Genomic DNA, 72089 nt, shown 5'->3' with positions numbered 1-72089 from the left:
ATCCCCCACATGCCTACATCTATTGCAGCATAACTAAGGGAGGATTCAGAGCCACCTGATCAAGCCCTAATTATATACTTTAGGAAAAAGGAAAGTTTTGAGCCTAATCTTAAAACGACAGATAGTGTCTGCCTCCAAAATCAAAAATGGATTCCACAGAAGAGGGGCCTGAAAAGCAAAGGCCTTGCCTCCCATTCTACTTTTAAATACCGTATTTCCCGGACTACAAAGCGCACCTGAATATTAGCCGCACAAGCTAAAATCAGGGGAAAATCCTGTTTTGTACATACATTAGCCGCACCTGACCAAAAGCCGCAGGTGTTTCAATATTGACTTATCATATGTAAGAGAATATGCACAAAGCGAATTGTCAGGAAAGAGATGGCTGTTTGGAGACACACCCCTTTTATTAATATTTTGAAAATCAAGTTATGGGTACATATTTGCACATGTGCTGTGCTTCATAAATGAGTAACAAATGTAGTACATAACAGTAACCTACAGCACACCAGAAAAATAGATTCGGACTACCTTTTAGGCTCAGGTGCAGTGACACGGCTTTAACAAGAAGAAAAGTCAGTCATTCACCACCATCTTCCTGCGCACTAAAACCACCAAAGTCCTCTTCTCCAGTGTCGGATACGAACAGGCTCAGGATGGCTTCGTCATCCACTCTCAGCTTCTTTCCTTCGTTGTCACTTTCAAAACCAAAGAATAATCCTCATTGTCATTGTCAGTGTCGGAGTCGAACACCCTCTGAAGGGCCGTGGCGGTGTCCTCCTCTTCATCATGCAGCAGTCCAGCCCTTCGAAATCCGTTGATCGTGGATGTTTGCACACTTTTCCACGCTGTCAGAATCCACCGGTGGAGTTGAGCACAACTTGCTTTTCGCAAGTTTATCGCCGCTCGTCATCCACGACTCCCGCTGAACGCATAGCGCTACTTTGAAGTTTGTTTTTCGCGCTACTTGTACGGCACTATGTTGCCTGGCGGATGGACATGTGACCAACATACCACTCTTGAACCCCGATCCTTCCGCCAGGCAACGTAGTGCCGTACAACAGCGGAACAAACAAAACAAATCGTCTTACGATATCACAAAAATCATGGAAAATCTATAGAAAAGCCGCACCTGACTAAAAGCCGCAGGGTTCAAAGCTTGTGCAAAAAGTAGCGGCTTATAGCCCGACAATTACGGTACTCTAGGAACCACAAGTAAGCCCGCAGTCCAGGAACAAAGTGCTCTAATGGGGTGATATGGTACTATAAGGTCATTAAGATAAGATGGGGCCTGATTATTTAAGACCTTGTATGTGAGGAGCAGGATTTTGAAATCAATTCTGGATTTAATAGGCAGCCAATGAAGGGAAGCCAATATAGGAGAAATATGCTCTCTCATTCTAGTCCCTGTCAGTACTAAACATTTTGGATTAGCTGAAGACTTTTCAGGGAGTTTTTAGAACATCCTGATAATGACAAATTACAGTAGTCCAGCCTGGAAGTCATAAATGCATGAACTAGTTTTTCAGCATCACTCTGAGGCAGTATATTTCTAATTTTAGCGATATAATAATAACCTCAGTTTTATCTGAATTTAGAAGCAGAAAGTTCGAGGTTATCCAGGTTCTGATGATGCTGCCTAAGAGAAGCATGTACAGTGGCTTCCAAAAGTATTCCGCCCCCTTGAACTTTCCCACATTTTGTGACGTTAAAGCCACAAACAATTTTATTGGAATTCCACGTGAAAGACCAATACAAAGTGGAACGAAAATCATACATGATTCCAAACACTTTTTACAAATAAATAACTGAAAAGTGGGGTGTGCGTAATTATTCAGCCCCCTTTGGTCTGAGTGCAGTCAGTTGCCCATAGACATTGTCCAAATTTGGTCATAAGAGTGGACCTGAGCGGTCATTTTGTGAGTTGGAGTCTCCATTGACCACTAGGTTGCATCTGCCTCAGTTATACACTTGTTTTGGGTGTTTAACTGTTGTTTCAAAGTATTATAAATTATCTTAGAACGGAACCGTGGGGGTTCTAGGAAGCGCAGTTCTCGGAGGTAATGCTCCCTCCCGGCCAAGGACGCTTGGCCCTGACCTATCGGCGAATAGGGTTAGTACGGTTGGCAACCGGGGAGAACTTGGGAACCTCCAAAATAGCTAGGAGTTAGAGTCTCCTTACCGTTTGGAACGGTAGTCTGCGCTTTTTTGGACAGGAGAAGTTGGACTTCGGGCGTGTAACTTTAACTTAACACTTTGGGGTAAGCCTTGGCTGTGAAATGCCAAAAATAGAGCTTCAGGCAAAGTTTGGGTTGGTTGACGCTTTTAAATTGAGTTAGGGATTTTAGAGATGAGGCCAGAAACAGTTAAAGTCTTGATACTGGTTAATTGGTCGCAAAAAACTCAGGGAGTTTATCCGCTAGGCGGTTATTTTAAATTTGTCTAAATTGTGTAGGCGCTAAAGCTGACAGATCTGACAGTGGTTGTAAATATAAGATGTCTTTGTAATATAAAATAAGAGATCTCTGTGTGAAAGGAGTCTGAGGCAATGCTGGAGCTATTTTTAGACGGTGTGTGTGTGAGTGAAAATGCAAATGAGTAAGCAGTGAACTGTTTAAACCACAGTTGGTTTTACAAATACTGCTGCAAACATTGTAGAGTGTGTGTTTAAGATGCCATTTATGTTTATTAGAGGGTTATAAATAAAGTATTGAGTTGCCGTAGTGGATGTATAGTAATTGACTGAGTTTGGATGCAGATATATAAATATATTGAGTGCACTGTATATATTTAAGACTAACACATTACTTGCAGTAGTAACTTTTCTCCAGCAATAGTTGCTGGTGTGTTTTATTTTTTCAATTTCTTGTGTGTGCGGTGAGAATTAATGGAGGTTTCAATTTTTCGTTTGTTTGTTTTTGACTTGCTCTTTTTGATTATGACAAGCATGTCTAAAATACTCTTAGGAAAGTGTGTTTTGAGTTATATTCCTCAACTCTGGTCACAGTTTAAGTGTGTGAATGCGGTGACTAGAAGGTTTTAAATGATGAATAAAGGTGTGAGAGGTATTTCTTTGGTGATGTAAAGTAGGATGTTTTAAAGTTTGAAAGTGTTTTTAATTTGAGAGAGGCATGAGTGATGTTATAAGAGTTTGAGTTTCTTTTTCTTTCAGTTTAAAAACACATAAGTACATACACTTGGTACACCTGTTTACTCTTTGACTTTATTAAAACAGACGGTGTATTTGAGTTTGAATTTCAGTAATTGTATGTTGATATGGTAATTTAGTTTTATGTTAGGTGAAGGAGATGTCCATCTCTGCGTCTTGCAGGATTGAAAGTGAAAGTTGAAGGTTGTGATGTGAATGCTGTGAGTACTCGATTTGAATGATTCTGTGTGAGGTGTACAAAATACTAAATAATAATAACACTATGAAAGTTGATAGAGTGAGTGCAAGGTGGTGTGTGAACAGAGGAAGTCTGAGAGAGAAGTGTGTGCGTAGGCAAAATGCAGAGTGTGTGCGCGAAATAAGGGAGTATTGTTTTTACGTCAAGATTTAGTAGAACTAAAGTAGAACGTTACAAACAAACAGATAAAAAGTAAAATGAAGAGAGAAAATAACTGACAATTACATTAATGAATAGAAAACACACATACACAAAGTGCCATATGTGAAATTATTCTAGGAGGGAGTCAGAAGTGAGATAGTTTAATATAAGATGCAATGAAGGAAGCAGCTTACACTCCTTTAATTTCCAGAGCCAGTGTGTTCCCTCCCCTGCCCACTTGGGCCCCGTATCAGGCGAGTATGGAAGGCTGGATAGCCCATGACGGGTAAGATCCCACCTCGAAACCCTGGGACAACCTAAGGCAGGCACAGTCACGATTACTCGGCTTCAGTAAGAAGACGGGACCTGACGGGTAAAGCCGCTGGGCTGAGGCAGAGGGGGTAAGTGGCAAGTGGAGCCCTACCTTCTGGCTGAGGACAAGGAATGCTGCTATTTAAGGTAGGAAATCAGAATTTGGGTTAGTAAATTTGGGGAGGAGAAAATTGACTGTTTAAAGGCAAAATTATGAAGGAGTCTGACACACTGCAAAAGCAACATATGCAAATTCACATACACAAACAGAAAATGCATTAACCTTATAAAGACAAGACAAGCTCATGGAGTTTAATGCATAGACACTGATTAAACCTGGCTAAGAACACAAACATATGCAATGAAGAACAGCTTGCTATTTTGTATGAATGATACAATGGTGTGAATGTTTAATAAAATACATTTGAGTTTGTAATTGAGGAATAGAAGAAGCCATATGACAAAGGGAGTGAGTTATGTAAACAAAAAGTGATTAAAGTAGTTTTAAAAGAGTGACTTAGGAGTGCTCTCTCGTACTGAGTGATCAAAACCAGTGATCACTGTAGAAAGAAATAAAATAATTTAATAAGTTGGTAATGTTTAAACATATGTTTCTGTTGTTACAGCAACTCATTGAGAGATGACTCAGTATGCAAATTAGTTGGAGTGAGTGGTGATGAAGGAACTTCCTGTGTGTGTGTGACTGAGGAAGTGACTTTTAGAAGAGGAAGCATAACAGACACAAGAGAAGTACAGATTTGGGTAGGAAATTTATAGTTTAGTGATATGTTGTTGTAAGGGGGTTTTATGCTGAATGTAAGTATGTTACAGAGCATAAGGGGGTGATTTTTGTGTGCAAATTGTGTGGTTTTAATGAGACTTTCGGTGTATTGAGGAGGTGAAATTATGTGGTGGCAAAACTTTTGTGTGTTTAAGGTTGTTGAGGTTGTTGTGGTGATGGGTTGATTTTGTCAGTTAGGTTTGGGTTGTTGTTTTTGTTTTTAATAGAGGGAGTTTTAGGAAACATGGACATGTCTGGGAGGGGCCCATTATTTTGTAACAGTGCACTTAAAGAAAACCTGTCAGGTGATTTTGTTTTGTGTTTTTATGAGCTAACAATCAGCTCTATTTTTTTCATTTCTGTTTTAAGGAGGCCTGCAACAGTGAATAACGGCGCTGAAAATTATCGGGAAGAGCAAATATAAGGGGGCTTTCCAGATTACAATTGGCTGAGGAGAAAGCTACCTGTAAAAAGGATTTTATGCGAGTCAATCCAGTCCAAAAGCATAAAGAAATATTTTCCTATGGAAAATAAAAAATGACTGAGCTCATTTTGCTGAGGGTGGAGAATCTGACGCGGGAAGCTCCACTATTAGCAAAAATATGGAGTGAACGTGTGAGTGAATGTGAGGATGAATAAATGTGGACAAACAATTTGTTTTTACCAGAGAAAATTTCTGTTTTGTTTTATTAAGTGGGGTTAGATTATGGGATTATAGTATATTGTTGGGAGAATGCCAAATGCTAAAGGGGAAATATTTTTTGATGTAACTCAGTTACCATTAATTGAAGAAACACATGACTGATAACTGTTCTGTTTTAAGTTTATTTTTATGACATAGATTGGATCATGAGTGGGGAAACTGAGCATTTTTAAGTTTTGTATAGTATCTTGACACATGAAATGTATCAAGATAAAGGGGGGTTTAGGGTTTAATAATTTAATTGTTTAATAATTTAGGATCATTTCAGGACCTTTTGGGTTTTTGATCATTTGGATATGGTAAAACTGAAACTGTTATTTTTAAGTTAAGGTTAAAGGATTAAAGTGAACTTGTCACGGTTTGCGGGGCAAGCCATGTGGAGTTGTAGAAAAGGACCCAAAAGGCGGCAGCTCTGGTGCAGGTGAATATTTATTTACAACGGTGGGCACAAAACAGCACTGGTGGAAAAACAAGAAACCGGAAACCTAAACTGGGTAAGCTAATAACACAAACCAGAAACGAGGATGCAGGGAGGTCCGGGGAAATACACAAGAGACGCAGGGAGACCGAGGGGAAACAACACAGACGAACCAGCAACTACCATAACAGAAGACACAACTTAAATACACCCAGAGAACACAGGGAGATTACACACAGGTGGGGAACACAGGTGACACTGATAAACATAACGAGACAGGGCAGGAGTGAACACAACATTACGCATACTGACGAGAGACTGTCAAAGTAAAACAGGAAGTACACAGAGGTTCAGACAGGAGGAGAGAAAGCACGGGGAGAACACAGACATAACAGGCTGGGGGAAACATGGAATAAACACAAAGAGAGACGAGAGCTCATAAATACACAGAGGGGCACAAGGGGGTAAGAGTCACAAAGGGAAAAACACTTAGGGAACACCACAACAGGACACCTCAGAAAACCTGGCCTAAATAAGGAGCGAAAATACAAGGAACCAAGAATACTGGGCCAACATGGCCCAGGACCATGACAGAACTGAATCCTGTTTAGAAGATACAATGCCGGTTTTTCAAAGCTGTGAATAATTCTTGGAGGGAAAATTAGTGAGGGTTGAAGGAGTAGAACAGGTTTGATTTCTTTTTTGATCTTTAGAAGAAGTGGTTATAATGTAGGCTTACACATACAGATATTACATAGGAGGTATTTTTAGGATAAAGGGGAGAGCTTGTAAATAGAAATGATTTTTATACATATTGCATTTTTTGATATGAGTTATTGAAGTTATTGAAGGATTGGACACGCTTACAGACACAGAGTTAAGAAACACACATGACAGTATTGATTCCAGGCAAAAGGCCTCAAATTCATTTAGCTTTTTGACTGAACTTAAAGAAGGACCAAAGAAAGCATATATTTTGGTTAAGTCTGATAAATTAGAATTAGAAGGTATTGTTACATTAAAGGGAGCAAATGAAATAAAAAGGCTATACCAAAAACAGGTGATAACATAGGAAATGTGAGGTTAAAATGAAGTTAACACATAGGACGTTGAAGAATATATATAAATACAAGTCAATAAGTTAAGAACATAATTAGGATCAGGCTTTTGATTAAAGAGTCCCAGATAGGATAAGTTAGGGAGGTGCAGGAAAAGGTGTTTTGTTTCCTTTGCAGAAGATCGATCTCGGCGACCACAGGAGGGGCGAGGATCCTGGAGATCTCGAGGCCTGCTGAACCACCAGAGAGGGACCGAGAAAACCAAAGCTTACACATGGAGTGTTCTCGAATGGGAGCTGGTTGAGCCAGAGGACGGCTAGAGAGGGTCTGAGCGAGGACACAATGTATTGTGACCTCTGGTGTTCCAGAGGTCGAGAGAGGGAGTGTGGAGCAGGGAAATTATTTTACTGCTATTGTTAAATAATTGTCATCATTACCATTGCATTAATAATATAATCTGGAGTTTATATTGCATTCAGGGGTTGAACAGTGTGTCTTTCAGAAAGGCTAAAAGTAACAGGACAGGAAATAGGCTTGGAGAGTTTTGCAGAAGTGGAAGTTATTTTGAGCAGCAGGCTAAGACGAGGCTTTAACAATGTAACAGATAGCTTTAAGAAGGCCTTAAGCAGTTATGACTATTTTATACACAATGCATATCTGTGCTTATTTGAGTTGATGTTCAGGTTCATTAATGGTCTTAAGCTTCATCTAGTGAGAGTGTCTAGATGATCCATGCTGAGGGAAAACTAGAACATAGAAGGAATTGCAATACATGCTTACAAAACACTTATATATCAGGTCATTTCATATTAAGGTTTTAGTAGAAGTTCTTGGTTAAAACATTTATTTAGTAGAAGACATACACATAGTCTCAGTGAGCTTCTGGTCTAGTGAAAGGTCAGAAATGCAACAGGTGAATTGAGAAAGAGCATTTGAGGACGAGACACAGACAGTAGGTGAAGAGGTGACACAAAGAGCATGTGAGGTCAACACATACACACACATTAGTTAGATTTATTTAGAGGAGAGATTAGTCATGTCTGGTTGTAACTGCAAAAGTGTCTCAGTAAAAGAGGAACCGTCCTTGTTGTCTCGGCAAGAAAGAGGAACAATTCACTTTAAGACAAGAACGGAAAGTACCAGCCATGAAAATAGAAGATGATTTTCTGGGTGAAAAGCCATTGTGGTGTTGATCTGATCTATGTATAAAATGTATCTGTGACGCATGAAGGGGCGTCAGTAAATCAAACCCTGATGCTATAAAATATCTGTTTATGCTTTGATTAAGTTGGAGATCACTTGCTGTCGGCGTACAGAGTGTTCTTCCCACACGTGTGTTCATTAAAATCATTGTTTGACCAAGACCTTCTGGACCATGGGTGGTTTGTACTCTCCCTCCTCAATTTTGAATCTTAACAATATATATATTAGGGGTGCAACGATATTCGTATCGATGTTGAACCGTTCGATACAGTGCTTTCGGTTCGGTACGCATATGTATCGAACAATACAACATTTGTAATTTATTTTATCAACTTTCCTTCTGACGATGCTGTCTGTGTGGAGCGCTCAGTGAATCTGCGTTCGACTACTCCGCCTAGGCTGCACTGTCGAGCGCAGATCCACTGAGTGCTCCACACAGACAGCATCGTCAGAAGGAAGAGCGCAGGGCACCTCCCCCACCCTCATTCAGATCTGGCGTTTGGAATTATTTTGGTTTTCATGTGACGTATGACCCTGAAGGTAAGCGAGTCATGGACTAAAGTAAAACAGTATGTTGGATGTGCCATGCAATGCTCAATTACATGGGTGGGAACTAGTGTGTTAGCGCAGTTAGCTCGTTAACGTGTTAGCCGTCTAGCCCCATGCACGGGGCGATCGGCGGTAGCTCGTTAACGGAGATTTGCCGTGTTGTGGTGTTAAGGTCATTTCAACGAGATTAACCTGAAAGCACTAGTGGGAACACAACGAATATGACTGCACATTTACGCCGACATCATCCTAGTGCAAAGACAAAAACAACAAGCATGCTACTAACTTTAGCCGAGTCATTTAGACAGCTGTTAGCACATGATTCTCCTTATGCTGCTGAGAATATAGCCCAGAAGAAGCGGATAGTATAGCTTTTATTTTGAAAAGAGCCATTTCTCTGTAATAAACTCTCTTTTCCAAAGATGAGTGATTCCTCAATCAGATACAGGGCTTGCAATATCGCTAGCCCGACGTCCCGGAGCTAGCGATTTTTTCTCAGTCGGGCTACCAAAATCTATCTCTTCCCTGCCCGTCGGGCTATTGTAGGAAGGAAAAATATATGTCAATGCTTTTGCATTCTTTCAGAAATGTAGCTGGGTAATTATGTCATTGGCATCGGTGAGCCACTGTCAATATGTGACATATTGAAATCGCGTTTGAATTTGCGCTTGTTTTTTTGCTTTCACTTTGCAATCGTGCGAACTGTGTATAGAGAGCGACAGCACTGATCTGTGAGTGATGATAATTTGTGCACCAATTCCTCTGACATCGTCTTATTAATCGTTAGCTTACTATGCAAACATGACAAGTGAAATCTCCCGCAGCAAGCTTAAACATGTGAGAGGTTGATCGCGCAGAGAATCGCTGAGCTTATGTGAGTGAGTGTGTAAAAGCATTTCAGTTCTGCTGAGCCAAACAAGACAGGTCAGGGTGAAGAAGTGACAGCCAAAGAAAAGCTTACCACAAAACAGAGAAGTTATGACAAATCAGACTATAAGGCAAAAAGAAAGTGCAGCTTTATGGTTTCATGGACAAAATAATTTCTGTGGCTGCAATATGACGAGCTAAATAACCAGGGCTGCACATAAGTGGTCCGCAGGTGCGCATTCGCTGTCAAAATAAAAAACACGCACAAGGGTTAGGGTTAAATTTAAAAACTGTACTTTTGAGTTAAAATATATATTTATAATTTTAATAAATGACAAATTAAAAATGCATGAACATTTTTTTTGTATCGAAAAAATATCGAACCGTGACACCAAAGTATCGAACCGAACCGAACCGTGAATTTTGTGTATCGTTGCACCCCTAATATATATATATATATATATATATATATATATATATATATATATATATATATATATATATATATATATATATATATATATATATATATATATACACACACACACACACACACACACATATAGTATATACACTGGGTGAATGTGCAGTAGTAGCAGCAAGCAGGTGAATTCTGTACATTAATATGAATAGATATCTGACTATTTTACAGGATAGACAATATAAACATATTTAAAATTAAAGGAATTGAAATGTACATTGTGCCTTGGTTTAGTGTCTGGAAGAGTCCTGTCTCAGTCAATTATAGATGATGTGAGAGGGCGGGTGTGTGTGTTTAGGGCACGGATGGCTTGGGGATAGAAGCTCCTCTGGAGTCTCTCTGTCCTTGCCCGGAAGATGCGGAACCTTCTACCAGATTGCAGAAGTTGGAACAGTTTGTTGCCAGGATGGGACGGGTCCTTCAGTATCTGCGCTGCTCTAGTCCGGCATCTCCTGGTGTAGGTGTCCTGAAGCGGGGGGAGAGCAATCCTGCAGCAGCGTTCTGCTGTATGGATCACTCTCTGGAGAGCTTTTTGGTCCTTCACACAGCTGTTCCCGAACCACGATGTCATGTTTTGTGTGAGGATGCTCTCCACAGCGCCTGTATAGAAAATCCTGAGGATCTTTGGAGAGACCCTGAACTTCTTCAGTTGTCGTAGGTGATACAGGCGCTGCCTAGCCTTTTTGGTCTGGACCTGAATGTGGGCAGCCCATGTCAGGTCTGAGGAGATGTGGATACCAAGATACTTGAAGGACTGCACCCTCTCCACTGGAGCTCCATTGATGATAATGGGCTTGTAGTCTCTGTGCTGACCCCTTCTGAAGTCCACCACCAGCTCCTTGGTCTTGCTGACGTTCAGCTGGAAGTGGTTGTCCTGGCACCACGATGCCAGATTCTTCACTTCATCCATGTAGGCCGCCTCATCGTTGTTGGAGATGGCACCCAACACCACTGTGTCGTCAGCAAACTTCACAATGGTGTTGGAGCCATGGGTGGCCACACAGTCTGAAGTGTAGAGGAAGTAGAGCAGTGGCGAGAGGACACATCCCTGAGGTGCTCCTGTGTTGATGGTGATGCTGTTGGAGAAGCACCTGCCCACCCTCACCACCTGAGTTCTGCCAGTGAGGAAGTCCAACACCCATGCACACAGACGGCTGTTAAGTCCCAGATCCCTCAGCTTTGTGAACAGTCTGCAGGGCACTATTGTGTTAAATGCTGAACTGTAATCAACAAACAGCATTCGCACATAGTTACCCTGTTTCTTGTCCACGTGGCTGAGAGTGGTGTGTAGGACATGGGCGATGGCATCCTCTGTGGATCTGTTGGCGAACTGCAGCGGATCTGTGGTGTCTGGGATGGAGGAGGAGATGATGTTCTTCAGCAGCCTCTCAAACACCTTCATTACTACCGAGGTCAGTGCAACTGGCCGGTAATCGTTCAGGGATGAGGGTTTGCTGTTCTTGGGCACAGGGATGATGGTGGATCTTTTGAAGCATGTGGGGACCACAGACTTCGCCAGGGACTCGTTGAAGATGTAAGTGAACACACCTGCTAGCTGGTCAGCACAGCAGCGCAGCAGACGGCCGGTAATACCGTCTGGCCCCGCCGCTTTCCTTGTGTTCACTCTCCTCAGTGCCGCTCGGACGTCATGCTCCGCGATGCTGGTCACCGGTCTCTCGCTGATGACGTCACTGTCCTCGGTAGTCAGGCGGTAGATAGCATTAGCCGCCTGGCTAACCTCGAAACGGGCGTAGAACCGATTCAGCTCGTTGGTGAATGCAGAGTCGGCGTTGATCGGCGCAGTGTCCCTGGCTTTGTAGTCCGTAATGGTGCGTAGTCCGTGCCACATACTCCGTGTGTTGCCCTGGTGGAAGCGGGACTCCACACGTTCCCGGTACCTGCGTTTGGCATCTCTCACCGCGCGCCGCACGCCGTATGAGGCCGCTTTGTAGGCGTTCATATCGCCAGTGGCGAGACCCGCGTTGTAGGAGGCGGTCCTGGCGTTTACTGCAGTGCGGATCGATCTGTCCATCCACGGTTTCTGGTTTGGGAATGTGGTGACTCTCGCAGTGGGGATAATCTCCTCCGCTAGCATATTGACGAAGCATACTGCTACTTCCGTAAACTCGTTGATGTCGACTGCGCATGCTCTGAACATGTCCCAGCCTACTCAACGTAAATTACACACGAACAACATTATGCCACTCACCCAGAGAAGAACGGCTGCTGCTGCCATCATCATCCGTCATCATTTCTGCTACACTGGCAGGGCTAGGGGTCAGGACTCTCCTCTTTGTGTACTTGCGGGATTTTGCTAACTCCGGGTCTGATAACAGACACCACACCTGCAGAAGATGTGCTCGGTTTGAGGTCTTGCAGCAAGCTATCAAATACGGTGCATTTCTCTGCTTAAAAGAATGTACGTACCTGGGCCCGCCTACTATCATTGGGAAGGTAAAATGATTGGCTAGAATCCAAAGTGTATGACATCTCAGGGAAAAAGCACCGAAATAAAACACCTAAATGTGCGCTGCTTTTCGGTCTGGTTACTACCGTTTATGTCAGAACCGGTGCCATCATGGCACCGGATACCGGTACCCATCCCTAAGAGTGGCAAGAAGAAAGCCATTGTTAACAGAAAACTATAAGAAGTCCCATTTGCAGTTTGCCACAACCCATGTGGGGGACACAGCAAACATGTGGAAGAAGGTGCTCTGGTCAGATGAGACTAAAATGGAACTTTCTGGCCAAAATGTAAAACGCTATGTGTGGCGGAAAACTAACACTGCACATCAATCTGAACACACCATCCCCACTTTGAAATCATGTATGATTTTCGTTCCACTTCTCACGTGTACACAACTTTGTATTGGTCTTTCACGCGGAATTCCAGTAAAATTGATTCATGTTTGTGGCTGCAATGTGACAAAATGTGGAAAAGTTCAAGGGGGCCGAATGCTTTTGCAAGCCACTGTATAATGTAAACAGAACTGGTCATAGCACTAAACCTTGTGGAACTCCATAATTAACCTTAGTTTGTGAAAATGATGCTCCATTTACATTAAGAAATTGAAGTCTATGTAATAGACAAGATTCAACCGCATCTACATGGATGTTAAAATCCCCTACTAATATATATATATATATATATATATATATATATATATATATATATATATATATATATATATATATATATATATATATAGACATACATACATACATACATACATACATACATACAGTGGGGCAAAAAAGTATTTAGTCAGCCACCGATTGTGCAAGTTCCCCCACCTAAAATGATGACAGAGGTCAGTAATTTGCACCAGAGGTACACTTCAACTGTGAGAGACAGAATGTGAAAAAAAAATCCATGAATCCACATGGTAGGATTTGTAAAGAATTTATTCGTAAATCAGGGTGGAAAATAAGTATTTGGTCAATAACAAAAATACAACTCAATACTTTGTAACATAACCTTTGTTGGCAATAACAGAGGTCAAACGTTTACTATAGGTCTTTACCAGGTTTGCACACACAGTAGCTGGTATTTTGGCCCATTCCTCCATGCAGATCTTCTCGAGAGCAGTGATGTTTTGGGGCTGTCGCCGAGCAACACGGACTTTCAACTCCCGCCACAGATTTTCTATGGGTTTGAGGTCTGGAGACTGGCTAGGCCACTCCAGGACTTTCAAATGCTTCTTACGGAGCCACTCCTTTGTTGCCCGGGCGGTGTGTTTTGGATCATTGTCATGTTGGAAGACCCAGCCTTGTTTCATCTTCAAAGTTCTCACTGATGGAAGGTGGTTTTGGCTCAAAATCTCACGATACATGGCCCCATTCATTCTGTCCTTAACACGGATCAGTCGTCCTGTCCCCTTGGCAGAAAAACAGCCCCATAGCATGATGTTTCCACCCCCATGCTTCACAGTAGGTATGGTGTTCTTGGGATGCAACTCAGTATTCTTCTTCCTCCAAACACGACGAGTTGAGTTTATACCAAAAAGTTCTACTTTGGTTTCATCTGACCACATGACATTCTCCCAATCCTCTGCTGTATCATCCATGTGCTCTCTGGCAAACTTCAGACGGGCCTGGACATGCACTGGCTTCAGCAGCGGAACACGTCTGGCACTGCGGGATTTGATTCCCTGCCGTTGTAGTGTGTTACTGATGGTGACCTTTGTTACTTTGGTCCCAGCTCTCTGCAGGTCATTCACCAGGTCCCCCCGTGTGGTTCTGGGATCTTTGCTCACCGTTCTCATGATCATTTTGACCCCACGGGATGAGATCTTGCGTGGAGCCCCAGATCGAGGGAGATTATCAGTGGTCTTGTATGTCTTCCATTTTCTGATGATTGCTCCCACAGTTGATTTTTTCACACCAAGCTGCTTGCCTATTGTAGATTCACTCTTTCCAGTCTGGTGCAGGTCTACAATACTTTTCCTGGTGTCCTTCGAAAGCTCTTTGGTCTTGGCCATGGCGGAGTTTGGAGTCTGACTGTTTGAGGCTGTGGACAGGTGTCTTTTATACAGATGATGAGTTCAAACAGGTGCCATTCATACAGGTAACGAGTGGGGGACAGAAAAGCGTCTTACAGAAGACGTTACAGGTCTGTGGGCTACTGGAACAAGAAGGCATCGGTGGGCAAGAGACGAAAACAGGGCGTTGTTGGAATGCTACTACGCAAGTAACCCCGGCAGAAGGGGCTACATGAATAGGATGAGGGACCTATGGATTCTTCGATACCCAACATCCACAATGACGGCGAAACAACTAGTAGCTCAGTGTTCCAATATTCGAAAGAAGGGACTGCTCTCACAGCTAGAGATTGACGAGGTACAACACAAATGCTACGGCAAGGAGGAGTCAGGACGCCAGGTCAGGGGGGAGATATCATCACCCCCACCCGAGATTGGGTACATAGCCCCAAGTGCGATAGGAGAAGGATCGTTGAGTGCGAGAGGAACTGACCTGAAAAATAGGATCATGGCCAAGCTTGAAACCTGGATCCCCCGTAGCCGGTTACCAAGATTACGTGAAGTACCCTCAGAAGGTCTGCTAGATGATGTTAATGCAGCACTACGGGCAATACCTACAACCACGATTACCGACACTAACAAGCTGATCTACAATACGGCAGCAGTGATCAGTGAGATGCTTGGCTACAAGTTGAACAGCGACAAGGGGCAGTACCCTCCATGGAGAAGGAGGCTAGAGGGCAAGATCAAAGTAGCACGGAGGGAGGTTAGCCAACTAACGGAGTTGCAGAAAGGTGCGACAAATAAGGTGCCTAAGAAATACAGCAAGCTGTCCATACCTGAGGCCTTGGAAACTGCCAAGCAAAGACTCACAGCCTTGGCCAGCCGCTTGAGGAGGTACACCAGAGAGATAGAAGGCAGGAGAATAAACCAGCTGTTCTCCACAGAACCAGCAAAGGTGTACTCTCAGTGGCAAGGGAACAATAAGAGAACAGCACCACCAAGGCTGGAGACGGAGCAATACTGGAAGAGCATATGGGAGAAGGATGCAACCCATAACGGCAATGCTCAGTGGCTAGTGGATCTGAGGGCAGACCACAGCGACCTCCCTGAACAGGGTCCAGTAACCATCACAGTGGCAGATATCCAAGAAAGGGTCTCCAGTATGAAGAGTTGGACAGCACCAGGGCCCGACATGGTTCACGCCTACTGGCTGAAGAAGCTGACTGCACTCCACGAGCGTCTGGCAGCACAAATGAACCAGCTGCTAGTTAACGAGAGACACCCGGAATGGCTAACCGAAGGCCGGACGGTCCTGATCCCCAAGGACCCCAAGAAGGGACCGGTCCCCTCCAACTACCGACCAATAACCTGCCTCAGTACTACATGGAAGCTCCTGTCAGGCATCATATCGGCTAAGATGAACAGGCACATGGGTCAATACATGAGCGGGACACAGAAAGGAAACTGACCAACCTGTGCACTGCCTGGATTGATTACAAGAAGGCCTATGACTCAATGCCCCACAGCTGGATACTGGAATGCCTAGAATTGTACAAGATCAATGGGACCCTAAGAGCCTTCATCAGGAACTCAATGGGGATGTGGCGTACAACACTAGAGGCCAACTCCAAGCCCATAGCACAAGTCACCATCAAGTGCGGGATCTACCAAGGAGATGCTCTGTCCCCACTGCTGTTCTGCATAGGCCTGAACCCCCTCAGTGAGATCATTAACAAGACTGGCTACGGATACCGACTACGGAACGGAGCAGTTGTCAGCCACCTCCTGTACATGGATGACATCAAGCTGTATGCCAAGAGTGAACGAGACATCGATTCACTGATCCACACTACCAGGCTATACAGCAATGACATTGGAATGTCGTTCGGACTGGAGAAGTGTAGTCGGATGGTAACAAAGAGAGGGAAGGTAGTCAGAACTGAGGGGATTGAACTACCAGAAGGCAACATTGCAGACATAGAGGACAGTTACAAGTACTTGGGGATCCCGCAGGCGAATGGGAACCATGAAGAGGCCACTAGAAAAGCTGCAACCACCAAGTACCTGCAGAGGGTCAGGCAAGTCCTGAGGAGTCAGCTGAATGGTAAGAACAAGATCCGGGCTATCAACACCTACGCCCTGCCCGTGATCAGGTACCCTGCTGGGGTAATAGGCTGGCCAAAGGAGGAGATAGAAGCCACTGACATAAAGACAAGAAAGCTCCTTACCATGCATGGAGGGTTTCACCCCAAGTCCAGCACCCTGAGGCTGTACGCTAAGCGGAAGGAAGGGGGCCGGGGACTGGTGAGTGTCAGCACCACAGTCCAGGATGAGACAACGAACATCCAAGAATAAATTGGGAAGATGGCCCCAACTGACCGAGTGCTCAGTGAATACCTCAGGCAGCAGAAACCCAAGAAAGAGGAGGGAGACGAGGAACCATCATGGAAGGACAGGCCCCTGCACGGTATGTACCACCGGCAGATAGAGGAGGTGGCTGATATCCAGAAATCCTACCAGTGGCTGGACAAAGCTGGACTGAAAGACAGCACAGAGGCACTAATCATGGCAGCACAAGAACAAGCTCTGAGCACAAGATCCATAGAGGTTGGGGTCTATCACACCAGGCAAGACCCCAGGTGCAGGCTGTGTAAAGATGCCCCAGAGACAATCCAGCACATAACAGCAGGGTGCAAGATGCTAGCAGGCAAGGCATACATGGAACGCCATAACCAAGTGGCCGGCATAGTGTACAGGAACATCTGTGCCGAGTATAACCTGGAAGTCCCGAGGTCAAAATGGGAGATGCCCCCAAGGGTGGTGGAGAATGACCGAGGTAAGATCCTGTGGGACTTCCAGATACAGACGTACAAAATGGTGGTGGCTAACCAACCAGACATAGTGGTGGTAGACAAACAGAAGAAGACGGCCGTAGTGATCGATGTAGCGGTTCCGAATGACAGCAATATCAGGAAGAAGGAACACGAGAAGCTGGAGAAATACCAAGGGCTCAGAGAAGAGCTCGAGAGGATGTGGAGGGTGAAGGTAACGGTGGTCCCCGTGGTAATCGGAGCACTAGGTGCGGTGACTCCCAAGCTAGGCGAGTGGCTCCAGCAGATCCCGGGAACAACATCGGAGATCTCTGTCCAGAAGAGCGCAGTCCTGGGAACAGCTAAGATACTGCGCAGGACCCTCAAGCTCCCAGGCCTCTGGTAGAGGACCCGAGCTTGTAGGATAAACCGCCCACAGGGGCGTGCTGGGTGTTATATATATATATATATATATATATATATATATATATATATATATATATATATATATATATATATATATATATATATATATATATTATTTTTTTTTTATCTGAGCCTAGCATTAAATCAGATAAAAAGTCTGCGAAATCAGACAGAAGCTCTGTGTAAGGCCCAGGTGGAAGACAGTTCATGACAAATAATATTGTTTTTTGAGTTTTCAAGCTAGGGAGGACAATGCTATCAGGCTTTCGACTGGATTAAAGCTCTGTCTGGTCTTTGGTTGATTAACAGGCTGGTGTGGAAAATTGCTACCGCCCCCTCGGCCTCTGCTTTGAGGATTCTGGTAGTTGGTCTGACTTGGAGGTGTTGATTTATTTAAACTAACATAATCATCCCACTTTACTCTGCCTTACAGAAACCTGGTTTAATTAATTTGTTGATCAATTATTTAGTCGCGTACTAAGAGAGACATGGAAGAGAGATATCTAATGTTTAATAATTCACCTTTCACTGTTTTACTCTTTGGTGCAGATGTGGATACTGTAATCTTCTTTGTGTTTTTTTTTTTGTGCTTAAAATGTTTTTTGCTGATTTTTCGTTTGTCTGTTTGGGAGCTGACACTGTCTCTAATGGGATGGGGTTTTGGGGGGCGTAACATGAAGAGAGAAGCTGCAGAGCTGTGTAAGAGTGCAACTCTGCTTTCTTGTCCCAACTCTGGACAGTCACGTTTCACAAAGTGGGATGGATGCCAGTTGAACTTTTACAGTGATCGAACACAGCATTGGACAGAATTTTGGCGTGATGCTACTAATAATGCCAAGGTTGCGGGTTCGATCCCCGTACGGGCCACAACTAAATTTTGATGGGGCAGGGATAGCTCAGTAGGTAGAGTGGTGGCCACATTTACCACCTCCCAGAAACTCCAGCGTTACCATCACCTGATCTATTCCCAGTGGATAGAAAGCCCAGGGCTTTCTAACACAGTGTACGCTTATCTTTAGGCAGTTACAAAGAACGTACGATTGACTTTAAATTTGTTATGAAGATTATCTTAGCAAAGTCAATCTGAGGCAGAGCATTATTGTGGGCTCAGGCACCAATTCGTTCTGGTAATGAGTTAATGTATGCTGAATACATTATCCTGTCTCAGAGTGATGCTGAAAAACTAGTTCATGCATTCATTACTTCCAGGCTGGACTACTGTAATTCATTATTATCAGGATGTCCTAAAAACTCGCTGAAAAGTCTTCAGCTAATCCAAAATGCTGCAGCAAGAGTACTGACAGGGACTAGAAAGAGAGAGCATATTTCTCCTGTTTTGGCTTCCCTTCATTGGCTTCCTGTTAAATCCAGAATTAAATTCAAAATCCTGCTCCTCACATACAAGGTCTTAAATAATCAGGCCCCATCTTATCTTAATGACCTTGTAGTACCATATCACCCTATTAGAGCACTTCGCTCTTGCTCTGCAGGCCTACTTGTTGTTCCTAGGGTATTTAAAAGTAGAATGGGAGGCAGAGCCTTCAGTTTTCAGGCCCCTCTTCTGTGGAACCAGCTTCCAGTTTGGATTCAGGAGACAGACACTATCTCTACTTTTAAAATTAGGCTTAAAACTTTCCTTTTCGCTAAAGCATATAATTAGGGCTGGACCAGGTGACCTTGAATCCTCCCTTAGTTATGCTGCAATCGGCGTAGGCTGCCAGCTATTCCCATGATGCATTGAGTTTTTCCTTTCCAGTCACCTTTCTCACTCACTATGTGTTAATAGACCTCTCTGCATCGAATCATATCTGTTATTAATCTCTGTCTCTCTTCCACAGCATGTCTTTATCCTGTTTTCCTTCTCTCACCCCAACCGGTCGCAGCAGATGGCCGCCCCTCCCTGAGCCTGGTTCTGCCGGAGGTTTCTTCCTGTTAAAACTGAGTTTTTCCTTCCCACTGTCGCCAAAGTGCTTGCTCATAGGGGGTCATATGATTCAGTGGCGTGTCTAGAAAATTTTTGTTGGGGGGGCCAGGTAGGGGCACAGATTTGGAGAAGGGTGGCAGATGTAATTGGCAGATAATGTTTAAAAAAAATTCTACCAACCGTTAACCATAATTCAATAATCCTATAAACGTAATAACCGAATGCGCTTTTAACTCTTATTAGAATGAGATTTTAACCAGTTTTTAGATACTGTGTTGATAAAGTACAAGAGATACAATCAGTGCTTTGTCAGTGTTTACTCAGCATTCAAGGACAGCAATATTTGCATAGTATTTTTACTGACATATAGTGCACATGTGTTTTGGGCAAAAACATTTTTTAATATTAAAATACGAACATTTGTAACAAACAATTGACAAATTAGCCAGTTCCAATGTAAAACTTTATCTGCCTATTAAAAAAAGAAGATAATCTTCTCACAAACTGGTGTTTGATTTTGAAACAGGAAAAAAGTGGGGAAACAACTGAAAAGACTAACATTTGAATAAAACCTGGAAGCAAGTAAATACTTTCTATGCTGCCTTATGGTAAACTTTGGTAATATTGATAAAGAACAACACTGGCTGATGATGAAATACAGTCAGCTGGCATGGTGACACTGCCAGTATTAACCTGCAGGGCTGGACTCGGACAGAAAATCGGGCATTTTGACTAGAGACCAGCCCACCAGGTATTAAAGCCATAAAGACTTTGAATGAAAACAAATGCTGTTGTGACAGTGATGTACACTGTCTTGTTGGTATATGTATGATTTCTATACATTTTACATCAGATAACAACTTTGGTTGTAAGATTTAGATAATTATTTAATAAAAGCTAGATATTTTAAATGAGAATAAGAAAGAAAAGTATTTCTTTGTGCCCCCCTCTCCCTGTTAATGCCCTACCTGGCCCCCTGGCAAAACTCTCCTAGATCCACCCCTGCACAGTTACCAGCTGTCAGCTACATAAAAAAGGATCCTGGTGTTATTTATCTCTCAGAAACAGTTAATAACTTCCCTTCAACTCATTCATGTGACCTAAAAGGTAAACCCGTTTCTCCATCACCTGTTCAGCTCTGATGATTCAGTAAGGACATCTCCTGGTTTCATCTTCATGTTTCCCACTCACCACATATCCAAACCGACATCATGACCAGCAGCTTTACAGCTGTGGCTCCAGCAAACATCAGCTGATACTAGAAATTAATATTAAATAAATTCTAACAACAGCTGATCAAGCTTAAACGTGCTGCTGTTGTTTAGCGCGACATCCGCTGGTTTCCTCTTTCTGGCGCAAAGTGGGCGATAAATAAACAAGAGAGAAAAGCGATCAGCTGATCATTGATCAGTTTCATGATTGAAGTAGCAACAGGAGAGGGAGGGGAGAGAATTAGAGAAGAAGAGGCAGCTGTGCAGCGTAAACACTGAATAAATCCAGCTTTGTGTCTTTTTTTCATTATAGCGAAAGACCAGGACAAACTGCATCTCTTCTCAGCTCAATACGAAACGTGTAATATTTTCTCTGAATGAGAGACCATTCCATTTTTTTAAGGAGCCGTTGGCAACTCTACTAACTAACCTTATGAATAAAATAAAGTTGACTATCAGTAACATCATAGCACCCACCCAGCTGTATAAAAACTCCGTCAAACTGGCTAGAACGCAGTATGAGTTATTGCAACTGACGGTAAAAAGTCAGCACAACGAAAATAAACTACACCTAAACTTGGTTTATATCTGACCCAGATAGACTGCAGGTCATAACTTCTTACCTGAAGTTCAGTTCACCTGACACTCGGACTGGCGGCCACCTCGGGGCTCTCCTCCTGCCTCCCCTTCCCTCATCCACCTGCTGGCCTCTGTGGAAGCCCCGCCATAGCCACCACCAAACAACTGAGTTATTTTTACACATCGACCTGCATCTGGCCAATCCACCAAGTCTCATTGTTCATGCCATTACAAAAAAAAATAAAAAAATAAGTCACCGGGCATATGTCCGGTATGCCCGATGGGCAGTCCAGCTATGTTAACCCTTTACAGCCGATCAGAGCGGGCACGCTCTGTTTTGCGTAACTATTTTTAAATCCCGGTAGCTCTGCAACCAAGTAAGCTAGCGCAATAATTTTTTTTGCGTATGAAACTGGAGGAGTTGTACTTACATCTTATGCCATCAGCTTGTCCTAGGTCACAGTTTCCTTCCACATATAGCTTTGCAAAAACTGCATAAAAATCACTTGCAGCAACAAAAACATGATATTCCAGAAACACGCTTCGCCGATCCATCAGCTGTTTGTAACACTTCCTACGTCCATCAGCGCGAACTATCACATGACCGCATGACCTGCCCGAAACCGGAAGTGACGTCATTTTGCGGAAATGTAGTTTTTTACGATCGGGGCCTTATGAGCTTGTGTTTTACTTGTTATGTGTTTTAAAAAGTTATGTTTGACTTTATGACTTTCTGTGTCGTTTCTGGGATGCTTAAGACTCATATTGCACTGCTGGAAATAGTTTATTTTGATGCATATGCTGTTATTTTGCAAATTTGCACTATAATATTTATTTTCGTTTTTCCTGCAGTATATAAAAATTGGTGTATTTCAAAAATAAAACTATGAAGACACTCAAAATAAATTTCCTGTGGTGGGAAACTAGTTTGTGTAACTTTTTTGTATTTACAGTTTTGAGGGATAAGCCTCTTAAATTTCTCTAACTAGAAATATATGTTAAAAAAACAAAAACGATTTTCAATTTTTTTGTAGTTTATTGCACTTTTTTGCAATTTATGTAATTACTATGCACCTAATGCAGACATATTATTAAAGTTTGGGCTATAATGGTTGTATTGATGTATAGCAACTTGAAATGCTCCCAAAAATGGCTCCACAGCATGTAAAAATATAATATAAGCTCTGGCGAACTTGGTTCTATGGTAGGTCTTAAAGGGTTAACCTGCAACCAAATCTGCAGCTCCATACAGCAATGTTACGACTTACATTATATCTTATAACTCATCATATGAGAGAGCACTGGAGGCGTAGGTACTCGTTTCTGTTAAGCAGAGACCAGGAGATTCCAACCTGGCTACTCAACTCTGTATTGCACAGATTTCTCTCCCGGGACATCTGCCGATCTTGGCTCTTAACAATCAGTGGCTAACTTCCTTCATACTGAACCAGACTTACTTCTGCTTTCAGGCAACAAGCATGCTATTTTTGATACTCAGCGTTCCCCTCTTGTGCTTCATTTCTCTTGGCTTAAGAACCATCACCCTACCATTCACTGGGCTAGTAATAAGATTCTTCTACAGAATTTATACTGTCACCAGCATTGTGTGCAATCAGCTTTACCTCCAGACAACCCCTAGTTTGTTTGTTTTTTTGTACTCTAATTCCACAAACTCCAGATCTGTCAACAGATCATGCATGACTTAGCATTTGAGATATATATGGTAAAAAATGGCCTTAAACCTTCTGCCTTCTCTTTTCTTGAAGGAAAAAAACAAGAGTATTAAAAAATTTCTGTCTGTCTAAACATTGGCCTACACGCACTTGAGGTTTGCAAAACAAGTTCAATTCAATCAAAAGTGCAGTGAAAAATATGGGTTTAAGCATAATTAGAAAACACCATCTCTATGAATCAGTCCACTTAGGCCCCAGAAATTATAATCCTAGTGACAGAGATTTACAGCTTGTTGACAAATACCTGAATGAGGTTGCGCTTCAAGCATGTTAAGTACTGCAACGTTTGTGTTTACAGCATTTGTAAGCTGGCATAACATTCTTGTTTTCTGTATCCTACAGAGCACATCTATTGCTAATAAACAATAGTCTCTTATTTCCTTTACTCTATTAATCATTTGTCTTCAAGTTTAGGTTTTTATGTCATAGTCTCTTAAAAAAGTGATTAATCTACTTTTACACTCTCATCACAGCAAGATATTCCACCTTATTAAGTCCCCATAGGGACCCAAACTCTTCAAGCAGGTTTAAATTAGTGCTTTCTTTCTCTGTTTGATTTACATCCAGTGATTAAATGGGGGGCTGAGGGTGGTGGTGGTGAATGAAAGAGGGAAAAATAGCTTACGTCAGCAGCTAAGAAGATCTTTGAATGCAGAGCTGTTATTTCATCACAAACTAAATCATTCAGATACTGCACTGTCTCTGCCAAGTTATTTCAATGACATCAAATTACTTGGGCCTACTTCCGAGACGTGCATCAAAGGCAAGGTCAGGTAAAGGTCATAAATGTAAAAAGGTAAAAATAGTCATATTAGTCAGAGTTTAATTTTACTGCTCAGGAGAGTTAGTGGAACATATTTTGAGGTGTAGTGTCTATAAATTCGAAAAACTAAAGTGTTTGTTCTTGGTATACTCCATTGAATTACAACTTTGCAAACAATTGTGAAATGATTTACAATTTGTAATTAATTCATTATTGCAATTCTATAATGTTGTATCTTGGCATCACACCCAATACGGATCAAGCTCCAAAAACACATATCTTAGCAAATGCTTACAACATTCCTTTCTAAATTTGAGCCTAATACAGCTGTAGTAGTTGATATTCTATGAGTTGAATGTGTAGCATACAATCCTACTGTTCATCTATCATAGAACAATTATCCTCTCACCACAAATGTCCAGACAAGAACATCAGCTTGGTTCATTTTGTGGGGAGGTTGTAGTTGCTGTTACAATTATAGTTAAAAGAAAATTTTCATTTACTTCTGTGACGCCTTCTAACTTCCAGTCCACCACTCTGACACATATCACAATTTTATCTCCAAGTAGTGATAAGTATTGGCCACAGTTAGTGGGATTTACTCCTAAGAATACTGAAATGGAAATCACAATTACTGGAAGAGAAAGACAAAAGATTAAAAAACACACCACTCTAAAACAAACTGCAATTGTTTGTGCAGGGCTTATAAAGCTCATTTATTTAGACATTGTTTGGTAGACTGACTCTTTGTTAACGAGTGCACGTATAGTAAGCACAAAGGTTTGGCTTGACCTTTGTGCCAAAGCCATGTATCAATTGACCCCAGTCTTTGGCATTTTATCCACATGAGTGTGATTGAACTCCTGAGGTACACTGAAATCTGCTGCTAACAGCAGCACCTTCCCACCCACACTCTCTTGCCCCTCCAAGTTAACTGACAGAAATGGACTTTGAAAAATAAAAGCAGCTGAAATTTGAATCATGCTTCCAATCTTGTACACTAATGACAGACCTTTTGCAATTACCCTTGTCGCATATCTCTCCCAGATTGGGGTGTGGGTGGGGGTATAGGTAATACCTACAAGGTCCCCATCTGGATGTAAATACGCCTGTTCTTTTAAATGAACGGCTTTATAAGCACAAAAAAGCCATCAGAATCCTCACACCTCTGCCACCCTCTGGCAATGTAATCACTTTGTGCATTGGATATTGCATTTATTTTTTAATATTTCACTTTACCCCGTCTGTTCGTCTTTCTTTGTACCTCAGCTTGCTACCCTGCATGCATGCCATTTTCATTCTCACCCTAAATGGTATTTCTTCCCAAGAAATTAGATATCAGCCCAGCTGTCCCTTATTATTTCAACCAAGAAAGGAGGACTCCAGTTACAGCCTATACTGCTCTCTACTCTCATTCTTTTACTTTCTCCCCCCCCCCTTTTTTTTCTGTCTAACCCCCTCTCTTTATCCCTTTTATCTTCATTCTTACCTTTCCCTCTTTCACTCTCACCTCCGAGGCCTAACCTCCTCTCCTGCTTCAACTATCACTTGCATTAAATCAAACGGAACACATTAAAAGTGGCATGCGCAGCAGACAATGGCTTTTATGATTGCCTGCCGTGTTCGGCCTGGTTGTGCTGCACAGCCCCATAAAATGCCATTTGTATCACCTCATTTCATAAGGTCTTACTAAACAGATGAAACAGAGAGGGAGACTGAGAAGAGACACATAAACCGAGCAGAGATATAGTAGGTTGGAGGGAGGTTGAAAGAGAGAATGAGAAAAAGGTAAAAGCATTGCAGAAAGGAAAGGACAAGCCAAAAAGAATAAGAAAAAGAATCACAAAAGGAGACGAAGCATAGACTCAGAGTGAAATGAGAGTAAAGATAGGAGAAAGATGAATAGAACTGGATGAAAAGCAAAGGAAAAAAAAATATATATATCTGCAAGTGCAACAAAGCCAGACTGGGGTAGCAAGACAGGTGAGAAATGAGGGTTAAAAAATGGGGGTGAGGAAGGAACTGACAGAAGATGAGAAGATTACATAATTGAGTGAATAGGAAAAGTGAGATGGGCAGAATAGAGAGAAATATGTGTGAGGTAGAAGACAGGGCAAGAGGTGGAAAAAAGAGAGTGAGAAAATGATACTGATGAGACAGTGAGGAAGAGAGAAGAGCGCTGCATTGTGACTGAGATTACTCCAGAAAGCCCTGACACTATTCAAATAAGAACAAGCTGCCAGGACAACTACGAGGATTTAGAGCAATAAGAAATATATAGCAACCAAGGGAGAGAGATAACAGTGATGAGGGCACATCTCTCGCTCTCCCTCCTAGTGTCTCTTCCTCCCTCTCCATTAGTACAGTGAGCATATTGGGCTTATTAAATTCTAATTGTCTGTAATGGCCGCCCAAGCTCTCTGAGGCACTATGTGACAGGGTGAGAGTGAGTGGAGGTATTTGTTTTGCTAATTGGAAACCGTTCACCTCCCTTAAGTGTTCTGCTGTTTGCCGCTGCTCAGGGAGCAGCTGATAAAAACCAGCACAACGATGGATAGATAGCACGAATACCATGGAGAGAGAGAGCGGGAGAGCAGGGGGAAGAGAGAGATGTGGGGTGCAGTGGTGGGCAGGAGGGCAGAGTGTAAGAGGAGCACCTTGGGGGTATTTACCGGTGAGAAGGAATATGAAAAATCAATGAGGACATAATGAGCTTCATTTAGAAAGTTGTCAGACACTAGCAGAGGGCTGTTTAGCATGCTGGATCCACACTGCGAAACAAAAGATGTTTACACAACAAACCACGTAGAGTATGTCTTTCAGCGGCTTTCAGAAAAGACTCTCAAAGGCTGCAATTGCTTTGGAGCTGTCTCTTGTATGAATAGTATAACAATATATGTATGATTTATTATTTATTTATGGATATGTGACTGGAGTTGTTGTGTATATCAACATTTGTTTATTTTCCTCTGTGCTAAGGAATCCCCCCACACCACCAACACAACCAATATCTAGCATGTCCTTGCAACGTCCTTAGACAGCGTGCTTCAGAAATCCATTTAGAGTTCTTTACTTGTTCTGCTGAACTCCTCTCCACCTTTTTCCTTTACTTCCTCCCAGTGGCAATATTAACAGTGGTAAGACCAGAAGCTGAAAAGAGGTGCTAAAAGCTTCTGTGTTTCCATAGGGTCTTGGTTCCACTGAGACCTGCACACACAAATGCTTGTAGTGTACTCTATACCAAATGAGATGACCTTGCTAAACACACAGCACACTTAAGAAATGTTCCTTAATTTTAAAGAAAGTTTGATTCATTAAGAAATATGCATATTTACTTTGATAGGAATCCCAGAGAATATTGATAGCATCAATATATTTACCTATTCAATATGACTCTGGAGCTATTAGACAGTACGCTTCGAGCCTAAAAATGGAAAAATCTGTGGAAAAAAAAAAGGTTCTACTTTCTTAGATTTTTGTGTATTTGTAATTTGTAAATCTTTTAGATGATCATCACAGATAACCAGAGTAAATATAAAATACTGTTTTTAAATGACAATTTCATTTATTAAGGGGAAAAAAGCTACTATACCTACATGGTCCTGTGTGAAAAAGGAATTACCCTCAGTGAGGCTACATCCAGGTATGATTACTATTAAATCAAAAAATCACATAAATTAAGCACATATGATAAAGTAGTGTTGGCTAAACTAAAGAAGTAGCCAAGAAACAAAGTCATTGATATGTATCAGTTGGAAATAGTTACAAAGGCTTCAAAGGCTTTGGAGCTCTAGTGAACAACAGTGAAAGCCATTATCTACAAATGGGGAAAAGACTGCACTGACGACTCATTCAGGAGGTCACAAAAGAATATAGAACAAAATCTGAAGAACTGCAGGCCCCACTTGACTCAGTTAAGGTCAGTGTTCATGATTCAATAAAAAGAGAGAGACTGGGCAAAAATGACGTCCATCAAAGACTTCCAAGGCAAAAATCTTTCTGACCAACAAAGAGACAAAGACTCATCTAACATTTGCCAAAAAAAAAACTTCTTGATGGTTTCTAAGAATTTAGGGAAAATATTCTGTGGAATGATAAGACAAAAATGTACCTTTTTGGAAGGTTTGAGTCTTGTTATATCTGGTGTAAAACAAATGTTTCATAAAAACTCAAACATGGTAGTGGTAGCATGATGGTCTAGGGCTGCTTTGACGCTTCAGAACCTGGATGACTTACCACAATTGATAGTTCCACAAATTCTGCTACGTCATTGTTCAATGTTTTTCATCACTAGGGATGGGTATTGATAAGATTTTCACGATTCCGATTCCATTTTCGATTCTGTTTAACGATTCAATTCTTTATCAATTCTCTTATCGATTCTTTTTAAAAAAGGAGAACACTAAGGTCAGTTAGCTTAGAACTTTGTTTTATATCTTCTTCAAGATAGAAATTTAGGAGTAACATGGTGAGATCTTAAGAGATCCACAGCCTACGGCTCTTCAATGGGGTGTCACAGGGTCCCCAGGAAAAAAAAATGGTAAATGTAAAATAATAAAATAAATATTCTTCTGTAGCAATAACAAAGTATAACAAATTATTCTGTAGCAATTACACAAGGATATCCAGTAATGTCCCTGCCTACAATTAAACACATTCACTTACTGAAAATCGGGGGCATCTGCTGCATGCGGCAAATGGGTGCAAGCCTTTTACCACAAACTTAGTCTCTGCTCGGTGACATTCGTGTATCCTGGCCTGAAAGGAGACGCTACCGGTAGACTGCAGCGAGAACTGCCAGCATCTGAGGCAGCCAGACTCTGTCTGTCTCTCTCATCATGGTCACCTAAATGCAGCGCACAGTAATGGCAGGTTTTGTAATAAGGCAGATCGCGCTAACATAATATGCACTGTTGTTAATTATTTACCTGCCATATTAACGGGAGAGGACGTGCAAACGTTACCGCTGCTGCTGGGTTGAGATTCACGAGTCCGGAATTAAAAACACAACATTCATTTAAGGTTATCGTGTGTTTTGTGAGCAAATGCTTTTGCATATTCGTAGTGTTTAAATGAACGAAATATCTAATTTGCAAGTTGCCCTGTTGTCATCCGTTCTTGTAAAGTATAACCAAACTTTTGAGCGTTTGAGCTGCTTAGGCGCCATGTTTCCTGCCAGGAAAATGACGCTCCGCAACGGGGTGACGTCATTCCGGGCAACTGGAATCGATAAGGGAATTGTTTGCAAAAATGGCAAACAATTCCAAGAAATTGAAACAGTGGGAACCGGTTCTCAACACGAATCGGGTTTTGATACCCATCCCTATTCATCATTGCATTACTTTATTTTTTATATGTGCAAGCAACTAGGTCTTATAAAATACAGGTTTATATAGAAAAAAAATGTGTCTGTAAAATGCTTTTTCTCAAAATTACTTTTGATGGATAATGACAGCACTAATGCCTGTGGAAATTATCTCACCTTTTAGTAAAGACATTTTAGCTTTATTCGTCTTACATTGTAGTCTAAACTAAGTTAAATGTTACATGGCTTAAGGTTATAGGATGACACTGAAACAGATTTTGAGACAAGTGTCTCAGAGCTAGCATAGTACTGTAACTGTTTCTTAGCAGATGGTTTAAACAATGGTTTACGCATTGCAATAAATACGCCAAAAGCTGTTACATACAAAGATGCGATCGAGTGTTGCTTGTCTTGACTATAAACAACAAATGGCACAAATACAAGGTACAGTAAGACATTACAAGCCCCAGAGCAAAACTAGTTCTACTTTTCTCAAGGTGGGTGCCCCTTTTTGCCAACAGTAATTAGAGTAGAAGATTTCAGTTTTTCTGTAAATCATTAGTGCCATAAATGTTGATCAATAAAGCAATCAATCAGAACCACAGAACATCATGACAGCAAAATATACAAGCATATTTTTTTCAAAATGTCAAATGTGCTTTCAGGGTTCTGCTCCGGCAACCGATTTGCATCATATAATCTTGCCATGTCTCAGTGTTTTATTTGAAGGCTAATTTCGATTTTTTTTTTGTAATTCTTGGCAGCCAATGACTCAATCATGGCAGCCAATTGAAACATTTTCTCCCTGTGGATTTCTGAAAAACACTGCCTTGCTGGCTTATGTGGGTGTCCCATTAGAAATAAACAGAAGTGCTTTTGGCTGCCTTGTCTCCGTTCCCCCTGGTGCCTTTTTAAGTGGAGCCATGTTATTTTTACATTGCTGTTTGTCAAGGCTTAGATGGATAGGTACTGTATGACTGGCTGTTTGGAGACATGGAGGCAGGTCCCACAGTGATTTGTCTCAGCGACTGTTGGACAAGTGTGTAGAGGGACAGCGGGTGCTGAAAAAAAGTGTATATATGTAGGTGTGTATGTGTGTGTGTTTTCCAGATTTAATTTCTATGCATTCATGCTCATACTTTGGCATTTTCCAGTAGATACAAACGTTTGTGTGTATCCAAGCACAGCCATGTACTAAAGTTCAGGAAAGGTTTTGATCCTGTGATGTTACAAAGAAAAGCTGAAGAAAGGGTGGCTGTAAAGCACCACAAATATTCAGGCAAAACAAACTTGAATCAAAATACAGAGAGATTAAACTCTTGGGAGTAGCAGTGGAGAATACAATTGTTTGAATCAAAGAAACTGGAATACCATAGCAACATGTGGTATAATGCACAGTAAACTAATCAACCAGTATCTACAGAGATACTATAAACTATGTAGTATATACCAAAAGGTCTATTTTCAGCAAACACAGATACAAGCATATCTATAATGAATTCAAGTTAAAATTACAATGAATAGTGAATGTCTCTTCATTTTAAAATAGATACAAATGTTCATTCTGGCTCATTCTTGTCCTTTGGCAATAATCAGTAACAAAATGCGGATACATGGTTTGTCTACACTTTCGTACACATTTTGTGGACTTCAGTAGTTGGTATCCTTTTTTTTTTAAGATGGGTACATTTTTTTTTTGTTTCAGAAGTTCATATGACCTGAATTATTATTATTTTTTTAATTTTCTTTTTTCTTTCCTTTTCTATTATTTTGGTCATAGTTGTCCACTGGCCTGCTGTGGCCCTTCTGTATGGAGTACTCCCTGTTCTCCCTTTGCTAGCGTGGATTCTCTGCACGTTCTCGAGCTTCCTCCCTCAGTCAAAAGATTTGCTGATCCTAAATTGGCCCTAAATTGGTGTGGACATTTTAATGTTTGGCACCTTGAATAGGCTCCACCCCCTCCAGTTTGTTGTCACAGCAAAGTAGAAGAAGGCAACACCTATTAAGTTATTAACAACAAAACAGACCACCAAGCTGGCAAACAACAAAAACTTTGGGAAAAAATGTCTAACCAGTGCTGCCAATGATCAGCCACTGATTGCCAATGGCATAATTTAATTATGTGCAATGACTATTTACTAGAGATGGACCGATCCGATATTACGTATCGGTATCGGTCTGATACTGACCTAAATTACTGGATCGGATATCGGAGAAAAATAAAAAATGTAATCCGATCCATTAAATATCACGAAAGCACCTCACAAAACTTGCAACACACCGTAACTCACCTCAGAACGTTAGCACGTCGGAGCAGTATGCATCACCTGATAGAGCGGCTGTGGCATGCGGGACCTGTTGGTGGTCTGGATAGCATTTGGAGCTTCGCTAGCAACCCGGCATTTCATCTCCGACAAAGTTATCCCGAGAGAAGTAAAGCAAGTGTGTAAGTCCATCTCTGAATGTTTGTAAAGCATTCCTGCGTTAAGCTTAACAAGCGACTGCCTCTCCTGCTGCTACTTCAATCATGAAACTGCTTAACGATCAGCTGATCGTCTTTTCTGTCGCGAGTCCATGTCTCTAGTTGCTTTTGGCCCACTTTGCACCAGAAAGAGGAAACCAGCGGCTGAACAACAGCAGCACGTTTAAGCTTGATCAGCTATTGTTAGAATGTATTTAATATTACTTTCTACACCAGGATCTTTTTCTACGTAGCTGACGCTGGTAACTGTGCAGGGGCGGATCTAGCAAAGTTTAGCCAGGGGGGCCGATAGGGCATTAACAGGGAAAAGGGGCACAAAGACATACTTTTCTTTCTTATTCTCATTTAAAATGTCTAGCTTTTAATAAATAATTATCTGACACCCAAAGTTTTAATTTGATGTAAAATGAATAGAAGTCAATTACTGTATATAGTAACTATTAAGTCTAATATATATACCCTAGTAAGCTATAGTACTTTTTCCTTTGGGAAGGTACCATCTGTGCAGTCTGCAATTTTGTTGAAGAAAGATGTTGAATCTATTTAATATTTCTTGAAAAATAATTGATTTCTGTGCATTTTTTTTTTCACACTGCATCAAATTAAGGTTGATTACGTCGATTAAGCATCATGAGGTGGAGCGTGAGGGGTGGTTCCCTATTTTTTATTTATTTATTTTTGTTGTTGCTGGGAGTTGGAACCCTATTAGTTAGGTTGCTTAATATTTATGCTAAGTACTCTTTAAAATACCAGAATAGGGAGGATGGTGTAGGTTTAAGTTTATTAGATTGATCAGTATTGCTGAACTATGAAATATATTTTTTTGCATACAGGTATAACAGAATAGCTTTAGTGTACTTGTTGTTTTAAACTTGAGTATGAACTTATACAAAATGCAGCAAGATATTTAAAAAACAGTTTTGTTGATTAAAAAACACTATATCGGATTCATATCGGTATCGGCAGATATCCAAATTTATGATATCGGTATCGGACATAAAAAAGTGGTATCGTGCCATCTCTACTATTTACTGAAGCTTTTCTTCTTTGAATAGTAAATTAATCTTAAAATAATATCCGAAGACAAAAAACACAATCTCTTTGGAGTGATGAATACTATACCCATCTTTAAATAAACCTAAATGGAATATTTACTCACTGATTTGCAGTTCTTAGATTTATAACTGCTGATCTTTTCATTATTTTATTGGACTTTCTTTTTCTTTAGTGATGTAAATGGCACCCAAAAGGAGAGTTAGTTCCACCAACTGTTCATCTTGATGAGTCAAACATGGAAACAGGCATTAACTGGAATTTAATTTTGCCAATTTTATTGCTTCTTTGCCAGTTTTATAGAAAGCTAGTTAAAATTTGGACTGCACTTGGATAGAAACTTGATGCGTGTGGATGCACACTAATTTTTTCCTTCTTCATTGGCTCCTGTACATCTGCTTATGTTTCCCCCGCTACACAATGACTTGGTAATCCCCAATTAGACACAATAATTTTATTTATGGAGCAGCTGTCCCTACAGACACCTGATGCGCACATAAACACACAGACATGTACAAGCCTTCAGAATACACATGCAAGCACAGACAGTCTCTGAATACCCACTACTACTACTATATTACACACAAATGGCCCAGGCCTGCATACTCTGCTGGATTGTGTGGGCTTGCTCACCAGATGCCTGCTGAATAATCAATGTGCCATCATCTGACATTCTTCCAGTGTACGTGTGTTCATGTATGTGTTTGAACTCCTTCCTTTCAAGATGTGGGCTTAAAAATTAAAACTAATTGGATTGCTTTGAAAAGTGCCCATGTATTGGGTTAAATGATTATTTTGTTCATTTTATTATCTTACTCACCTCAATATTTCATTTTCTTTTATTTGAGTTCTTTCACTCACATAGCTCTCATTTTTATTTTCTCTATCCACTGTCTTCCTGGAAGTCACCCCAACACCTGCGCCCCCCCTCCCACTCTCTGCTTCATGCCTTTTCATTGCACATGTGCTGCCTAATTTGCTGTCCAGAAAGTCTTCAATGATTATTGTCTCCAATTTGTTACGTCTACCTTAAAGCCTGTCTAGATTGCTGCAGACTGTGTTGATGGCAGACACTTGATATAGAGTGGTATGAGCGTAGCAGAAAAACTGAATCTGAAATGAATATTATAACCAGGGGTTGCTATTGTTTAGCCCAGCGGTCCCAACCCTTTTTGCGCCACGGACCGGTTTATGCCCGACAATAGTTTCACGGACCGGCCTTTAAGGTGTCGCGGATAAATACAACAAAATAAAACTAGTACCAGTACCGAAAAAAAGAAGATTTATTCATAACACACGTGTAGGACTGGACTCTCCCAAACACGTCACTATAAGACTGGACTCTCACACACATCACCACACGCACCACCACACATTTCCTATAATCCTATAATTCCTATAATTTATAATCCTTATCTTTATAATCTCTTCTGCTATTTGCACATTCTTTACTGTAAATTCCTAAGTTAATTTCTAAATTTTTGTAGTAAACTGTAAATTGTAAATATTGTAAAACTTTTCTTCTGTCATTTAATGGTCGGGCATTGTACAGCTACAAGCATTTCACCCCCATGTCATACTGTGTATGGTTGTGTGTGTGTGACAAATAAAATTTGAATTTGAATTTGAAAAGACCCAGGAAAACCGAGTTAACGATAAAAACGATAACAAAATAACGCTGAAAACCGATAAAAACCCTGAAAACCATACATTTCACACCTGAGCCTCAACTCTCGCGGCCCTGAGGTTGGGGACCGCTGGTTTAGCCCGCTCCCTGTTAGCTCCTGAGACAGGAAAATGACGAATAAATAAGCATTTTTATGCATGTTTTTGTTTGTTTGACCCTGACTTCCAGTCAGGAGAGAAGGTGAGGTGAGGAGGATGAGGTGGGAGAGAGAACGGTGATGGAGAAGGAAAAAAAAACAATAGAAAATGGACAAATTAATATATAGGTTGAAAGACCTATTTTTGATCATTAAATTAAAGGGTTAGGCATGCTACGTGTGTTTATATGATTAGGTGGAATTACAATGTCTCAACCACTATATTCAAAGAAACTTTGGTGCTTTCATAAACTAGTGCCCACTTATTGTATAAAAATTACAACTGAATGTTTATCGTAGGTGTCGCTATTGTTGGCACGAGAGAACCCCTTATCCCCCAGTTTGTTAAATTTCGGAGTTAAAAATGCTGCTTTGAGTGATTTCCATTATGGCTACTACATATGCATCACACACTCTCACTCACACATGCCCGCACCTCTGCATAATTTCTGTAACAAGTAGCCTCTTATTTACAGCAAATCTGCATTTGCCACTTAACTTCCTCGCTTTGGCAGCCCACTGCAGTGGCACAGTCATGGTGCACATTCATCTAAGAAGTCCTTAAGCCACCCTCTCATTTTTTTTTCTTCCTCTCCGTTTATTGAAAAGTCTTTATTTCTCATTATGTCAGACCCCAGATTGCTCTTTTTCTCTTTGTTCTTCATATGGGTAATTTCACAGTCACTAATTCATGCCTAAACTGGTTAAGCACTTGTTCATACAGTCTTCGACTTGGTTATGTGACTAATTACTCTTCATGAATGAGGATTCCTAAAGGTGCTTGTATATGTCACCAAAGGATAACAGAAAGAGTATGTGGGTGTGTATACATGTCATTATTTACATAATTTTACTCTCAGTGATGTATGGAATAACTGGGGTCATGAACCCTCTCAGATAAAAGCAGCATTATACACTACTACTTTCTTTGATACTTTGCAATATTTACTTTTCTGTCAAAGGTTTAAATAAACCCACTGTATCAAAGTGAAATGCAAGAATCAGTTTGGCTTGAAAAAAAAAACCAAATAATAACATTTTAGGAACATAAACAGTTGTTGGCACTGGTTTAAAAAATGTCAAGAAAATTAAATGATGTGAAAATTAGTTATGGGAACTGAAAACTGGTTCTAGTTAAGAGTCAGTTTCAAAGAATTCTTTGGATTCATATGCCTCCAAGCTTTGGTTGAAGTGAGATTTGGCAGGTGGGGGAACCATATATATGGCAAGGCAGCAAAATAACCTTTATCAGATTTGATGGTTTTGTTACTGTCACGGTATGGCATGGCAAACCGTGGAAGGAGTGGGGAAGGAGGACCCAGGCGCGGTGCTCTATGTATAAACAGTGTGTTTATTTACAGTGTGCAACAAAGTAACAATAAATCCCCGTGTTTTCCCAGACTCCCGTGTCGTGTCTCTCCGTGAATAGTCCGTGTCTCTGTGCTCTCCGCTCCCGTGTCAGCACCCCCCGGTGCTCGCTGCTCTCGTGTCTTCCACGCTCCTCCTGCGGGAAACAATAGACGCAGCCGTCAGGACACATACAACTGCGGGCATACACACACACTAACTCAATCAACGGGACGACTAACGTGGAGCCTCAAGGAAATGATCCCGCGTCGGTGGGAGCTCCAACTCTCTCCTAAGTAGCTCCCCCGACGAGGCCTGATCAGCAGCAGGTGTGTGACTTCGGGTGTGGCCAGTCCCTCCGCAGGGCCACACCCCTCAAGCCTGCAGGTGGCCGAGCTCCATCCTCCAGGCACACCCGCAGACATACACACCCATACCTCGCCTAAACATATGAGTGGGACACAGACTAGCACAGCACAGAAAAACACACACATATGTACACGCACAGAGAAGGGGAAACGACGCCAAAAATACATAATAATAATAATACAGGTCCATGACTGCCCAGGGGTCCTAGGTCGCCCAGTCCCAGGACCCTGACAGTTACAGACTTTTCAAAAAAGTGTTTTTCTTTCACAAATGTGGAGATTAAATTGTGTTAAAATGTACAAAACAGTGATGTCATGTTTTGTGACGACTACAGAGAGACTTGATGAATTTAGGAATCTTATGATTTAATAAAGAAATTTGCAGACTTGCACAGAGATGGTAACATTCTGATGACTGATAATGGAGACGAAGACAACAGACGACAAGGACAGGGAGGAACAGGGGTTTAAATGCACCAAGGAGACTGTCAGAGAGAACTCGGGACAACTGGAGACATTTAGGGATGCAGGGACTGACAGAGACAGGGAAGAAGTCTCATCGTGACAAGTAAAGTTTATCTTGCCTGGCTGGGCAGCTCTCTGGGTGCTTAGCACCCCCAAACCTCTGATCCTAGAATCGCCTCTGCTGTGAGATCCAGTATTGTTAGCTGCTGTTAGCCAGCTTTAGTGAAACTTTCTTTGGTGGCTCTAACATTGTTGGACTTGGTTACAAAGCAAAGAAACTGTCATGCGATGTGAAAATGTAGACAAACTGTTTATCAGAGGGAAGGTGTGAATTTTAGGACGATCTAGCCATTAGCTGGCATAATGTTAGCTTATAACCAGGGGTTGCTATTGTTTAGCCCAGCGGTCCCAACCCTTTTTGCGCCACGGACCGGTTTATGCCCGACAATAGTTTCACGGACCGGCCTTTAAGGTGTCGCGGATAAATACAACAAAATAAAACTAGTACCAGTACCGAAAAAAAGAAGATTTATTCATAACACACGTGTAGGACTGGACTCTCCCAAACACGTCACTATAAGACTGGACTCTCACACACATCACCACACGCACCACCACACATTTCCTATAATCCTATAATTCCTATAATTTATAATCCTTATCTTTATAATCTCTTCTGCTATTTGCACATTCTTTACTGTAAATTCCTAAGTTAATTTCTAAATTTTTGTAGTAAACTGTAAATTGTAAATATTGTAAAACTTTTCTTCTGTCATTTAATGGTCGGGCATTGTACAGCTACAAGCATTTCACCCCCATGTCATACTGTGTATGGTTGTGTGTGTGTGACAAATAAAATTTGAATTTGAATTTGAAAAGACCCAGGAAAACCGAGTTAACGATAAAAACGATAACAAAATAACGCTGAAAACCGATAAAAACCCTGAAAACCATACATTTCACACCTGAGCCTCAACTCTCGCGGCCCTGAGGTTGGGGACCGCTGGTTTAGCCCGCTCCCTGTTAGCTCCTGAGACAGGAAAATGACGAATAAATAAGCATTTTTATGCATGTTTTTGTTTGTTTGACCCTGACTTCCAGTCAGGAGAGAAGGTGAGGTGAGGAGGATGAGGTGGGAGAGAGAACGGTGATGGAGAAGGAAAAAAAAACAATAGAAAATGGACAAATTAATATATAGGTTGAAAGACCTATTTTTGATCATTAAATTAAAGGGTTAGGCATGCTACGTGTGTTTATATGATTAGGTGGAATTACAATGTCTCAACCACTATATTCAAAGAAACTTTGGTGCTTTCATAAACTAGTGCCCACTCCTATGTACTTTTAATAGCTTAATTCTAAATTTATGAGAATGCATTAAATTGTTGGAAGATATAATTACACACTAATCAGTGTATATTTATGAGTGCAAAATGCTTTTTTTCCTAATAAATAATGTTAAAAATTATTTATGTACATTTAGGGACTTCCTGCATACGTATACTCTAGCGCTCTCATGCTGTGTGAAGATGATAGCATATATTAACATGCCATGTCCATAAATTTAAGCTGAATGAGAAGTCAATTTCACTCACTCCAGAGGCATAATTTCCTTCCTAAATACAGAACTAATCAGATGTTTAGGCAAGCTCCAGCCATACACTTTCTGAACTGCTTATCTAACTAGGGTAGTGAGGGTGGCATGGGGCAGGAGGAAGGAGTTCCTGATGTCTCAGCTGACATCAGCCGAGAGGCGGGCTACACCCTAGAGAGGGTACTAGTCCATCAAATACAGAAAGGTCTTGTTACCCTGGAAATATAGCATATACAACTGCATGGAGCAAGTGCAGCCACCGGAGCTGATCGTACCCACCCAAGACAATGCTTGCAATTCCACTAAATGCACCACAGCATGCTCAGAAGTATCCCGGAAGCTGATGTCTTTTCAGTCCCTCAATCTTCTGTAATGTATAATATCATACTCACCAATAGGGCTGGGCTATATCATACCGTTTATGGTAATACCGGTGTAATTTTGGGCAACAATAGGAAAATGAAATATCGCGATAGAATATGGGTAAAACGCGCATGCGCAGTGCCTATGTTTACATACGCACATGGCGGCGACGCAGAATGAGAAGAGCGAAAGTGGATCGTTAAATGAAATGGATGACTCAGAATTGGTTTGTAAAAATGCTGCAACTTCAGTGGTGTGGAACTGGTTTAGCTTTCGTCCGTCAGATACACAACAAAGCACTATTTTTGGTAGAGCATGCTAGCAGGCTGTTGTTATTACCGTGTTGTTTGGAAAATATGGCACACTTAAAATCAATCCTTTGATTTTTCTGAAAATTGACAGTGCCCCTTATAATCCCGTGTGCCTTGTGTATGAATTCTGGTTGTGTTTACTGACCTCGAAACGATTTTATGTGGTACACGGCGCTCGAAAATCTGTCAAATGTTTTAGTACGACTTTGCTAAGCTATAAACAGCTTATTGGATTGTCGGAGCATTACGGCTATCGTAGGCAGGCGCCTCGCGGAGTGATACGTACTGTGCCTCAACATAATATTACCGTATTGTGTGTGTATAACCTCTTTTTAAATTTTGTGGATATTATACATGGTTATGCTGAGGATGTGTCGGACAATTTTCCCTGGAAATGCCTTTTGGTTAAACTGTCAGCAAGGAATTTGCACTGTTACGTTTTTATATAACTTTAATGCACATAAAAAACAGCTGCTTGTTAAGTGAAAATACATTGATGGGGTTTTTTGCACTAATAAAGTTGTGGAGTTGTAAAGTATTTTGTCTAGTGTCAATTATATCGTCAGTTATATCGTTATCGCAAATTTTCAAATGTATATCGTGATAAATATTTTTGGTCATATTACCCTGCTCTACTCACCAATCACTCAAAACATGGCAACAAGACTAAAAATGAGAAAACGCATGCACTGCAAAAACCCACCTCCTTAATACTAGAAAAATACACTTATTTTTGGTGAAGATTTGCTTAAAACAAGTGAAATTATCTGCCCATGGGGTAAGTGTTTTTTTCTTAATAAGATTTCTTGAAATAAGAACAATATCTAGATTTAAATAAAGCTAAAAATAAGTATTTTACACTCATTCCAGGGAACAAATCAGAACATTGAAACTTAAAATAAGCTTTAACCACTTATTGTAGGCCACAAATAAGATAATAAAGCTAAAAATAAGTCTTTTACACTTATTACAGGCAACAAATCAGAACATTGAAACTTAAAATAAGCTTTAACCACTGATTGTAGGCCACAAATAAAGATAATAAAGCTAAAAATAAGTCTTTTACACTTATTCCAGGCAACCAATCATGGCTTGAAACCTAAAATAAGCTTTAACCACTTGTTCTAAGTAAAATGTTGAAGAAATTAAATCTGAAAATAGGCATAAAACACTTATTCTAACAAACAAATCAAGGCAAATAATCTAAAAACTAGTACATTAAATCATTTTAAAGATATTTCTTCTTTTTAAATTTAGCTAAACACTACTTTAAGATTATATTGCTGATTAAGGACAAAACAAAACTGAAACAGAGTAAAAGTGTCCATCTTTATTTGTCCATTTTAACAATAACCTGCAGATAATAAAGATACAATTGAACAGTACAGGTCCAACATTATGAGTTTAAGTGGTTTCAACATTTCAACAGCCTTAGAGGTTTCGCCATTGCCCCATTAAAATTGACGAGTGACATAGGAAGACCACAAAGATTCTAATTTCTTCCGAATGACACCAAATACCACAAAACTTGTCTGGGTGAGTAAATGAACATTTTCCATTTTAGAAATAAGACCCAGATTGAAAAAAAAAACAAACAAAAACAAAACAGAAGTGCCCTCTCCTAATCTTATCTGAAATTTACACACTACTTTCCAATAAATGCATGCCATTCTGCCAGGGCTTTTCTGTAAGATGATGTAGTGTCATGCTCATGAATGGCATCCTGGAGAACTTCTGTCTGAATGACAGACAGCAGGGTTGCCACGCATTTGGGGTAAGTCAGATGGAGTGCATAAAAGTATGCCATCACATATATCATAGCCTCACCAATTTTTTCTTTGTCAAATGTTGTAACTGGTAAATTACCAACAGCAATGACACACTTGCAGCCATCGAACATCACTACTGGACATGACAAGCTTCGTTTCTGGAGGACAGCATCTGGATCTTCTGTAGGCTGCAAGACACAAAAGACATGACAGTCAACATCTTATGTTAATTGTATGTTTTTTTGCTGGGATTTGGTCATAACGTTGGAGATGTCATTATCCTGTTCTTTGTTGGTTACACACATTTTATAGTAGTTTTGACTTATGGTTTATCAAGCGACTCCTTATGTGACCACACTTGTGTACATTAAATACGTTATAAATTAATGAAAACAATAAATTATAGATTTAAGTCTTTCGGCTGAAACTGAAAAAGCATTTGAGTCATGTTTGACCGAAATATTTTGTTTGCCAAATTTTCTGTAGATCTTTATAAGCAAATTTTATAAAACTTACCTTCAGGACATGTAGAAATGCTTCAGAAGCATTCCCCATCTTTTTTGGTGGATGGGCAGGTGTGGGAAAGAGGAAGAGCCTTCATCAGTGCAAGGTGGGCTTCAGCTGGACAAAGCAGAAACAAACCTTCATAAACATAAATTTTAAAGGATGAGAACTTTGTATTCAAATGGTAAAACTTACTTTTGTCCATGGTCATTGGTGGATTCATTGCCTTCTTTGACACACCGTAGAACTCTACCCTGGAGCAGAATTCTTCCCATCTCAGTTTTACTTGACTGATGAACTTGTTGTTGTGGGGATCCAAAATTCTGCGAAGCTCACCCAACGCCTACAATAGGTTTAAAAAAATAAGTAGACAAATAAAATCAAAATAACTTTACTACCACACCAAATATATTTGAAATTAAAGTGATTATTTATTAACTCTTCCAAAAACTTACATGATGCAATTCTTTAAAGCATGGATATGCATCCAAGATGAGGCAAGCTCTGTTCTCCTCTTTCATGGTGTCTGAGTCAATGAAGGATCTTCTGGCTTCAAACTCGAGGTCTAATAGCTGGGACACATCTTCTTGGTTTGGTTTTGCCTTCTTACACATTTCTTGTAATGTTTTGTAATGTCTTGCTTGTATTTGCCGACTATCCTTGTCAGCTAAGATAGAGAGAAGTACAAGAGCATTTTGGTTTTTCATTGTTACTGAAGTAGACTTCCACAAAACATTAGCTACTACTGGCTGTGTGTTGATAACCATTTTACAAAATTACTAGTATGTACTCACATGAAGTGGAGGCATTGTCAGAATTTCTGACAGGTGATAACAGAGTAGATGCACCACTGGAAGAACTGCGATCAGCATCTTCATCATCAGCTTCTTCATCCCTTGGGTAGAGGTCAGTGAGCCTTCTCTTGGGCCGTCCCCTCTCCGGTGTTGGTCCTTGCCTTTTTACTGGTGTTTTCATATTTTGCAGCCTTTTCTCCTGGTGAAAATACATATATATCATGCCCCCTGAACAAAACAAAATGATTTATATATGAGACACAAATACAAGAACTTACGTGTTTTACGCTTGCATCATTATCCTGCAGCATAGGATAATATTCCACAACTTTTTTAGCCATTGCAGTGATTTCGGTCTTAGAGGGGTATTGCTCCATTTGGCCTTGGCTTGCTCTCAAAAGGGACACCATACTTGTGATTGTATTTCTCACCAATCTGCATCTCAGTTCTTTTGACATGACGCATGCCTGTTCCCTGCCGGAGCAGGCCAACTCCAGGTAACTCTTTCGGCATTGCTCCAACTCACTGTCGGTGTACAGAACATATTCCGGAGGACTGGGGAGCTGCAAGGTTTTCAGCTGGCTTACATTAGCATCAGCAGTTGGAGGGCCTGTTGCAACTACCCTGGGTGAAGAAGTTGTTTCAGGTTTCTGTGGTAGCGGATGGTCTTCCTGGTTTAGGGTGAGAAAATAAAAATGTCAAGTACTGCTAAAATAAAAGCATACTTTCTGGAGATTAGTTGAACTAAATATTTTTTACATAATACCTCAGGATGAATTATTGACCACACATGTTTTCTTCTGAGAAAGTGCTCAGGCCCAGAAAAAAGGTCCCTCAGATCATCACGGGTCAATGTTAAAAGCATGCGCTCGTCAATGCTTGCAGCTAACAAAAAGACAAACACCAGTTAAACTGTGCAAACATAACTGTTTTTTTAATATATATATATATATATATATATATATATATATACACACACACACACACAAATATATTATCAAATATAACCTTTAAGGACAGATACTGTAACATCATCCAGCTTCTCCATTGCTCAGTCACCTGCAAGACAAATGTTTACAATTAGTGTTATGTTAAAAACATTTGAAAAGTTGAATCTTAATTGAGTCCCATGAGAATCAAATTGATTCACGTCAAAGAATCGTTTTGATTGTTCAACATTTTTACCCTTTTTAAAGCTATTATAGAAAAGAAATGTCCAGACAGCCCGGCTGAGGTCTGAAAGGGTTATACAATATTGCCCGGTGAACTTTTACTCACCCAGATTTGTGTCATTGAATTTCATCAATAAGATTATGCTGACTAGGGCTGCCAGATCATGCATCCATTGGACGTAAAATGTACAGCTTATTGCACCAGCAGTATCTGCTCTTACATAACGATCATTAGCTTATAGCTTTAAATGTTTAAGGTATGTGCTAACTAAAAATAAAGGCAAGATGATAGTTTATTACATTTTAAAGAAATTTGCAGATTGCTCATTGCTATCTAAAATATAAAAGGACACCGGAGTATATTCTCCAGCATCTCACACTTCTGATAATCAGCTGTCTGCTTGACGTTTATTCAGCTGTGTAAAAACTATAACTTTAATCTCAGCCAAACCGATTTACTCAGGAACAAATAAAATACTGAAAAAAGCCAAACAATAACATTTTTAAGTTATTTAAGTGACTTATATATCATGTTTCACCTGAGTAGTGAAAGACGGCGGTGGTTTTGAAAATGGTTCGCCCGGAGTCCGGTGTTCTCACGGCTCTAGTGAGCGTTAAACCCCGGCTAGCTATCGAGCTAGTGGGTAACAGACGTCTCCGAAAACGTCGGAGCGCTTTTGAAAATATGTGGTGTCTTGATAAACTGTCCAGATATTTGAAGTTTACACGGCTACATTCTCGCCTGAAAATATGTTAAACGTTTATTTTGTGACCTAGAAAGAGTAATAAGAGAAATTTTTAAAACTAACTAGCTTCCGCCATTTTTGGAAACTGAGCTAGGCCGCGCTATGAATTCTGGGATACAGCTTCTTCTTCGGGGTTTAACGGCAGCTGGCATCCTTGTACATACAGTGCTGCCATCTTCTGTTTCAATTTTGAATCGATACACAGCGCTACTTGTTTTACCAACCAGCCTGATTCCTGAATAACACTGTTTTGAGCCCACTTTAATAAATCCAATTAATATCAAAATATTAATTTAAACCCACACCTTGTGAGGGAATTCAAGCAGCTAGTAAATCAGTCAAAGACAATTGGAAAACCCTGAATGTGGTTAATTAGCTCTCTTGCTAATTGAAAGAAATTCTCAGTGTGCCTATTAACTTAAGTTAATACAAACGGCTAATACTGCCCCTTATAAATAGCATAGCTAGGAATTCTCACAACATTACAGTAGATACTTCACTAAATAATGTTCTCTGAACCACATGCGAGGGCTGCTAAGCTAACGCTAGCATCCGTTAGCATGCTACATTACTCCTTCCCGCGCTCAAATTAAATTTATTATTCTGTCCGCTTGACTTTAAAACAGTGATTAGACTACACACTACTTACATTCGAAAAATTAAAATTGCTTACCTCTCTTTCTTGACGAAGTTTTCTCTTACAGTTTTTCTTTCAATGCTCAGGTGCAGAAGATTCCTGTGACTCCAAATTCAAACGGAGTTGGGTAGCAACTAACATGGAACACGAAGGGGGTGCACATCTCAATTTTTGCTTCTATATACAATTTAGTGGTTTGTACGTTCATAAAACACAGTCAGTATGATAGGTAAATTTCTTCTTCATTGATTTAAAATAAACTCTTATAGGTGTTATTTCATTTTACCTTATTTGTGACCATTTTTTGTTTTTACAGCTCCAGTTTGTAATACCCCCCTCCCCCCATGAACTTGGTATTTCCCAAACTAGCGCGGCAACAGCTCCACACTGCAACATATTTTTTGCTTGACTTTAGTCTAATACAATGGCCTGTTGGAGGTGTGTGATTTGCTTCGTCTTTGTGGCGTTAACATTGAAGTCTCTCTTAAGTCACATTAATACTGCACACAGTCGCAGTCCAGATTTCCGTGTCATTTGTGGAGTCGATGGATGCGCCGAGGATTACCGTGTTTTCAACTCGTTTTACCACCATCTCAGACGCACACATCCACAATACATCTCCACTGGGAACCCGCCTACAGGATGGCTGACAGCTTCATCCGATGCAAATGTATTAGGAGGCGAAAATTTTGGTACAGCCATTTTTGCCGACTATACTGCCGAACCCAGACAAACTGTTAGCAATGGCAATGGCACTGAAGTAGAGCCACCACCACTAGACCCCCCAGTAACATCGGAGGTGTTGGAGGAGGAGCGACAGGAAAGTCAGAACGTGATGGAGCAAGACGCGGCTGAGCTTCAAACACCTCGTCAGAATCAGGTAATGTACTTTATGTGTTTCTGTGTGTACGCGCGCGAATTTTTAAATGTATGTGTGTTGTTTAACCTTAACCAAGCACAGTTACCCCAATTCAGAAATGTACTCAGTTCAAGTAAAAATTATAGTTTTAAAGTTATGTGTTTTCTAAGATAAACTACTTGATTAGAATATTTTAATAGGTATGAAGGCCAGTGCTGAATTTCAAATGCATGAATCCGCTGAAATTCAGGCTTGCACAACAATGTAGGCTTAGTTACCATACTTAAACATAATAAATAAACTTATTTACCAGTGTTGTGTACCTGCCTTGGTTGTTGTTAGATGCTCCATGAACCAAGCAGCTTTCAAATTTTTCTTTCAGTTAACTTCAGAGTAGATTCCATAAAGATTGGTTAAGTTTCATTAAATAACTCTTAAATTGTTCATAACATTTGCAGCTTCATTAGCTATCCATTGTAGTATGAATCTTTTAATAGCAAAAATGTACAACAGTTTGGAATATTTCTTTGTTTTGTTTTGCATCTGGTGGAATTTGAAACACATTCTGAGTGAGTCATTTTTCTTACACAATTGTTTTTCTTTTTGTCCTGTAGGGTAAAAGAGAAACTGTTGATCTTGCCAGATGTGCAGCTGCATTTGCTATTGGTGTGCGGGAGCAATGCCACCTATCACAGGTACTGCTTCATCTGATATTATGGGGGTGTCATTGTTAACTTGTTAATAAGTCTGGTTCAATGTAAGGCTGCAACTAATGATTTTTTTTTCATAATCTGTCCACTATCTTTGCAATTAATTGATTGTTTTTCATCGCTGGTTTTATTCAGCTATTACTTTCACCTATATAAGTTATTAAGAACAAATGTACATTACGAAGAAGTTAAGCACAAGAGTTGTGCAGTTCACTGCAATGTATGTAACTCTGGGCACACTCAACAGTTTAAAATAGGCTTAACAGTGTAAAATGTGTTCACTTTTAGGCATAAAAGACAAATGAAGTAGAATTACATAAAAAAAATAAATGAGGCAATCATTTGTTCACTTTTTCTGTTGTAACCTTTCATGCTCCTCCATCTTGCTCGGTGCAATGTGTTTGTGCCACGTGAGTCATGCATGTGGCATGTCATGCAAAACAATGCCAATTATTGGCTGATTTCTTCTTCTACTGCTCCACTGGTAAATTACAACATTCAGTGGCTCATTAATTTGAGCTAAAGAAATAGAGTTGCATTTTGCTTCTGTTATATTTTCTATTTACGCTTTCATGTCTCTGATGTGTTTTTTTTTCCCCCATCAGAGGAGTGTCAACAACATTGTCCTTTGTGTCCAACAGTATCAAACAGCTCTTCTGACGTCCTTGAGGGGAAAAATAAAGACCATCCTTGAAAGGCAACCTGACAGCAATGGACCTTTACAACAAGAAGTTCTTTCAACACTGGACAACTTTCAGGATCCCTTTCCCATATGTGCAGCTTCAAACCTACAGGACCGTGTAACACAGATGCATTTCAACCCTGTCACACCTGAGGAGATCATCATTTCCAATTATGCCTGTAGAGTTAAAAAGGGAGAATCGAGAGTTCTTGCAATCAAAAACAAGTCTTTCTACTACATTCCTTTGATTGAAAGTTTGAAACAGCTTTTATCCAATTCAAGACTATTTGACATGCTCAGTGCTGGACCTCAGAGTTGCCCCAACGCCAGTTTTTTTGTATGACATTAATGATGGAATTATTTTCAAAACCCACCCACTGTTTTCAAAGAAGAACTCTGCTTTACAACTGATACTCTATTCTGATGAGATAGAAATGTGTAACCCCCTAGGGTCACGTGCGAGTGTAAATAAACTACTAATGTTTTATTACACCTTAGGCAACATAGACCCTAAGTTTAGATCAAAGTTGGCTTCCATCAGACTTCTCGCAATCGCAAAGTCTAGGGACATAGATGAGTGTGGGGTAGATATAATACTGCGGAGAATCAATGAGGACTTGAAGTTACTGTACGATGGTGTTATGATTAACACTGTCAATGGGGAATTTTATTTAAACGGAGCAGTTGTTGCTGTGTGTGGAGACACTCTTGCCCAGCATGAGCTTGCAGGATTTAAGGAAGGAGTTGGTTTTGCGTATAGCAAATGTCGTCATTGTGAGTGTACTTTTGATGAAATGCAAGAAAATTTCAATGAACATAGTTTCACCAGACGGACATTGGACGGACACATTAGGCAGTGCATTGAAATAGAAAGGGCAACTACCGAATTTTTGAAATCCTCGCTCAAAACGACTTTTGGCATAAATAGACAAAGCAAATTAGTTGATTTCCCAGGTTTTAATCTCATAGAGCAGATGCCACAGGATATTATGCATGTAATTCTTGAAGGAGTGGCACCAATGGAAATTAAGTGTGTGTTGAAATACCTTGTTTTATCTGGAAATTTGGATTTGGACTTGTTTAATTCTGCCATGCAGAACTTTCCTTTTTCATCAGTGGACATACGTGACAAGCCTTCACCAATTAGTATTGCTACTTTAGCTTCAAGTGACAACAGACTCAAACAATCCTCTGGACAAATGCTTATATTGATCAAGATTTTGCCATTCTTATTGTACAGTGTTGTAGAGAAAAATCCCTTTATCCAGTTTATTTTGGATTTAATTGAAATTGTTAAAATACTTTTTGCCCCAGTTGTGTCTTTACAAACTGTGTCCAAACTAAAAAAAACGATAGAAGATCATCTTAAACAATTCAGGCAACTATTCCCAGAAAAAAAATGTAATACCAAAGCAACATTACATGCTGCATCTTCCCTCTCAAATTATTGCCCTGGGACCTGTAATACGTCATATGTGCATGAGATTCGAGTCTAAACACAGTTTTTTTAAACAATGGTCATCCAAATTAAACTTTAAGAATGTGTGCAAGTCTCTTGTAAACCACAATCAGCTGCTGGAGTGTTGCCAAAGTGAAGCAGGAACTGAGCATCCGATATTTGTAAATGAGAAAGAACTAGGTCCTGTATCAGAGGTTGCTAATATGGACCATTTGCAATCAAAGGTTGTAGATTTTTTGGGGATTGAAGATGCTATACATCATGCCGTTAGAGTAAAGTGGCTTATTTTACATGGAAACAAATACATCTGTGACAGGTCTCTTATACTCATTTCAGCAAATGGTTTAAACCCTATCTTTGGACTTGTAAAAAACATTTTTATTGTTAATAGTGTACTTTGTTTTGAATACCAGGTGTATGAAACCTTGGGTTTCAACAAAGACTTTCTTGCCTATGAAATTGCAATTCCCAACCTTGCCCAAGCAACTGAACTGACTGATGTTGAAGACCTACTTGATTTTACGTCATATTACCCAGTCAATTTCAGAAACAGTGTCTATGTTATGACAAAATATAACCTTGAAGATGTCCTTTCTTTAAAAACCTGAAATAAATACCTTCCAATGAGTGACTTTCTTATTTCAAGGAAAAAGGTGAATGTTTCTTATTTTGAGATAATTTTTGTTTTACACTCTATCTAAAAGCTATTTTTGCTTGAAATAAATGTAAAATGGTTCATTTTTAGATATACAGACTAAATAAGGAAAAAAAGTAATATATACTTGAAACAAGTCTAATCATCTAACACATGAGACTGGAAACTAGCTTGTAATGTTCAAAACAAGATGGACAAGATAATCTGGCTAAAATTAAGACAATAAATCTTGTCAAGCTACAAGGAATTTGCAGTGTGCAAATTTTGAGAGCTGTTCTTGAAATCTTTAACCCTTACAAGGATTATTTGGGTGAGGTTTACATTTACTTGACAATGTGTACAAATTTGTGGCTGTGCAATTTTCATGACATTTCACTTACTTGCAGCTGGGGAGAATCAACAAGAAAATATAATAGTATTATGCCATTAGCAGTGTAGCCTCTCAGCAAGGAGGTCATGTGTTCGAATCTGCTGTCCAGCTGGTGCCTTTCTGCGCGGCATTTGCATATTTCTCCTTATCTGCATGGATTCTCTGCAGGTGCTCTGGGATACTCCCACAGACCAAAGATGTTAACTGGTGTTTCTAAATTGCCCTTAGGTGTCAATGTTTGTATGGTTGCCTCTTATGTCTGGGTGCACCCAGCCTCATGCTTTATGACAGATGGGATGGGCTCCAGCCTAACCATGACCCTACAAGAAGATGGATGAACCAATGAAAGCAATAGAGCTAGCTAGCAGTTATGTCAACAAGAGAAGCTTTTTAGAATATTTGTAATTACTTGTGCTGAATCCATTTCTTCTCTCCCCTGAATTTGCACATCTTATGGGCTTTAAGGATACACATAATGTGTTTTGGTGAGACAAGATAACTGTAAACTTGTGTTCAGGTGTTCCGGAACATTAATAAACGTCTTTTGGACAGTTGATCTTGTTGTTCTTTTTTTTTAGTAAACATTTTATCATACCTTGAACAAATTATGTCCAAAGCTGAAAGATGTAAAAAATTCAGACTTATCCAAGAAAATAACACCATTTCCCTTTAATTAGATCCTGCAATTGACTGACTGATTAAACCTTTAGGGTTGATTTAGTGTCTGCTGTGATTTATGTTGTTATCCTGACTGAAATTCAGTGAGTATGAACTGGAATTACATTTCTTTATTTAAGTCGGAAGAAAGGGCATTATTTCCATTTGTTTATACGCTTTCAGACTGTTTTGGAGTGTTTTACAATTACAAGCCTGACAGAGCAGACAAATAATGTTGACGGGAAGGGAGGCCAAGTGGAAGACAGAAAAGAATTGTACTTGCTGCTGTTAAAATGGAAAATATCAAGCGGTATTCAACCGATGACTGTAATTTAGCCAAACCTCTTCAGGGGTGCTTGACAAGGCATATTATACAAGGCAAATGCTTTTTGGAAAGCAAAAGAATGACAGCATCCTTTTTTACTTCACAAGATATGGCTTCAGTTCAGTCATGGCACTCTTTTAGCTGAGAACTGGACATGTCTCAATGTTTTTGTTCAGATTTTCAACCATTGCTTCCAAGTTATATCAAACAGACATAGAGCACAAGTTACAGGTGGCCTGAGCTCAGAATGATAATACACTATCCCAATAGATGGAGCTATAGGGTTACATGTCACTGTTTTAGGCTATAAGTACCACTAATATACATGAACCAATCCTCAGCACTACCTCAAATAAATTTACATTGTTGATACATTATTGGCAACTAAGAAAGAACATCTCCCATCACAGTTTCTCAGAGAGAAGAAAGTTACTTTTCCAGCTAACTTTGACTGCATGAAAAAGGGGTTAAAAAGGCAGAACTACACACACACACACACACCACACACACACACACACACACACACACACACACAACATACAGACAGGCAGTTTGACAGACAAGGTTGGGGAGAATAGATGTGGGCAGGTTCAGTGATTCTGATGTCAGAGGCGGTCTGAATGCTTTCTGTGTCTATCCTCTCTCCACTAGACCTTACATGGCAGTTCTCCTCTCCGGGGTGTTCTGAGAAGACAGGAGGGGTTGCTGGAAGAGAGGAATAGAGGAATGGGGAGGGGGGCTACGATGGCAGGTACTAGGGGATTGTTCCAATGCCCTTGACATGACGGAAACACTACAATAAGGAAGAAAGAGGCAGCCAAGAAGGGAGGATCACAAAAAAGAAAGCCTGAGGAGGATGTTCATGTCTGCTTCAGAATTGTTTTTTTTCTTTTCGCTTTCTTTTTTTTTTAGAGGACTTTGTGTGTGTTCATGTCTATTGTATTAGCTAAGTGTGCTTCAATATGTATGGAGGTTTGCTTGTATATGGTGTGTTGCTTCTTAAGATCAAGGCTTGTGTATCTTAAAGGTTCTGGCAGTGTGTCTCAGGCAAGTATGTATTTTTTTAAAGCAGTTAAATGTATGTGAGTAAGTGTGTGTATGTGTTCACTGTCCAAACCCAGTACAAGTCCCAAACCAGGGCTTTTCTTTGGGCTAGCAGATGTTTTGCTCTCACCTTGCCATACCTCATAAAGCGTGATGGCTTGGGACCCTGGGGCCAGTCTGGCAAACACACACATGCAACCACCTATGCACACACCCACACACACTGGCATACATGCACCCTCTACCTTACTGCCACCATTATAAAGCCATGGTGCACACACACACACACACACACACACACACACACACACACACACACACACACACTCACACATACACGTGCAGAGACAGAAGTGGGCAGTGGTGTTCCTGTGATTTGTCGTTGCACACTAACATATAGAGAAAAAGTGTCAAGGGCAAAAAGTGTGTATGTATGAACATCACAAAAGCTAAAGAGTCAGGAAAGGAGAATAACAACACCTGCACTTACACACAGGAGATGTAAAGAGAAAAGAGTTACTAGACTTTGAAGTAGCCACCAGAAAAGCACAATTATGTATGAGCAATAAAAAAATGAAGCGATCGCAGCCTTGTGTTCAGTGCTGGTCATAAAAAAAAGGTATATTTTTACTTCAGTTTCACACTTTCTACATTATTAAACCTATAGACAAACCTTACGTTTGATTATTCTGATCCAGGTCCTGTGATCTTTGTTGTCAATCCACAGCTACTGTTATTAACATTAGACAAGAGCATGTGGATGGAGGGGAGACAGAGGAACCTATTCCAAAGCAGCACATGTTTTAAGCTGATAGAAAGTCATGTAGATTACAAACTCTGAAAGGTCAGATCCCCTTCAGACATTTCAGAAGAAGAAAAAAAACATTTTTCCCCATTATGAATAAATAAATACCTTATCAGTTTTCTGCTTCTTAAAATTACATACATACCTCCTTTCCCACTGGAAAATCCCGAGTCCATGAATATGAAAAAGAACTGCTGGATACAAGATGCCCCCCGCCGCACAGAACGACCATCATCAGTGTAGTATTTACCTCATTTAGAGTTCACTTAGGCACTCCTGATTGTTGCCAGGATGGAAACTATTTGGTAACCAGGACAGGGTTTTCCATATTCATTTATTTGACTATTAAAACACTCCATGTTTGATTGTAAGGTAATGTTTTTATAAAGCCTTCAGCCACTGTTGAATAACTTGTATCCCAATTTACTTTGTTATTACGATTTAAAAAAATAATAAAATAAAAACTATTCAATAATTTATTTGTTTTGGGTTTTTATTTTGTTTCTAGGAAAATATCTTCTATAATTATCTGGATTAAGCACAATTATCATAGCAGTACACTTTGGGTGTATTGCCTATAAACAAGACATAATTACTAAAAAAGAGAAAATAAACCATCAGCTAACATATTAAGTAACATATTTTACAATAATGTTAATGTATTTAAACCAAATTATCTTCAAATTACACTGAGTCATTTTAATTGTGTTATTTTTTTCCTTCCTCACTATTCATATTTCTTTCAGTTCATCAGTAATCCAAATTCTATTTCTGATAGATAGTTGTTTATAACAGTTTATAACACATGCAAACAGACATTTGAAAATTTAAGCATGAGGCTGCACACAAGGAGAGAAATGCACATCCATAAGCACACATGTATGGATTGACTTGGATTGACATACATGCAAAGCACCAGGTTTGACAGAGAGACCAGAGGACGTTCAACACTACAAATACTGCTGAGATTCTCATTAAAACCCTAGAGGGAAAATCCTTTTTAATCGTAGGAGCATTACCCCAGTGGTAATCCAAAATGGATTATACTGAACTATAAAACTGAAACAACCGCAAGGTGGCAGAAAGCCTGGCAACACACAGCACAGCACTTACTTAAGGATTTTGCTTTTTAACTCTCAAATGGCCAGCCTCGGTCAGATCCAACTATAGATATATGAGGTCTTTATTTTGTCAGTCCATATTGTGTGATGTTTTTATTAAAGTAGGCATATTTCTCTGGAGGACAGAGATGACACTCATGTTTTGCAGAAACTATCTTCAGTCCACTGATACTCAAAATTATGTAATTGCAAAATCAAGCAAATTCATATGTTTTTTTTCCTTCTAAGTCAATGCGGAAAACATGTATCGTGCCACAGTTTTCAAATACTTAATTAAAACACTAAATAATAATTTAGATAATTTGAAATATCATTTACAGAAAGATATTGTAAAAATTATGTTTTCTTCATTTTTTCATGCTGATATTTATTTTGATATGTCCATAAATATATGATCACTTACTGCACTTGATGGTCTAATAGATACAGAGACGTCAGATAGACGTGCAGATCATGTCAATATTGGGTCCATCTGTCAATGACCAATTCTGATATCTATACAATGCCCCAACTAGGTCCACAATTTGGACATCCAACCATGGCTTGGACGTCAATATGATGTTCAACATTTGAACTTTGGACTGGCTAATTTCTTTAGACGTCATGTAGACATCTATGACAGGTGCAAGAAATTTACATGATTATTAAATGTAATATGTTTTTTATTTAAAATTGTCAACATTGTTGATACATATGAGCATGATACATATGAATACAGATTGTATATAAACAAAGACAATTTATTATATGGTAGCCTATTGATTTATTTATTGCATGTTTTGTTTTTTTTATTTTACATTTTCCCGTTTTTCTTTAACTAGTTTGTTTATTTCAATTAATCAGCTTATTTGTTTGTAACCAGCTTAAATCTGTCATTTAATAAAATGTACTGAAAGTTGTGTAAAAATTTAAAATAATAATGGTTAAGGTCCTTAGAAAAATTTGGGAATTTGTTTTTGAAAGGAGTACAATGTGTTTACAAGAAGTTTACAAAAACATTTGCCCTATATACGGTTCAATCCTGTTTTATTTTGAAAAACTCTTGATTGTAAGAGGAAATGATCAATGTGGTTGCAATTGTTAGCTGGACTGAGAGAAGTTATGGTGGAAAGTAGGAGAAGTTTGTGCCAGTATGCATGTTTAAACTGGACAATCTGCTAAACAGTCTCTAAGAAGCTGGGGAATTCACACTGTAGCTGCTCAATTTTGTTTTAGCGTCAAGATATCTTGGAGATGTCTGCTGATCACTCTGCATTCCTTCACATATAAGTATATAACTGATGTACAGTGGTCCCTTGCTATAACGTGGTTCACCTTTCATGGCCTTGCTGTTCGCGGATTTTTTTTGTGCAATTTTGCATGCTTTTTTTTATTTTTGTTTTTTTACAGTGCATTGTGTTCTGCGTCCTGATCGGCTGTAGACCATTGTCAGTCAATCTTGTGCAGTATCTCCTGCACAGTACAGAATGCGTTCAGCTTGTCAAATTTACATAAATTTTCGATCGCTAGTAGTGTGACTCTGAAGTGCTGTACTGTATGTTCGTAAGTATTCTCCCAAAAAACAAGAATGTTGACGAAATGTCATCACCTGCATGTGCCTTTGGTTTCATTCTATAATACTGCACTTATTTTTCTACAAGCTTTGAACTTTGAGAGTGTTTAAACAAGAGAGAAAAGTGTGAAAATGTTCAGCCTGTCTGAGAAAAGTGTATAAAGTGTGTAGTGAGGGGTTTTACAGGCTTAAAACATCTATAATAATTGTAAAAAATAAAGCTGGCTACTTCGTGAATTTTACTTACTATTTTTAGAACGTAACTCCTGCGATAAATGAGGGACCACTGTCCCATTTCAAAAGTTGGCATTCTGTTCCAGATCCTTTTCCATTAGCTTCATTTGATTGTCTCAGCTGCGGATTATTTTTAAAATTAACTGGCAGTGTATAGAAAACATGTCCTCCATCCTCTGGAAACATGGGACTACAGAACCTATAGAAGCCATATAAAAACAACAACTAAAATGAGTCTAAATCACATTTGACCCATAGATAACCCATATACAGAGGTCCTACAGACGTCAACACCAGACGTTCAGTAGATTTTTAAAAAAGACACTGCCTTCAGTGGACCAAAACTGGACTTCCAAAAATGACACATAAAAGACTCTGACGTCACTTTGCACACTGGGTAAGTGTTAATGATGGGTAATGAGCACAGTCTTGCTTATTCTATATTCAGCCAAAGACAAAGCAATCAAATGAAACAAAGAATGTTACAACATTACAAAATACTGGACTGACTAAGGAACCATTATTTGAGCAACATGGGAGCAACAAACAGAAATTGCCCTAGTTGGTCTCTAGAAGAGGGATTTTGTTGTGTGATTTAGAGCTCTATTTGTCTTCACTTTTTTAGTCTTACATTTCAATTAATAGCAGAAAATAGCCACAATATAATACAAAGATAATAATATAACAAAATGGTATACATAATCAATAATAATCTAGTTAAACTGAATTACTTACCAGCTGTTGTGACCACACTGCACTGAACAAGGACTGTGGATTTTGTACTTTATTTCTGATAATGCTATTAGCTTAGTCTGTTTTTTGTTTTTTTTCATTTTATTTATTTTTTTGTCCTGTCTGATCCCTGCAGGACATGATGAATCAAAAATCACTTTAACCTACCAAAATTATTCCAAATTTGGTGTGAATTGATGACATAATAAGGAGGTCACAAGAGAACCCAGAGCCAAGAACATAATTTAAAGAACTGCAAGCCCTACTTGTCACCTGTCTCACATTTGTCAAAAAAAATCAAATTAAAAAAATCTTTATAATCCCTAAGACTTTTAGGAAAACATTATGTGGTCCATCTCTGAGTGACTCAAAAAACAAAAAAAAAAAAACCAGTTTTGTAGTGGCTTACTCAATGTCGAGACTTAAATCGCAGATTTGATTGAAATGCTTTAGCATGACCTTGGACAGGCTGCTCATGCTCAAAACCCCTCCGATGTGGCTGAATTAAAACTGTTCAGCAAAGAAGAGTTGGCCAACCTTCCTCCACTGTCACTTGAAAGACTTATTGCTAGTTATCGCAAACGCTTGATTGTAGCGCTTGCTGTCAAGGCTGGCAAAGCCAATTATTAGATTTAGGGTGCAATAACTTTTTTTTACATGAGGCCAGACCTTTTTTTCATTATAAAAGAAATTATCATAAAAAAAAAAACCCTGCAGTTTGTATTTACTTGGGTTATCTTGGTCTAATATTAAAATTTGCTTGACAATCTGAAACAACAAACAAAGTGTGGCAAATATGCAAAAAATTAATAAATTAACCCTTTAAGACCTACCATAGAACCAAGTCCGCCAGAGCTTACTTTATATTTTTACATGCTGTGGAGCCATTTTTGGGAGCATTTCAAGTTGCTATACATCAATACAACCATTATAGCCCAAATTTTAATAATATGTATGCATCAAGTCAATAGTAACTACATAAATTGCAAAAAAGTGCAATAAACTACAAACAATTTAAAATCTTTTTTTTTTTACATGTATTTCTACTTAGAGAAATTTAAGAGGTTTATCCCTCAAAACTTTAAATACAAAAAAGTTGCAAAAATAGTTTACAACAACAGGAAATTTATTTTGAGTGTCTTCTTAGATTTATTTTTGAAATACACCAACTTTATATACTGCAGAAAAAACGAAAAAAACAATCCTATAATGCAAATTTGCAAAGAAAACAGCATTTGCATAAAAATAAACTATTTAAAGCAGTGCAATTTGAGTTCTAAGCATCCTAAAAACTATTCAGAAAAGCATAAAGTCAAACATGACTTTTAAAAACACCATTAAAGGCTTATGAGACCTACAAGTAAAAAACTACATTTTCTGCGAAAATGACGTCACTTCCGGTTTCAGGGAGGTAATGGCGGACATGCGATAGTTCGCACTGACAGGTATTTCAATGTAGGAATAGCCCTTAGAAATCAGGTAGGAGGGAAATACACTTTTTCATGGCTGAGTGTGCAATGTTTTTCTGTCTTGGTTCACATAGCTCACAACTAAAAACCTAGATTTTGTTAGTTGAGATAGTCACCATTATGTATTTGATTAGGTATGGATGCGCTGATAGCATTGATGTGATTGTACTTTTAGCACCCTCGATGGGCGATTGTGTGATTCATTTTGACATGCAGTCACATTACACAAAGTGGAAGAAAGTAGGAAGTTTGAAGGAAGTTTGTGCATGGTCCCGATCCACTTATAGCTGCCCTCCTTTATCTTTTGTGGCATCGTCTGTATGGGACTTGTTTATTACTTATTACTTACCTCTAATATCATGATTATATTTTGCAACACTGGTGAAGTTTGGTCTGTAAAAAAATGTTAAAGTTGCATGGGCTGAGAGTGCAACTATGCTTACTCTAACAAAATATGTGCTACAGAACAATAGGAGATTTAAAGATTATACTTTGTATAATTGTAAATGAGGTATAGTTTTACTTCAGTTTCACACTTTCTACATTATTAAACCTAAAGACAAAGAGTAACTGTCTTCAGAGTCTTAATGGAAGAAAGGTTTTGAACCTTGATGGCAATTTCTCTGGAAGCAAGATTGAGGAGGTTTATATATTATGACCTTGCCAACTGTGTGTGGACTGAGCAATGCCTGCCCTTTTGCTGGTGCACTACACAAAGGTCAAGTGTGTGGTGGTGGCGGCTCACTAATGAATGCACTTTCTGGGTATGTCTTTACAGCAGTTAGGATTAAAGAAAATATGACTGGGTGGGACTAGCTAAAAGGAGTGCAGTTATAGTAAGGAAACAGTTATAACCTAAAAGCCAAAAATGATTTGTTTATTTTATGACCTAAAATTATTTGTGTTGACAGTCACTAACTGCACAAAGAGTGTCAGCCGTTAAACTATTAGCAAGATATTGTGACATGTAGGTCTGTTTTCCATGCATTTTGGTAAGAACTATAGTTACATTAGAAAATTATTACACGCATCTACCTAACACAATAAACAGTATTGTGTTACGTAGATGGGAAAATACAGAAAATCAATAGTGAGCTTGACTTCACTCTTTACATTTATTAGCTTACAGAGAAGAAAACATTGCCCCTGCCTTTCTCTTGTTCTCAACCCATTTAAGTCTTGGTCTGCCTCAATGCAATGTGCCACGGGATATGACTTGACTTCACTTTACATGGTATTCCAGTGCTGCATTTCAGTCATACACAAATATAGAGGGGGAAAAATGTCTGCAGTCAAATGAAGTCTCACAGCTTACCAACTTTCATCTTTATTTGTGTTTTTGAAGAACATGCATACAGAGACACAGACAAGCACAATGACGGGCTGTCTGGGTTTTTCAGGCTTTGGGGAGCTTTCATCCTTCTATATGTCAATCAACTTTGGCCTGCTTTTTATCTTTTTGGGTGGACATTGCTACATACAAACATGCAGCGAGAAAAGCTTTTATGTCTGTATACCTAACCCAGTATTCAAAGGCTGAAACTTTCTATATGCTATCTTCCTCTGACTGGTATAAATAGAGCAACTTGAGAGGTGCTAGGTTTAATCTTAAAGCCCATCACAGATGACAGCACGGTGAAATAATCAAAAACTTCTTCAGCCGCTCTGCAGGCAGATTCCGTTGGTTATGAAGGAGGCCAAAGATAAAAGGATGCCTTTGAAAAGACATTCGATGCAGAGTCACATATGTCTCTCCCAATTTAGCCTAAACTGGTTCACTACCCCCTGACGAGACAACACATTTGCACATTCACACACATACACACACTCTGAAAACATACATGTACTAAGTGTAATGGAAAGACACAAAAGGACATGGTTATATATAAACATACAGCCAAAAAAAAAGTCCACGTTTGGGTGTGTATGTGCGTGCAAAAAAGCACATGTGTACAATCACACACAGGCAAGGCACTTGTCATTACTCGCTCCGTCAAAGTAGATCATACAGGCATTAATTGAGAGCGCAATCATGCTCTGAGCCCACGGTTCAAAGGAGCTGATAATAAGCTGTGATAGGTCCAGCTGATGGAAAAAGCCTGCCAGCAGGCACAGACACATGCTGGGTTTATGTGTATGTGTGCCTTTGTGTATTACTTTGTCCCTGCTTGTGCCCTTTTCCTTCTGTCACTGTAGAAAACATTTCCATTGAAAAACTTGTTTTTCGTTGACTTAAGATTTGGACCCCGATTTAAGCTTAGAGACACTAAAGTAAGATTTTGGTCCATTTTCAGTCTGCAAAGACGTAGTTGTATCTCTATGAAATGTACTATGCATTTCTCTCAATGTACCAGTTTATTTAGTGGTGAGGAAATCTAATCTTTTCACCAGGTGTAGATTCAGTACCCCACTGAACCCCAAATCAACACCACTCAAACCACACATTAGGTTTTTTAGGTGTTACCAGTGCTTTATATACAGCATGCATGTGTGTGTGTGTGTCCATGAGCAGCCACTCTAGCCACTAACTTGTCTTGTAGCCAGCTCTGTATTCCTGGCATTTCTGTGGTCGATAAGACAGTGGCATGCAATATTAATGCAGTCTGCTACTGTGGTTGGTAAGAGCCTTAGACACCCTCTGCTATTGTTTCAGAGAGAACTGGGAACAGTGAGCCTGAAACACAGAGGTGAAGAAAAAGCAAGACAGGAGGGAATCAACAGGGAGGGAAGTTAAAAAAAAAAGGAGGAACAGAGTATAAAGGAGGGAAAAAGTGATATACTGGAGGTAGAGGAAAACATAAAAGCAGAGTAACGTAAAAGGAGTGCCAAAAAAGAGGAAAGAAAGTAGCTGAAAGACAGAGGAAACAGAGGGTAGACACAGGTCAAGAGTAAAAAAGACCTGTGGATGGACAAGATGGATAGGAAAAGTAAAACTGGAGACATGAAAGAGTGGTGAGGAAATGAAATGGGGATGGAAGACTGATTTAGAGGATGAGTGGATGAAAGTGGAGGCAGGGAATTGAATGAGAGGAAAAGCTAACAGCACGATTAGATGGAAGGAGAAAAAAAGAGTAACTTAAATGTAGTGAGACTGTGATGAGAGGATAGCTTAGAGAAATGAGAGATCATAAAAGCAGTTAAGGTAACGGAATGATGGGAAAAGGGAGAGATGTAGAGTGATCACTGTGCCCATGATTATCAGCAGTATTGAGGACAAATGGATAAAGGACCACACATTGTAAGGTCAAGTAAAAGGAAGCTCCTCATACTGCACACAGAGCATGTGTGCCATTGCAATGTTACTTTTCCAAATACAGTCTGTATCAATATTAGTGTACATGTTATTACAGACAATTTACATGTTGGGTAGCCACATTCAAGCAATTGAAAGCAGAGAGTTCCTGTAACCTGACAGAAAACATGAGTTCTACAAAAATGCTCACTTTTTGCATGAGTGTAAAATCACAGAATAGAGAACCCTGACCCAAGTTTGCATGTTTTTAATGATGCACCCTTGTTGTAATCTAGGATTCTCCAGAGAAAGTTTTCAGAAGTCAGCTCTTAAGTGGACTAGATTTCTCATGAGACTGCCTTTGGGTGCCTCATTTGCTTTATTACTTACTGTATATGCCTCTCTCTCTCTGGCTTCTTTCCCAAGTCTCACTCATGATGATTTAATTCAGGAAGTTCAAAATGATTTAAGTGTCAGCAGGTGGTAATTTATTTATGTTCTTTTGGTAGGTTAATGACTGCATACCAAGAGCAGTGAAAGAAAAGAGGCGAGGTTAAGCTCAAATTCAGTGGTATTTCCAAGAAACTGCAGTTAAATTATGGTCCTTCAGCATGTTAATTCCCTCTGCTATGAAGTTCAGTCATTTGTCAGGGATAGAAGCTCCAGTGTTTCATTTTAGATGGCGCTTGCTAGAACCCAGGGTGGGACCCCTATGTTGCGAATAAAAGAGGAGGGAGGAACCCAACTGTGAATATACATTTGTGCAATACAGTGTCCGGTTGGAACTGCTGTCTGCCACAGTTGTTTTCAGGGGCTGAGAGCTATGTGTGGAAAAATGCATAACTCAAACCTATTACAGCTTGCTTTTAGCATCAACTAACTCTGAGTGAAGTACAATGGTGTTGCACTTGATGATGCATTATCAGCTCTCAAATAGGTGAATTGTGGCTTTGGCTGTATTTATAGCCATTTTCAAAGTCAGTAAAGTTGTTAATTCAAAAGAAAGGAAAAAAAAAAACAAACAAAAAGAAAAACATTTGAGTCCTTTCCAGATATAAACTCGGGAATATAGAGGCATTTGTTGCAAGAAAAACTAATTTAAGTTCCTAAAAATTTGCTATTACATGTTGTGATTTGTAGATGGTTTCAATTTGAGATTCTATTCAGTAAAACAAGATAATAATAAGAGAACATTGAATAGATAGTTGACTTTATTGGGATTTCATGTAAATACACGATTTTTCATTATTATCCCAAAACTTTGCCCCCTTCCAATAGGTAGAAGTATTCTCAGTAGAGGACTTTAAACATTACAAAAAATAGAAAATATACTACCTTCTTTACTGCAATGGTCCACTAACAACCTCTTCATTCAATAGCTTGTCATTTTACGCACACACACACACACACACACACACAAACACACACATGCACAACCTCTATCTGTTGCACTTATCTTCCCCTTAAGCCCACAAGTGTTTGGTTTTCTGTTTTCCATTTGAGTCCTCATATCGCCAACACTGTATCTACTCACACTGACACTTCAAACCAGCGGGGTCAATGACCATGTGGCATCGCTTTGTACAGCAATAACATCCCCCTCACTATTCCTGTCTTCCCTGTCTCTCATTCATTTCCTTTACCCAGAGTGCATTTGCTCTGACCATTCACATCAGTGTCAATTCCTTATCACATGCATTATCTCAGGACCCACAGATCAACTGCCAGTGCTGTTTTGTTTTATTGATACTTCAATTATATAGAGTGTTGGTAAGGAAGCTGGGCACTCTGGTTGATCATTAGAAGGATGGTAAGGGGTGTTCTTGTGGGTGAGTATATGGGTGGCCAGAGGGTGGTAGATCACATGCTGGTATAACAGGTATTGATTATTCTAATGGTTACACATTAATATTCTATACGAAGTGGCCCTAGGCTTCAAGACAATCAACTGGTCAATAGGCTGTGAGTTTTTCACACAAGGCTGGATAGGTTTGAAAAGTTTGGGGTTTTCTTAATAAATGAAATCATCATTTAAAAACTGCATTTTGTATTTAATTGGGTTATAATATTATAATTTGTTAGATAAGCTGAAACATATAAATCTAACAAATATGCCAAAACCACAATAAAATAAAATAAAAATCAGGAAAATAGCAAATATTTTTTACAGGAGTGCAGTTCTTTTAGTGGAAAATAGATAGTACATTCCTAGAAAAAAAAGAAATGAAATCACAAATGATTCTTGAGCATATTCTTAATATTACTTCAGGTCTGTTGCAAAAGCAAATGATGATTTTTAACGATGATGGCTGATGATTTCAGTGCAATATTGGAATTATTTCCATTTGTGCTCAGCCATTATTGCTATGGGCTCCAAGGACATTTATGAACTGAATGTTATATATATTTATTTTGGAAAATTTGCAATTTTATGTTAACATAGACAAAGACACTGTAAGGCTTTAGCTTTACTTATTCCCCTGTTAAAAGCTTCCACTGCCAGATTTTAAATGTGCCACAAAAGACGCATGCTTTTTAGACCCGTTTTAAAAGAGGATTGAACTGTTACAAATAAGTGTGTGAACTTTGGTTCTGTTAGTAAGCTTACAAGCTTAGGCAGCTATGGACCCCCTTATAGACTTGGAAGATGGCTATAAAATGCAATTTCCTTCTTCATCATAGAAGCAGTAGTGGACAGTTATTAGGAATTCCAATAGTGACAGCCTTTTACTTTATCTGAAGAGAATTGTCAGACCATTCCTGCTGTCTGTGTGCGTGTGTTTGCAGTGTGACAGATGGCTCTGTCGGAGTTCTGGTATTTTGGAAGAGGCAGTGTACAAAACAGTGTACTTAACAATCTTTTGGTAAGATGAAGACTGCTTCAAACAAACTGAGAATTAAGGGTGCAGAGAAATGGATTATGCTTTAGGTGTGGTCTGAAGAGTTTCTGTCATTTTGTTTTTCAAAACTTGGGATTATAAAAGTCCTTTGGAATCAACATACATTCAAAGAAGATTTTAAACCAAACTTACTCATTCACGCTTGAAGGGACTGGAGATGATAATTTCATAGTGAAATGTAGAATTTTGGAGTATTACTGCTTCACCTTCAGTCAATGCCCACAGACAGTCCTATGTGGTATTGGACAAAATATTTCATCCCTCAACACTTCAGCACTCTTGGCAAGTTGCCATTCTGTCAAATCTAGCTAGCTAATGAATGAATATGTCAATCATGCATTAAAGGCTATGTCCAGGTAAGAAAAAAAATACATATGTGGATACCTGTCTGCATTGTGACAGACTAGACAGACTACTCACAATCACCCTTCAGCTCTTGGAACAAAAGATTTTTAATAAATCAAAGTAACAGCATGGAAGTTCTAGAGGACTTCTTTCGGGAGTTGATGGCAAGGCCACCAACATAGCCAATACCAGTGTGAGTGTAAAACAGAAAAAGGTGTTAAGAACATCACAAAGAAGACGTTTTCAGCAAAATCTTCTGACAGCCGGTCTAATGAGGCACCCTGACGGAAAGGTCACATGTCACTTGTGTACACAGTATAGCGGTATAGTCTGTCCCTGCAAATCATTATTAAATGCGTAGGTCTTGATCAAGGTAGTGCAGTCTCAGTGAACGCGCTATTTATTTCATTTTGCTTCAGTTCCTGATTCCATGGAACCTTCCATTAAACTTTAATATATTTTTACTTTTTATATAGAATACATTAGGTCATAAACTATTGATTGGATGCTGATATCTAAATGTAAAATGAATAAATCTTTTGTAAGACAGACTTCTTAGAGGTTAATTGAGTTCCTCAAGGATTTAATGTCATACTAGTCACTAGCACATTGCTCAATCTAGCACACTGGTCCACATTGAAATGTTGTATGGTAGAAAACACTGAATGGATTTGTGGTCCCCAGAGGTTGAACTGTGCAGTATTTGAAGTTTTTCTTCTATTGTCTTGAGCAGGATGGCATTTTTGATTGTAACTGACATGTCTTTAAAAACTGCAGGGTGAATTGCCATGGAATTTGTGAATCTCTCCTCAGGGTTAATATATTTTTTATTCATTTTTCACTTTTGCTGACTTTAGCATTTAGTTAAATTTAAACAAAAATCACACAAAGTATCCAGGCTAATCATTTTAGGATAATCATACTCATCATACTGACTTGGTGGATAACAAATCAGTGCGATGCGATAAGTGTGGATAATAAGTTGTGAAACTGCTTCTGAAAGCACAAATCGAGAACCTATAGAAAAGAAATAGAAATATCTGTTACCGTCTCTCATTTGGGAAATTCATGTGTTCCAGCAGCAAAGTGACAGGCAGATGGAGCACACAGATTCACACAAAAGTAAAGAATATAAAATCATAAACTCGAAATAAGAGGCTGTACAGGGCAAATTTACAACATAAGAATAAAAATAATAAATAAATAAATAAAACATAAAGCCCTATATATAAACCCTTACCCATTTCTCAACTTTTTTGAACTGTGTTGCTTACATCACATTTAAAACTATTTATTTTCAATTACAAAAATACCATTTCTAAGTTTAAGCATTTTATTGTTTTTTTACATGTACTGTTAAAGGTGGTGCTGTGATTTACATTATGTTTACATGTAAAATTGTCTTCTTCATGTTGCTAGCTCCTGTACACACAGGACCTGATTTGTTTCTCCAAACAAATGTGTATTAAAATTGAAGACCGCTTCAGTAAAAAAGTCACTGTATTGTTATCAGCTTAAGCCAGGGGTCCCCAATCCTAGTCCAGGGCCGGTGTCCCTGCAAGTTTTAGATGTGTCCTTGATCCATCACAGCTGATTTAAATGGATAAATTACCTTCTCAACATGTCTTGAAGTTCTCCAGAGGCCTGATAATGAACTAATCATGTGATTCAGGTGTGTTGACCCAGGGTGAGATATAAAACCTGCAGGGACACCCGCCCTCGTGGACTAGGATTGGGGCTTTAGGCATTTGTTGTAATGCTGCTTAAATACTATTTTGGAGAGAACTGCTTTCCCTTTTTTGTTTGTGTTGTGATACATCAGCATTTGTTTTGTTTTTTGTGTTTTATCATCTAAGTCCCACTCCTTTAATCATTTCTTGTACACATTCACTTGATCCTCATCATATCCACTCTGTATTTTTTTAATAGCCATGTCACCACAGAGAGACCTACCTATGGGCATCATTTTCTAATAACACCATCTTCCCCAGTCACCTCTTGCCCGTCTAGCTCTAATATAGAAGACAAATACTAGCAGGAACATAAGCTATCATTCAGGCACTGCATAAATTGGTTAAGTCTGATGGACCCAACTGCAGCCTGGAGATACCCCCTGCCATGAGTGCTCCAGTCGACAATTAATCTAAAATGCCCAGTCTTAATCAAGACTCCCGCTGCCGCTGGTTTTCAGGCTGACCTGCTTCAAAGAGGATTGCTGTCAACTGGTGTCACTGTGAGCTCTAAGTACAGTTAAATATAATTTAATAATGGTAGGGTCAAACTTGTTAAAAAGCATAATAAGATCAAGCAGAGTAACACGTTTAAAAATGTACACAAGATCCATAAGTGAAAAAATGATTCAGTTTTCTCATACATTAGCTAGATATTAGCTTAATTATATTTAACCAAAATGTTTTCAGTTATTATTATGATTACTTGAGTCTAAATGTTATGCATATCTAGTTAGTATTTGTCCATATGTCCCTTGTTTCAGTAGCCCCCAAGTGGGACATATCTGAAGCAGACTTCATAAAAGACAACATGGCTTTCATGAACATGGCAGCACAAGAACAGGCCCTAAGTACCAGATCCACAGACATACAAGTAATAGCATGATGCACGGTGCAACCTGGGACTGTGAACACTGAGAAGCACAACCAAGTAGCTGAGCTAGTGTACAGGAAAGGGAGACAGCACGGTGGTCTAGAACCACAGAGCTACGTTTCTGTGTGACTTTGAGTTCCATATCACAAAATTACATATGACTAACAAGCCAAGTAATTTAGTGTGTTATCAGTTTCCATTTTGTTTGCGCTCAGTGCTATTCCACTCTTTAAAATAATTTCTCACTAACTTTGAACCTAATCTTTTGAGTTTTATTTGCTGCTTACCTGCAATGGCATACTGACAGTGTAGTAATGGATAGCAAAGAATGTCCATGCCAGCATCAAAATCAAAAGTCTGCTTAGCTTGTGTTTTTACCTAATGTGTTTTACAGGGAAAGAACACAATCTTAACTGTTTGTAACAGTTTGCGTTTCCCTTTGATAAGATAAGATAAGATGACCTTTATTAGTCCCACAGGTGGGAAATTTGTTTTGTTACAGCAAAAGTGCAAAGTTATGTAGCAGAAATTAAAAAACACTGGAATGCAATAAAATAAAAAATAAAAAATACTATATAGAATAGAATAATATACACAATAGAATAAAATAGAAATACAAATGCTATATACAACTGAGTAAGAGATGTTATAAAGATTCATTTAATTTCAATCCTACAGAAAATGATGCAAATATAATGAATATCAAAATGTAAAGCTTGCTCCTTTAGTAATCATTTGTAAATGATCAAAATTTAAACACAATCACAAGTCAATACTCCATAAAGAATGTTTGTCTACAATAAGAAAATGTCAAAATCAGAGCTCAGTGAGATTTGACATTTTTTTTTCCATCTTGCAAGCCAACCTAAATGCATTAGCTCCACCAGTGTAAATATCCATTGAAACAGAGTGCAGCTGATGAGTCTCCTTGTCTAGCACGACAGCTCTGGCAGTAAGACAAATTCCTATCATCCATTGTTGAGTTCTCCCTTTTACTCTAAATGGCTGTTAGGCCTTTTAACCAGCAGCTGCAATTAACATGTCATTTCTTGGCTGTCAAATGGTGTGTGTTTGTGCGTGTGTGTGCATATGCACATACTAGTGTAATAGCTAAATGATAATTTAGACCACATATGCCACTTTGACTGACATAAATAAGGAGCATATCATTTGCTTTATTCCAGGTTCTTCCCCTCATCATTTCCTGCCTTCTGTTCATTTTGACAGCAGGCCAGGAGCAACATGTCTAAATCCAGTTCTGTTCTCCTTCATATATAATGTGGTAATTTTTTAATAAAGTCTGTTTTTGTAGTGTCACATGTTTTGTTTTCTTTCTGTACTATGCCAAAATGCTTGAAGATTGGCATTTCCTACACCAATGTTGGCAGGTGTGCCACCTGGTGACAACTAATAGGAACATATAATCAAGTTACCTGGCTTTGGTGGTGCACAGACAGAAAGCAGGTTAAATTCTTTTAACTATTTACTTGCTAGACTGTGCTTATGTGCACACACTTAGCCAAGCACATGACAAAACTGCAAAAATGTTGTATCTTCATTTTGTATTACATTTAGTTAGTGAGGGTTAAAGGCTATTGCAATTATGATTTTACCCAAGCAGTGTGCATTGATGCAATTGTCCCCTGCTGAGATGACTATGGCTTCACATTAAGTCAACATCAAACATGACTACTGTGACTGATTATACAAACGTATATTTTGAAACAACATATTATCAAAACATGGATATAGGGTTATGTAGATCGACCAGAGGCGCTAAGATTTGAAGCCCAGAGTACAGAGACTGATTGGCTTGCAGAAGGCCAGCTAGAAAATGATTGGTTCAGAGTGATGAAAGCAGAACAGAGTTTGACAGCATGGGAAAGAGGAGATGATGAAAAACATTGTAGAGCCCATATGTTTAGGAATTCAGGCAGATAAGTGCATACAGATCTTTTTAAAGGGTGTGTTCTTATACAAGCTTGATTAAGATAAGCTAAGATAACCTTTATTAGCCCCACACGGGGGAAATTTGTTTTGTCACAGCAGAAAGTGGACAGTGGAAATGTTATGTAGCAAAAATTAGAATACAATACAAATAATATACTGTACAACTGTACAGAATATAATTAAATAAAATACTATATACAATAGAATAAAATAGAATAAAATATACAATAGGATAAAAATAGAATACAAATTCTATATACAACTGAGTAAAAATGCAACTTTGTCAGAAAAGAGTATTACAGCATTCTGTAATCTATATTTATCTGCCCATTTCTCCATTACACTTATACTAGTATTTTTCCAACACTAGCCTGAATGAATTTAAAAAAAATTAGGTTAGTAAACTGTAGAAGAAGACTGAAAATGCAGGGATGTACAGCTTTTATGAAAATTGCCATCTTTGTTCAACCAATTCCGAATCAAAATGTTGCAGTTCACTTTAAAGTTGTTGAGACAGTGTTCAGCAAGAGGATGTACAAACTAAAGTTAACTGTAGCAGCAGGTCACATGAAATGAAGAACGCAGGCTGTGCTTCCTAATGATGCTCCTTCACTAATGATCTACTTATGTATTGTTACCCTAAAAATATATAAATTCATCCCCCACACGAAATTTTTTTTTTACTTTTTTGACAAAGTGTGTTTTTTTTTCTTTTCTAACTGGACACATTCCAGTTAGAAAAGGTGTGTAATTTTGGAAAAAAGCTGTCTGAGCTTAACACATACATGAATTATTGCTTCAACACTTATCCAGGAGCAGAACTGTGAAAAACTGCAAGAGATAGAGGGAGTGAAGTGGTATTGGCAAAAATGCTTAAAAGAGAAAAAGGAGGCGGAGAGAAACAGAGAGAGAAACAGGAAAGAGTCAACAACAGGTGTTTGTGTGAGTAGACACTTATGTTCAGTATAGTTTTATCCCTATAAAAAAAACAAAAAACTGAAAAAACTCTTGTTGCTTAATTTCCCATTTAATAGGACACACAGAGATTTTAATTTAGTTTTTTTATACGAAGGTACAGTGCTTTCCCTTTAGAATTATTATGCATACATGTATGTACATGTCTATAACCTTCAAATTCAGCCATGGCTGCTCAATAACATTTGCGGTGTATATTTTTTTCTTATCGTGTATTATATGAATTTTTATAAAACTAGAAATTAAGTTCAGGTTTGTCAAGTTCTATACCACAAAGTTTTCTTTAAAGTTACTGTCAAACCTGAGGTAATTTACATGTGAATGATGAGGGTGTGGCCACTAAACAGTAGGCATCCTTTATCAACTTATGAATGGTGGATTTTTGTCAACCATTTCTGGAATTTAATGGAGGGATTGGAGAACAATTCGGTGCAAAGTGATGAAGACAGTTTCCCCAGTGACCATGCTGCCTGCACAGTCTGGACCATCAGTCGACATCAAAAAACAGTCTCCCATTTGCTTATCTACCACAGGCAGCAGGCACACTATTTACTGAGCAGTTGCTATTGCACACTCTCATTTAATGACATTTGTTATTTCAATTCCACTCCACACAGTTTCCTCTTCAACTTTAGCAGGGAAAGAGACGAAGAGAAGAGCCTTTTACATTAGGATATTTACTTCCTTTTGCTCAGACTGTGGCAGGGATGCTCTCTTCTGACTCTGCTTCTTGAGGTTTGTTTTTTCGTCTGTGCTAAATTTAGTGTTAACCAAAACTGGTCTTTTGAAAGATTAAGTTGGCATTTTTTGAGTATCCTCATTATGTAGGGCCCAAATAATAGATTGACATGCATTTTCCCTACTGTTATTCATCGTCATAAAATGTCTATGTTAATATAAGGTCTCTTGATGCTTTCACCATGTTATCAAGGGACTGATATTATTCAGACATGCCCATTGCAAAGTAGAAACAGATGTAGATGATACAGGATCTGGATTATCACATGCAGTGTCAGAGACATACAATTAAAAGCCATAGTATTAAAATATTGGATCACTTAAATGTAGTCAAAGTGATTTTCAGATTAATTATTTTTTAATGCCATTCCTCTGTCACTTATAATGATGCAGTTTGATGCTTACATACTATGCAACTGGGCAATAGAGTATCACCAGCAGGATTGCTTACATGTGGGTTTTTGGATAAACTTTGGATTTCTGGATTAGCTTTGACATTAGTGAGTGTTAAATGCTTTGGGTATGGATTAAATGGTCCCCTCATTCAATTCATACATTAATATTAAATGTATAGCTTTAGTGAAATAAAAGTGGCATTAAGAGCTTAGCAAATTAATTCATACCAAATTAATGACCAATGCAGATTTTTTTATTTATAGTACATTAAAGAGATTTAGCTAAAGCATGCATACTGAAAAGTGACATCCCAACCTTTAGTCCTTTTTTGAGGTTAATACGATATTCCTGCTTAGCACATTTGTGGCTCCAGAGTGTAATGGTTAACAAATTTGACTGGTGACTGACAAGTTGCTGGTTTGATTCTAGCTGGAAACATTAGACTGATATCTGTACTCCCAGTTGTGTAAGATACTAGAAAAAATATTCTCCACTAGATTTTATGACTTCATCACAAAAAGCAATGTGCTATATGAACAGCGGCACATGTTTAGTAAACCCCCAAATAAAATCCCCCAAAAACAAACAAACCAAAACAAACACACAATACATGCTTTAATTAAGCTTAAAGATAAAGTAACACCTGCTTTTTAAAACAACAAAATATTCTGTAAAAAAATTCTTACATCTTAAAAGAAGCATTTGGTACAGTTGACCATGACCATGACCTTTTACTAAACTATGGGATTAGAGGGGTGGCATTATTGAGGGTTAATGGCCAAACTGAAAAATGTTTGCCTGAATAAATACCACAAAATTGAAATTAGAACCTGTTGTCTATGGGGTAATGTTTGCAGATGACACAAACTATTGTGCTGTGGAACTTGGAACAACTTCAGTTAATTTTAATTAATTAAATAAACTGAATAACTGGTTTGACAATAATAAATTAACACTGAATTTGAAAAAAAAAACCAAAACAAAATCCATGATATCTGAGAATTGTAAAATTCTATCACTGGGGAAATAATGACGAAAAAAATAGAATTAGAAAAGGTGACCGAAATCCAATTTCTTGGGATAATAATACATCACAAATTATCCTGGAAATTCCACATTACTTATATTAAAGGCAAAATATCAAAGTCTGTTGCAATTCTTTTTAGAGTTGAAGATTTTATAAATCAAACATTATTACCATACTTTCTTACATGACATACTGTGTGGAAGTATGGCAGATACTCATCCAACATACATTTATACATTCTGCAAGGAAAAAAAGCAATAATTATAATGAGTAAAATGGCTTCAAGACAACCATCAAACTACTTATTATCACATTAAATGCACTGTATAATTTAAAGTCCTGGGTAACATCAAAACTGCAAAAATTATGTATATAACAACCAATCTCATTCAGAAGCTGTCACAAATGAGACCAAATTATCATGACTTGAGAGGAATCCTTATCCTCAAGCCAGTAGTAAGGACTAATGTAAAATATTACAGCGTTGCAATCACAGGAGTTTGCATAACAATTCTATGAATGAAGTGAACAAAGTACATCAATACATAATTTCACGTTTGTTCAAAAACAACTAATTGCATGAATAAGGGAAATGTTCTTGTCAGTGATTGATTTGTTTCGTTGTGTTCTTTTGAAGCCTCGTCTTCATTTTTTTGTTTGATCAA

At 39.1% G+C, this 72089-nt stretch overlaps 1 protein-coding gene and 1 pseudogene across 1 annotated transcript; one reads left to right on the top strand and one right to left on the bottom strand.

Annotated features, from left to right (window-relative positions):
- Positions 1-40126: 40126 nt before the first annotated feature.
- LOC146668723 (uncharacterized) lies at positions 40127-44702 on the bottom strand (annotated as a pseudogene).
- Positions 44703-44723: 21 nt separating this feature from the next.
- On the top strand, positions 44724-47312 carry LOC146668722 (uncharacterized). The gene is made up of 3 exons (XM_085410720.1): positions 44724-45463; positions 46057-46137; positions 46758-47312. The coding sequence occupies exons 1-3, from the start codon at positions 45008-45010 to the stop codon at positions 47175-47177; spliced, it is 957 nt and encodes a 318-aa protein (XP_085266846.1). The 5' UTR covers positions 44724-45007; the 3' UTR covers positions 47178-47312.
- Positions 47313-72089: the final 24777 nt, after the last annotated feature.

This window comes from Rhamphochromis longiceps, linkage group LG6, assembly GCF_057381845.1.
Source record: "Rhamphochromis longiceps isolate RC_006_pf linkage group LG6, R_longiceps_female_GT1.1, whole genome shotgun sequence".
NCBI classification, from domain to species: domain Eukaryota; kingdom Metazoa; phylum Chordata; class Actinopteri; order Cichliformes; family Cichlidae; genus Rhamphochromis; species Rhamphochromis longiceps.
This window is presented reverse-complemented; position numbering and strand designations above follow the sequence as displayed.

Bases quoted from the DNA above. Each gene is read 5' to 3' on its own strand.
- LOC146668722 (XM_085410720.1), top strand. From the start codon at position 45,008: ATGGCCTGTTGGAGGTGTGTGATTTGCTTCGTCTTTGTGGCGTTAACA. The intron at 45,464-46,056 runs GTAATGTACTTT...TTTGTCCTGTAG, and splicing joins AAACACCTCGTCAGAATCAG to GGTAAAAGAGAAACTGTTGA. The intron at 46,138-46,757 runs GTACTGCTTCAT...TTCCCCCATCAG, and splicing joins AGCAATGCCACCTATCACAG to AGGAGTGTCAACAACATTGT.